Below are 60,948 nucleotides of genomic sequence, written 5' to 3'. Positions count from 1 at the left end.
TTTGGACTATGGAAACACACGTACTACCAAATGAAAGATTGGACTTTCATCTTTCATCAGAAAAAAAAAAAAAGTTTGTTTCTACCTTATTCCGTTCTTTAGTAATCAACAATAGAAAATGGTTAGTTTGACCCAATTTCGCCTGTTTTGGACCAAAATATGGAGAAATCAAGCTTTTAGTGAAACGATATTATTTCATGCATTCTAGTGAATTTGACACTTCTTTTTGTCCATGAATGATGCCACAAACACCTAAATAGTGCTTTACTTCTATAAAACACTACCACCAAGAATGAAAAAGTGTTTTTTGATAGCAAAATACGTTTATTTACATTCAACAGTGTAACAATTTGACAACAGTTTGGCAAACTATTTACAAATGTGTGCAACTGTGGTGCTATTTACAAATATGTGGATGTTTCAACGACAGTTTTTCTTTTTGTAACACTCTCCTGCGTGCAAAGAGACGCAACAGCATTTGCACAACAGATTGCCTCTTCGCGTGCGCCACTTTCTTGCAGGCCGTTTTTTTCCGGGGAATAGCAAGTATATACTGCAGTGTGTCATCAAGTCTAATATCAGGATCATGCTACGGTTACGTTACGGTGGTGTTACGTCTCGCTTCCTCGCGTCCTTCAGTTGCTATACCGGGTGGTAGGAGATGTTCTGATCCATTTTATCCACTCCATTCATGGTGGCATCGTAGTCCAGAAACAGTGTCTTCTCCGTGATCAGACTGTACCCGCTCCTCCGATGAATATGCATTGGACTCGGGGTACTCTTCATTGTCCGATCGAATGTCCGCTTGTGCAGCTCCGCGTTTTCCGGCGTTAGCAGCGCTAGCCGGTGAGGCTTTATGACGAGAGAATAACGGCCGCGTATAGCTTCCAACTCCGGCGTCAACCTCGGGAGTGACCATCATCATCATCATCAATGTGCATTGGTCGATGCTTTTCGACTACTCTCCATCGTCCGATCGAATGTCCGCTTGTGCAGAAGTACCCGGCCGGCTATTGTGCGCGTTTTCCGGCCTTAGCAGCGCTAGCCGCGCTAGCCGCGCTTAGCCGGTGAGGCTTACTACGTGTTCATAACAGTCACGCCAAAGCTTCCAACTTTGGCGTAGAGCTCGGAGTCATCATCGTCATCATCATCAATCTGCATTGGTCGATGCCAACTCTCCATCGCCCGATCGAATGTCCGATTGTGTAGAAGTACCCGGCCGGCTATTGTGCGCGTTTTCCGGCCTTAGCAGCGCTAGCCGCGCTTAGCCGGTGAGGCTTACTACGTGTTCATAACAGTCACGCCAAAGCTTCCAACTTTGGCGTAGAGCTCGGAGTCCTCATCATCGTTGACATCAATGCGCTTTTTAGTATTGATTGATGCTTTCCGTCTTTGAAAAAAATGCTCAAGCGTGAGCTGCTTGCAACCGGTTGCTTGGGCAGCCATTGTGGGCTTATTCAGCCATGTCTCCTCAACACTCTAGCTCCGCCTCACGTCTTCTACTGACGCCCACGGTGGGCGGCCCATCCAACCTTGTGCAAAGAGAGTCATCGCTGCCCTCTAGGGGCCAAAACGAGTCTTTGACTAATCAGATCTGCCTGATACTTTCAGCACAGCTGCCCAAGGCTTTCCTGCACCCGTTTTTGAAAAAAAAAAAAAAAAAACATAGGGGACGTCTTTTAACGTCCTCGGCGCCCTTCCCTAGGTTTATGCTAAACGTTTTATAACGTTTATGGCAGTCAAAGAGTTAAAGTGAGAATTCTAATGTTAATCTCAAAATTCTCACTTTATCACTTTAATTCTCACTTTAAAGCGAGAATTTTGACTGTGACGTAGAGCTATGAATTGTAGGGGGAAGTCAGAAGGCCAGAATTCTGACAATAAAGTCAGAATTCTCACTATAAAGTCAGAAGACTGCCAACTTTTTTTTTTCCACTTCACTGGCTCTAATTCTCTTCCATAATTTTCAGTTGGAATGACTCTACTGACTATTTTAACATACAGATTGGCACAAGGTTGTACAATTTCATGTAACTATCAATAACTTTTCATGGTCACAGATGCAGCCTTTGTTGAAAGACAACGCTTATATAACAGTGCTGACTTGTGATTGCACTCTTCCGACTTGATTTAAACATCCACACGTTTGCATCACCGGGAAATGACATTTGTTTTCTGAAAAACCTTAATTCTTCTCAATAGTTATCCATTGCTACACCGCTTATCCTCATCAGGTAGCGGGTGTTCTGGGCTCTCCCCGGGGGTTGTTTGTCTAAACTGTATGTGCTCTGCGAAAGACTTGCGACCAGTTCAAGGGTGCCTTGCCCAAAGACAGCTCAAATAGGCTCCAGCTCACCCGTGACACTAAGAAGGATAATCAGTATATAAAATGGATGGATAGTCTGACATGCCCGTGCTGTGTGCATATGGGTGATGGATTACGTCCTATGTCAGAAATTGGTCACCTGAAATCTCACGTCAGAGAAATTTACCTGAGTTGCCTTATTGGTTTCATATGAATTAAGCATTTGCATGTGGTCCTGAATGCAGCATAGCCAACCTTCTGAATCATAAAGGTCCGCCGTAGTTTTAGTCAAATGTTTTTTTTTCCTATTAACAATAGTGCCCCTACTGACAGTAATATGTAGGACATGTACGTTTCAGATAACTTGTCTTTGGCTTCCAAAAGGTACTATACAGAATGTGTAGTAGTCATAATTAATTATTCAGACAATACTTTACAGAAAAATTGGCCAATGAAATCACACAAAACAGCTTCATGTACATGATGTCAGGTCAAGCAAGCATTACAGCTTGTCTGATGGTGATTTGTCTTTCTTTGTTTATTTTATTTTATTTACGAGGCTTACGGAAGAATAATAAATGTACACAAAGTGGTCCTACTAGGTGGCACTACAAGGTGAATCTACAATGTCACGCTAAATAGTGGCATTATGGTGTAAATGAATGCATTATTTATTTTGAATATATATGAAAATGATACAAAATGTATATATAAAAAACATTGAATTACTGTTACCGCAACCGTTGTGAGGACAAGAGGTTAAGAAAATGGATGTATGGATATTTGCAAAGGAGTAGGAAAAAGTAAAACTTATATACTGCAACAACTTTCTTATAAACTTAAATAACTACTGTTCTTATTAAAGAAAGTACTATATAAACTCAGTCAAAACTAAACTAAACTATCGGGTGCCAAAGGAAAAAGTGGTGATCCAGGAGGGACCAAGAATACGCCATCAATTCTCAGAGTTGAGCTGGTTATCACCATTTATTAAGCACAGAGAAACACACAAATGTGTCATCTGGCATGGTAAGTGTTTTTTTTTTCTTCTTCCTTTTTTTTTTAAATCTAGTAGGCTGCATGCAAATGGCTGCCAACAAAAGCGTGGTTAACCCTGAGTGCCGAGTGTAAAGACTTTTAAATCCAGGTTAAAAATGTTGCTTTTGTTCCCCCTTCTTTGCACGTTTGATTAAGTTATTAAAAATGTTTTAAAATCAATTTCACTGTACAGTCTTTTAGTAATTTTAGAAACCTACTTATTTTTACTATTTTTATTTGTGTGGGACATTGATGTATGGACTGTGCTATATAAATAAAGCTGCCTTTCAGCCACTCTCACCAACCCCTTCACTGTCACCGTCGACATCCTCCAGCATTTCAGAATTCAGTACAGTCAAAAGGCCTACTGTCCTTTCTCCAGTCTGCAATTCCCCAGCATACAGCAGTGGTACGGGCATTTGTACTTTGCTATGGAGTAATTCAAAATATATTTTGAAATTATTAATAAAACAACAGTTTTTCAGGTGTTCCAGGCCCGAAACCAAAGAGCTGGAAGAGGGTGGAAGATGCCATATTTAGGAGACTTGAGAGGATTGATCGGGAGAAAGAATCCCACAAAGAAAATGAGGATGTGCGGTTTGGCCATGTTGTTGTTGACATGCTGACAGAACGAGCACCTCAGGGGGAAAAAAAGCAGTTCAATTTAAAATATATCAATTGCTGTATGGGGCTAGCAATAAGTCAAATGACTCTCAGTAGGGTTTTACGATACAGAAATAACTGTATATAGGAATATATATATATATAATACTTGTGTTTACAAAGTGTAAAACACAACAGAAAAAAATTATGGGCTACCTCATTTTTGCAAAAGAAACGTGAATTTTGTTGGTTTATTTTCTTCTTTTTTCTTTTTACTTGACTATGACTTCAAATAAAGAGTCGAAATTTAAAAACACTGTACACTGCTGGATGTCAAACTTTAATTCAAAATCCCTTTCCTTCGCACACACTCCTGCCAATTAAGGGACAAGACCTTGCGGTGACACAAAGAATGAACTTAAATCCTGTCTAGCTGAGATCGCAGCCCGAGTAGTTCTTCCTCTGCTGAGCCATCCAGTGTCCACGAAGTTGCTGGCCCCTGCAACTGCTCTTCTCCATTCACCATAAACCAGATCGCCTGCAGGTGTTAAGGAATCAGAGAACCTGGGTGGGATTTAGCGGTTGGCTGGGGTGTTGGCGGCACCTGTGCTACTGAGGTAATTGTGAAGTGCAACACGTGCCTTCACAACTTTAACAGTCTTCTCTGGGTGGAATTCTATTTGTCGCCTCAGGATTTACTATTGCGCTGCCAGGATGCCAAAGCACCAGAGTCCTTTACAAACCTTTGTGACAATGAGAGAAATTGTTGTAGCTATATGCGCTGTGCTGACTGTTTCCTAATGCGAGCAACCGAAGAGTGACTGCAAGCCTTTCATCCAATTTTACAGGGCAAACGTGAGTACCTGCGTGATTAATGTAAGGTCGAATACGACTCAAGTCATCAAATCTCTCGGCGGACATACGGAAATACTGAAAACGTACTTCTTCGTCAATTCCACGCATTGGTCTTAATTTAAAACATTGGAGTTAATTATATTCCCCTTTGTGTTGTCGATTCGCATTTAATGGTGGAACACCTCCTAGTTAGCAACATAAAAGTTCTAAAAAAGTGCTCGTTTTTTTCGCTGATTCTTCTTCTACGCTTTCCGTTAACTCCCTGTGGCTGCGCTACAGCGCCAGTCCAGACTTGGCATATACATTACAGCCATTAAACGTCCTCAGCGTCTTCTTTTGGACGCACGCAAGTCTTGTGATGCTTCTGTGTGTACGAGATTTGTTTGAGGAACGAAGCCGGCTTTGCTTCTATCTGGATGGGGCCTAAATACACCCACACTGATTGACTCAACAAGACACACCTGGACGAGACACAAGTGGGTGAGGGCACTGATTGGTTGACCACACGGGGAAGGGAAGACACACAGGTGGAAGGTGGTTACACATGACGAGACAAGGGGAGAGACAAGGAACACAAAACAAAACACTGATCACACAGACAAAAAACAAAAACACCCCAAATCAAACAAAAACCTAACCCTACAGAACCGAAACAACATAGCAACAAAAATTATTTTTGTCAGATGTTTAAATATACGTTTAAAAAGACTTTAAATATAAAATGTACACCTTAGCCTGACAATATTTGGAAATTGGTGCACTGTGTTCATTTCAGTTACACTACACAGCACACAGTCGTTGATTTTTTTCTCCCTAATCTTGCATAGGCGCTAACATTTTAACCGCAATTTAGTAAGCAAACTATTCATTCAAACGATCCATCTGACTGCCTTGCAGTCCAATCAAACATTTCAAAAATGATTCCTCTACATTCAAAAAAGTATTTGAATAAAGTATTTTTAAATGTGTGATAGTAGCGTGTGACTTCATTCACTTTGTGGAAATACATTGATCTTGGTTCTGTCTGAACAATCAATTTTCTCTTTTAGTCTTTTAGTTCCACTACAATCAAACACTCCTGTTATGTGTTGAGATTATCAGAACAGATCACAACATAATAGTTAGATAATCTTAATAGTTAATAATAATAATAATATTGTTTGGCATCTGTCACATATTACAAATCTTAAAATATGAAAAATCTTCACGTTCATCTTCTTCATGTTGCCTTTGAGTGACAGCAACGTGCGCGTCGCATCACTGCAGGAATAGACGAGGCGTGAAATGGAGTCAGTGGCACGACGCGCTGGTCTTGTGCTTTTGTCTTTACACAGCAAAAGCTCATGCTGTTTGGCCGTGTTTAATTTCAAGATGGTCGGTTGAGTTCAATAATTGGAATCCTCATCATCATCATGAGTCTGATGTTTGCATTAAAGAGAGACTCACAAATAATTTGGTGAGGGCAATCAGTGAAAGACTCCAAGTAATCTGGGTCAATAAAATAAACTTTTTTTTTTAACTACCAATTAGTGCTATCAAACGATTAAATATTTTAATTTAGGGCGGAGACTTTACCATGAGGTCACTGAGCTGGTGGATGTGTCCGCTAGCAGGCTAGCTTCTACTGCTCGTGGATGAACAGTGACACATTATGTTACCGGAGCTATTGTCTTTTTAAAATATTTGGAATATTCATGCTATGGCCAAAACGCGGCAGCGTTCAGTAATTTCCATAACAAAATACGGACAATCCGTAAGAGTTGGCACATCTGACTAAAGGATTTCTCTTAAACAGTGATAATATACAGAATGTGAAGTTTCATTTTGATCCACTGCGGAACAAAAATGCTTTTGTCGGAAGCAGGCAGAACTTCTGAAACAATTATGACAGAGAAATTGTCTAGTTTTTTCTTTTATTATCTCTTGCAGCAAAAAAATGAAAAACTGTGTATAAAATCAGTATGAAATAAGCATTAACCCTCAAATGAGCCCTCAATAATTCATGCTATAATCCGTGAATTTTCTGTTTCTGAATTTCCAATATTTTTACCAAGATATTGATCCATTAAAAAAATCATTACATTCTCATAATATTTGGTGCTATATAAGGTGGAGGAAATAACAGGAAAACAAAAATCTCACATCCAACGAGTCCACCACCCCAGAAAAAAGAAATGCTATATTAAATTATATGGCTAGTCAGTGGAATATTTTGGTGCTTAAATATGCACCAAAATTCTTTTAATTCTCTTTGATTCTATGTATCATTTTTTTTTTTTTGTAAACTTCAACCTGCAGTGACAACTTTAAGCAAGCACACTCAGCATCTTATTTGGAGAACAGCGTAGGTGAGATCATGACAACAGGTGCTAAATATTTTAAAAAGTGTCAAAGTAATAATCAGTGGACAACCACAGGGGCGAGGGTGGCGCACATGTTCCTCCTCAGCTCCAGGCCGGCGAGAGGCGAGAAGTCGGGGAGGCGGTCGTAGCCCAGCAGTTGGCGGGTGGCTGACTCCCACGTGAAACCGAACTCCAGGCGGCTGCAGACGCACGGGTACTGCCGGTCCGCCCGACGGACCCAATCAACCGCCTGCTTCACCTTCAGCCAGCGGGCCGGCCTGTTTTGCGCCAAACCACGACAAAAAAACACAATGGGTGTAAAAGACATAATCCATGTCGCACCGCTTTTAAATAACATTTCAAGGTGATGTTACAGAACTGGGCTCAGAGGTTCTAGCAAATGAACCGCTTATTGATTGAGCTGAGGGAAAGCTCCAATGGGACTAGCGAGCTGTATTGTACTGTATTTGCGATGATCACAGGGTGAGCTTCACCTGACGGGAGCATCCTCCAGACAGAAGAGCGTGCGCAGCAATGCGCCTTCTGGAAGCTTTTCCAACCGCATCAGCTGCAGGACCAAAAGAGTCGCCAGGAGCCTCAGAATGTCAGCACGGGCTTTTACGCCTATTTCACAACACAAGCAGAGAAAACAACAAAACATGAAGTCATACAAAGGATAAATTATTATTTTTGAAACAAATTCTCAAATTCTTCAAGAAATGCTGATTAACATTCAGAAATGGAAGGAAAAAATCCAGTAAAAAATAAATAAAATTAAGAAAAAAATAAAATTATATATATATATATATATAAAATAAACCACACGATTCTGCAAATCTGCGGGTGCCGAACTGCAAACATGCAGGGGTCGACTGTAGTTATACGTTGTAATATCACCTCTCACCAGTAGATGGCAGTCTTCGTTACGCTTACACCGGGTCTTATACTGCCCATACTACAAGGCGAGTAAGTCCAATAACGGAACACCGCTTGTTTCTGATCGACCTTCGATCAAGTAAAAATGATAAATTTTTAATTGTAGTTAAATGACAAATGGATAAAAAGAAAACTTGAACAGCAATCTGTCTAAAGTGGGATTTCATCATTTCAGAGAAATTATAATCCATTTCCTGATATGATAGTCAGTTGGTGTTGAACCATGGAATGTACTAAAATGTGGTGCAAGGACTCAAACCCGCGACCACCTGGTTACTGGACAATGCACTTTACCAACTGCGCCACTGAGCAGTATCAGACAGGTGCTTCCAGCATTCACACAAGTAAATCATATAACACTTTTACTAGAATTAATGAGAACGTTCATTACATTTAATATAGTTTACTACTTCAACTGTTTCTTCTCTGGGTGTCTTCAGTAGAGTTACTCTGAAGTTTGAACACTTCCAAATATCATACTAGTATAAAGAATCTTTGCCTTATTGCTCGTTAGCTTGTCTAAGCTAATAAAAGCACAGCCATGAATCTACTGTATTACTGTGTTGCATGCTAAGCTACTCGTTGTTAAAGCTTTTCTTTTTAGTCAAATGTTTTTAGCCTATACAAAAAAAGGAAACTAATTGGTTGTTCGTTAAGTGAAATGTATGAAGTAAAAATCTAGTTTAGTTCTGAATACACAGTTATTTAATATAATTTTCAGTAGGATACTTGAATACTGAAATGTTTGATAACGCCCTGTCATACTGTTGTATTTTTCATTCATTTCACTCATTGTCTAATTTGTTAATGATTTTAATTATTATTAAAAATGTATTAATCAGTTGATTTTGTTTCACTTTTAGTATTTGCCTCGTTTCAGATCCTGGGGATTTTTATTTTCATTTTTCCCTGTCTGTGCGGCCCAGTACGAAATGGACCGCAGACCGGTAGTTGGAGAGACAAAAATAAGATACAGGCACAGACTCCAGAGACTTACAAGTTCATAGGATGCAAGAATCATACAGGTGTTAAGGAGCTCTCACTTGATCAACATTTTTTGGTCAAAATAGCATTTATTTATTGAGAGTTTTTATTTATTTATACCCCCATCCCTTTACAATCTATTTTATTTTATGTTTACTGTTGTGTGGAGCCATTTGTAACACTGCTTTTGAGTAATTTAGCAAAACCCAAAAAATATTTAGTTGATCAATAAAATCCGAGGCAAATGAACAAAATCAGAATAATAGAACACGGTGTGCACTATTCATTTTGCAATATGTACACTATTGGTCAAATAAATAAATAATGTAAAGACAGTATTCTATCACGTTATTTTGAGTAAATCGTCGGGGAGGAAGTGGATCTCACCGAGGGAGCGGATGCCTTTACATTCGAGGAACACGGTGAAGACGTCAAGATCAATGTTGATGCACTTTCCCAGTTGTGCACTTAACTCCCAGGAGCCGTCCTGCAACACAAAATAAGCTAGTTCACGGGGGGCGTGGCTTAAAACGTTTTTGTGCTGAAAATGATCTCAAGCCATTGTGCGCTAATGAGATGACCAATAGGTGTGCAGCATCAGACATCGTTATTATTTTGACTTACCGAAGTTTGCATCTGGAAGATCAGTGGCCATTTCAAATTGTGGCCGGCAATGCTGTCCACGATCGTGCTTTCGTAAACCACTGCCTTGTAAGACCTGCAAGATGTAATTATTAAACTATGTAATTAACATACACACAATTTCAAGACAGATGTTTAACTAATGTGCTTACATTTTTAACATTTAAAATATGTGAAATGCATTGCAAAGTTGATGACTTCAATATTTGGTGAGATTAATGGCTGACAGAGACACATTTACAGATTTATGAGTCAGAGTTGCGAATTTGCCATTCGATTAGCAGCCTGACATTATAAAACACATCTTTAATCTTAGGCATCGATCTTCCTTTAACTAATTTGCTCCAAAAAAAACGTATAAATACGTTCTCTTTTAAATATGACCATGCTCCCCAAAATGTATTTATAGATTTAAAAAAAAATGTTTTTTAAGACTTTGATACAGCGTCTGGCCTGAAGAGGTCGCTTAAAGGAATGGTAGTTATTACATAAAACGGCCAGCAGAGTATGAGATCAACCAGGGCCATGTTGCAACAAGCTCTTTTTGCCAGGAATGTGAATAATGACAAATCTTAGCTATATTCTAATGCTAATTGCTGCAAAACAGAAACAGATATAAAAATACATTTTTTTCCTGATGAAAGAAGAGACTAATCCTTATTTTGGTAGGTTTCATGTTTTTATAGCAAAAGAAGACAATATTCTGTGGGCCTTGCAAAATCAGTCAAAATCCAGTAAAAAAGGGGGTTGCTTCAGTGAAAATGGCTGGGAGTGAATACGTTTATTAACAGTATAAAGTGGGAGGAAGCCTTTTCTTAACTTTCTGCATAAATTGTTATAAATAATAATATAAATTGTTGTAAAATGTTATTTTCCCTATTTTGTAGCACATAATGTTAACATTTACAGGATAGAGAGGAAAGAATAAGTGAATTCTTTCCATTAATAAATGTTTTTGCCTCTTAGCAGCAATAAACTCAACCAAAGGTTCCTAGTAGTTGCGGGCTGCCATGCTAATAAAGCGCTGGGGGAAACACTGAGGGCGGAGTTTTACTGCATTTAACAGACTGTCTGAGAACAATGAGAGGATAATGAGATGTGACAAACAATGCTAACATGCTAATGTTCCTTGTCATACAAACACCCTCATGAAGGTTTTTCATGAAACTTGAGAGGTCTGATTAAAACCATTCATCAATCATTCAAAAAATCTTCGTAATCACGAGCTGCCTTTTTTTTATTTTTATTTTTATATATATATACCTTTTTTGTCCCTCTCTTGTCTCTTCTTCCTTTTCTGCCAGACCGGGGCCCCCCCAAGCCTGTGTGTGTCTTGGACGTACATCTTGGAATCTGTATGTTTTCTTCTTCCTTTCTTTACCAGGTGCAAATTCCAGTACTCTCTCTGTGGGTAGCAGATCACAAGTACCTCCAATAGAGCCTATAGAAACAGGTGCCAGTTTTGCTGGGAGTTGCGGGCCACCATAAGTGTCGTCACTGGATGCAGCTCCACTCAGCGAACGTGTTGAACTTCCAAAAAGTGTGCCATGCATCTGGGCTGAGGCCGAGTTGGCCATACCGATCATAGGCGGCCAGGCTGGTCTGGCACGTTGTCTGGAAGATAGCTTTAAAGCGAACTCTTCGTCATTATCAACCAATTCCTCTGCCTCTTTGGGTTTAATGTGTAGACACATCTGTGGTTGGCTGAAGAGAACTGGAGGTTCGCTTGTATTCAGATCTTCAACAAGTGGAGCAGCATGAAAACGTGAGCTTGAAAACGCACCCACAACAGGAGAAGAAGGGGAAACTTTAACTGAATCAACCACTAGTTTGCACTTATAGCGTCGCTGACGGGGTGATGAGCCGAGAGCCAAGATGCTGTCTACATGTAATGGAGAAGGAGGAGCACCGAATGGTACGCTGCCAGGTGGTGGAAGAGGAAGAGATTGTCGACGGCCAACAGATGCAGGTGGAGGAGCAACAAATGATGGGCTACCAGGTGGAGGTGGTAGTGGAGGAGAAAAAAATCGAAGTGAATGGTTGTCAAATAAAAGATGACCATCAGGTGGAGGTGGAGGAGCATCAAGAAATTGAGGAAGTGAGGCTGAAAACCCACGGCCAACATCAAGAGAACAGAGAACTTTAATGTCCGTTTTTCCAAAAGTTTTTGCACCACGCTCCAGTAAGGGCTGTCTTGGGGACCACAACTCACTGGATGACCGTAGACTGGAACCCTATAAAAACAAAACAATCAAACTGTGAGGGCAGAGAGATGAGCCATGGGTGAATACTGGGACATTTCAGTGGAACCTAGTCCATAACTGAGAAACTGCACAAAACAACAGACACAAGGATCTTACAATATAATGATGACCGTACTGTAGAAAACAAGAGAGCTGGACGATTATGGGAAAAATAATAATCACAATTATTTTTGATTGAGATTTAAATCAAGATTATTTAAACGATTATTCATTAATTATTATTTTTTTTTCAACTACTAAAACTCAACTACTCAAAACTGATCATAGCCTTACGCTCATTCATCCCTTCACGCTGAACACTTTATTCTTAAACACTATTCTTTTTGTCAAGTATAACATAACCAAATATATCAAATTCAACCTCTTGCATTTTCATTCTTCATTTTCAAAATTAAGCATTACATTACACTCTAATCATATTTATTTTATCTTATGGTATTTATTTTCACATCTGGGGACTTAGTTGGTTAACCTGAGACCTCCTCAGGAATTGTATTTTGTGCTATGTCATGTGGAAATGTGTGTTGGTATGACCCCCCCCCCCCCCAAAAACAAAAACAAAAATAAAAAACAAGTCCTTAGATACATTTATATCCTTGAATTTTGAGGAAAATAAAATTCTGTGAATCCTTAAACTCAGCTTTAAATATTACTTAAAAGGACAGCGAGAAATAAAGTAACATTAAAATACTGTATACCAAAACAGTAATTGCAAAAGAAAACAAATACTGGTTAATCCTGCACATTTTGGCCTTAGGGGCAGTGTGGTACAGTGGGTCCATGGCGTACACTGTACACGCTTACTATGAGAACAGAAGTTGAGATTGAATTCTATTCAAATAACTCGTTTTTTACAAATTGGGGAGAATTTGTGCCTTTGAGCAGTGTTATCTCACCTGTGAGTCTGTTTTTCCACAGCATTTGTGTGTGAATATACATTATTTGATGGACTTTTACTCCCGAAGTTGATGCTAACTTCCCGTTAGCATTTGAATGGGATCCGCCGTGCTCTTTAGCATTAGCGCTAGGCTAGCGATGTTTTAAAAACGAAGCATGTTTTGTGTTTAAAAACACGCTGTTTGTAATTCTCCCTATAGTGTGTTTAATTTTACCGTTAAATCCAGCTGGGTGTCATTAAATAGCTTAAGGTACGTTTAGGGACACTAATTCTGATAGCTTGCTACAAGCTACATGGTGCATTCAGGGTCTTTTCACAACGTAGGGAACTTGTAAACGCACCGCGACGTTCTGCACATTAATCGTTTTTCTTCAAACAATAAGTTGTAATGATCGAGAGAAGTCAAAATACAAATCACAATAAAAGGGTCCCTATCCTGCTTCTCTTCTTCTGCGTCAGTCATCGGAGATGTCAAGTTGCTGTCGGAAGTGTCCACATCTTCTTCATTCGAGAAGCCATCCTCTGCTTCATTCAGCTCCTGAAAAGTCAAAAAGATTTTGTCCTGACATATTTGAGAAGTGCTAGATGGATGAATCGTCAGTGAAAAGAAAAACAAAACAAAGAAAAGGTATTTTTTTATTTGACTACACAGATGATAAACAAAGAAGAAAATGAGGGCAGAGAGACGAACCATGCCCCAATAATCGCCACTGCGAGAGAAGCTTCGTCCACGACATACCACATGATAACATACCCCAAGAAATTCAAACATTCCGTCTATATCCTCTTTTTCTACGTCGCTCTGAGAAGATGTCCAGTTGATGTAGGGGAGAATGTCCACATCTTCTACCGCCAACAACTTGGGGATGTCCGTGAAGCCGTCCTCTGCTTGACCCGGCTTCTGAAAGGTCAAAAATACTTTTGTCTTGACATATTGGAGAGGTGAAAGGTGAACTGGTCAAAGTGACAGGAAAAACAAAACAAACCCTTTCTTCAATGGCCACAAAGCTGGTGAACTGAGACAGGATAGAGAACTCTTTGCTTAAGTCAATGATGAAGGACTTCAACTGGCTTTTTTCCCCCTGAGGACACAGAGATACAATTTGTTTAAAAAAAAAAAAAAAATTGTAATCACTTTTTTTTTTTTTTTTACAGAAATGCAAAATATAGGGTGGAGCTGCGAGTGAACGAGTTAAAAAAACGAGAGGAAAAAACGGCATCACAGTCTAAACCATAGGTGTCAAACTCCAGTCCTCGAGGGCCCTAGTCCTGCAGGTTTTGGATGTTTCCGTTTTCCAACACAGCTGATATATGACCAGCTCATCAGCAAGCTCTGCATAAGCCTGATTGGAATCAGCTTGTGTTGGAAGAGGGAAACCTCCAAAACCTGCAGGACTGCGGCCCTCGAGGACCGGAGTTTGACACCTATGGTCTAAACGATACTCAACTCAACTTTATTTATAAAGCACTTTAAAACAACCATTGACACGAACGGGAAAGGTGTGACGCGGTCTGATGAGTCCACATTTCCAACTGTTTAGGAATAAGAATTTAAATTCTTAGCACAAAGTTCAAAAGCCAGCATCTGTGGGCCTCTATGGGGGTTTGCCACCATAAATATTGAAAGGTACGTACAGGTTTTAGAATCTTTATCAGGGATATCCCTGGTCATTTCAGAAAGATACAAGCCTCATTCTGCACGTGCTACAAGAGCGTGGCTTCGCAGTTAAAGAGCACTTAGACTGGCCTATTAGTTTGTAGATTTGTATGATACCTCATGCTCAGCTTCGTTGGAATCCAGACTTCCGTCTTCATAGTCTCTGATGAGCGCTCTCGCTGTCAGCTTGTGAAGAAACTGTGTAGCACATTTACCAACCACATCATCATCATCATCATGAAAATAGCAACCTATGTTACTTTACAGAGGGTCACATTCTCTTACCGTGCCCGTCGTCTTCTGCAGTTCACTGGTGGACACCATGGTTCTTAGCTCCTGGCCGCTCAGGTTTCCGAGCAGGGTGGCCTACAACAGGCAAACAAACTCAGATCAGTAATTAAACCAAATCGGCTTCTGAAAATACCGTACTACCTCAGCTACAGGAGCATCTAAACTTACTTTATGACTTTTTCTTTGAATGTGTGCTTTTTTTTGGTGATGCCACCCCAAAAGGGTACCAGTGATAGCAAAGAGCAAAACATGCCGGGTGAGTCTTGACTGGCAGAGACACATACAGCGCAGAGAGAAGCACACTGGCGTACTGGTCAAACCTGGCCAGCGATTATACCGAACACTGCTTCCATAGACTGACCTAGTATGCTCTGTGCCCAACAAAATGGACGAACTGGCTGACTTGGCTTAGTGAACGTATCCCCGAACAGATGCCGGAACTGCTCAGCTTCCAATTTCATCAAGGGGATCGAGCTTTCAGGGAAAACAAAAGGTGGTGGAATATGCTTCTACGTACAAACAAAGATTGGCATATGGATCGATGTCACAATAAACAATGCAGTCCAGTCCATATCCAGTGTCACTGACTATGAACTAAAAGCAATTCTACTCATCACATTCGTTTTTCTCCTTTATCCTTTCTGGTGTTTTTATTCCACCTCAGGCTAATATGGAAGGCTCACAAAACTTTGATCGAATTCGATTGAAACAAAATCATCCGTCTTTATTATTCTTGGCAACGTCAACAAACCTCAACCATAAATTTATGTCCACCAGAAAGACCACTGCTATAGCACACAAAAAAACTTTGGGCTCATCTGAGTCAGTTTAATCCACTTAATACAAACATACAGGCAACAACACAAATCTGGTCTGTAAAGCCATCATCAAATACAAGTGATTAAAGTGGAGTATGACAATGCCCTGGATGATAACCTAAATCTGTTCCACTAAGATTTCAAAAGGACCTTTTCACACACCACACACACCAATTCCCACCTCCAATGACCTTCATCACACTTCTGGCAGCCATCGTGACATCTCTGACTTCCTGCTGGCCTTCACCATTCATTAACAGAGTGTCAGGGTGAAATATGTAAATAAGACTCCTGGCCCTGATGGCGTCTCTCCCTCCTGCCTGAAAGTCTGCACTGATCAGCTGGCTGAAGTCTTCACTCAGCTCTTCTTCCTCTGTAACTGCTATTGTCAAAATCCACAAGAAACCTCCAATTTCTGAATTGAAAGACTCAAGGCCTGTCACTCTTACATCTGTAGTCCGAAAGTCCTTTGAATGCCTCATTTTGGGCCACCTGAAGAGTGTAACAGGACTCCTACTGGATCCCCTGCAGTTGGATGAACAATGATGCAGTAACACACATCTCCTCTGCGATGATGAACCTGTTTGTGGGTTTCAGCTCTACGTTCAACACCGTCATCCCTTAACTTCTCTCCTACAAGCTTCCCTAACTCAGCGTTACACCCGACATCTGCCATTGGAGCAGATAGCAGGTGAGGCTGGGGGAAACCACCTCATCTACACACCGCACCATCATGCACAAAAATGTCTCAGATGCTCTTCTCTAAGACAAACAACTGCACATCAACGCACGCAGCTGTCAAACTTCTGGTTGGGATAGATATCAAAGTCTGTACTTTTTTGGGAGCTGCGGGTGCAAGCCCGGCCACCAGGGGCGCTCCTCCAGACTTTGCTACAAAGAGGGGCCCTGGTGACCAGGGACCAGACGACGGAAAATGTAGTCCCAAGTTGTTGTTTCTCATAGGGGTTCAAATGTGATTTCCATTTTGGCATGCCAAACAAACTCCCTTTTTGACGCTGTCACAAGAATTATGCTAACAGCTTGATATGATGATTTGTGTGCATTTTTATTTCTTATATCAGGTTTGTTTAAAAATTTCTCTTCAAAGTCCTTATGCTTCTTTTCATAATGCTGTTTCAAAATTGGGAGGGAGAATGAAATGCAAAAATCTTTTAGTCTACTTTGAACTGGTGACTTTACCTGTACATTTTTCTTTTGGCAGCCAACACTCCATTTTCATATAAAATAGGCTTTTAACGCTGGCAAAGTGTCAGTGAAAGTGAAAAATTGTAGCAGTGAACTCAGTGACCCAGTAACATGCTTCTGTGTGTATCAGTGGCAAGGAGACGAGTCTCGGTAGACATGTGCTGACCAAACCAAAACACATTTTGTAATTCGGGCCAACCTCGTGTGCCACCAGCCTCACATGCACAATGCATGGGTTCGTCAATGGCGCACTGTGGCTTATGGCTATACTACTACTCTGAGAATGACCAATCTAGTCTGATCTCGGAAAGAGCCAGAATAGTGAGAGGGCCACAAATAGGCAGCCGGCGGGCTTGTATGAAGTGAAAGTATCTTGTCTGCTGTAGTACTAAAGTTTTGTCCGTTTTAAAAAGCTTTGCCAATAAAGTTGATTGTGATTTTGAACATGTTCAAATCACTGAACGACGTCATACCTGTGTGCAGTGTGGCACAAAGCCATAGACCAACGTGTGGCAGTCGTTGAACAGCGCATGGAGCTGCTTGGGGGCCTGCACGGGAGTGGGTGCCGACGGGTTGAACTGTTGCCATTTCACTGACACAGAACTGCAGCCGGGAGACGCCATGCGCCTCACCTGACATTCCGCCTGCGACCGAGACAGGACACGAGACATTCTAGGTTTGTTTCCATAGCAACTGCCAACAGTCCAACTGTTAAAAGCAAATCGGAAGACAAATATGTGTCACATTTATTTTCCTCACCTTCTCTGCCCACTTGTGTTTGTTTTTAACATCAAAAAATTCATAGGCTCCGCTCCCTGCCTCGGCAAGTGCTCTCAGCATGTGCCGATTGGCTGTAGAGCTGAAAAGAAAAATACAATAGATAACCCACTGGAAATAGACAACCCACAATTCTAATCTCTTTAGTCTTGATTCATATAAAAGGAGCCGTTTTAATGTTTTTCTTTCATGTTCAATTACGATTGGCCACCAGTACCCTGCCTTTTGTCTAGTCAACTGGGATATGGTCCAGCTTTGGCAATCTCATAATCACGTGATTTTGATCAAGAAGCAATATATGGTTCAGCCCTAATCCAAAGTGCACCTGTATTTTAGCCATAAACCAGTAGCAAACAAATCCTGTGATTTGAGTGTAATCTGCAACCCACTTGACACTTGTCTGACCTGATGCCACAGATGAAGAGGCGGCTGTGCTCAACATTATCCCTGAGCAGCTGCAAAGTGACATCGGCGTTCTGAAGGTGGCCATCGGACAGTAGGAAAAGATTGCGGATGCCTTTGGATGGAGGTAGCAGAGAGAGAGCCTGCAGGGGCCGCCAAAGCTCAGTGCTGCCCCCCACTGGTGAGATGGACTGATAGGAGAGATAGCAAGAGGGCATATTTTTCACATATTTAGGGCCGGAGCAGCAACTTAATGTTTTTGTAGGAATTCTTATTATTTAATATTCTTCTCTGCAAACAATCACATTTTTGAGGAACTAAACATGAATGAAAACTCACCAAACTGCACACTCATAGCGCCTGGCAAAAAAAATTATATTTGAAAGAAAAAAAAAGAAAAAAAAGAGACCTGTCATGAACATCAATATTTTATAGATTCCTGTGCAATGGCTTAATAGCGTCTACAATTTTTTAACAAAGCATTCCCAATTGTGTTTCACCTATATTTGTAAAAATTGGGAGGCATAGCTATCAACCTCTGCCGTTATGAATTTATTTTGGGAATGGTGCACCATTTTGGGCTTTTTACAGGTCACATTTTAATGAATACTAATGAAACTTTTCTTAAAACATTTCTATAAATAGTCAGGACCAGGAGGGTTATTATAGTTTTGGAATTTTTCAATTTAATTAGTTTTGATTAGTTTTCAAGGTGGTTAGTTAGTTAGTTTTTAATAGTTTTAGTTATTTCATAAATGCTTATTTTTAGGCTAGTTTTAGTATTAGTTTTAGTTTAAAAAAAAAGTGTATTACTTGTGCACAATATTTAAAAAACACCAAGGGAGCAACGTCATCTATTGGCTGCTGCTAGATGACGTCACCTTTGTATGGCACACTTTCAAACAAGACTAAAACAAAGGACATTTTTACTAAAATTTATTATAGTTAGTTTTAGTTAGTTTTGTAAACATAAAATGTAGTTTCAGTTAGTTTTCGTTGTTTAAAAACATTTTTTGTTTTTATTTTATTTCGTTACCGAAATAGTTTTTTGAATTTTTGTTTTTTCGTTAGTTTTAGTTAACTAAAATAACATTGGTCAGGACTGACCTGTTGCGACCCTTGTGAGGACAAGCGGTTCAGATAATGGCTGGCTGGATGGATGACTTGTATGAAGCTCTCAGCAGCTGGTCGAGCAGTGTCAAGTGGCTGCGCTGTCAGGAAAACTTGTGTGTAATCTGACAATACAACACAACAAAATCGAATGAAAAAACAAACAAACCATCATTTAAGGCTACTACAAGTCATTGCCATGCCATTACATCACTTGAGGATACATGGCTGAAAAATGCACACACAGTCTTAAAGCCCCCAATTATTTTATAATGTTATGATCATTCAGGTCAAATATTATTTCCATCTTATGATTATGGAAATCCGCATACCATATAAACAACAATATCCCTGTTCACAAGCACTTCACTTGCATTACTGTACCGCTAATACAAATATATACATACAACAATACAGATTTACTCTCCAACATCTAGGATTAGCCACTTAGAATACTGTAGCATTATCATGTATTAAAAAATACAGTTTTGAACACGTATCCACAGACATAAACGACACAGACTTGAAAGGTCAACTGTACTTGTGTAAATCATACTTTAAAAGGATGACAAAATCCCACAGTTGAAAAAGATAGACGACATCCACCGAAACTCTACTGAACATATGAAATGGTGAGGTTTATTAGATGACAGCAAGGAATGAAGATTCGTCAATACGTAGTTTAAAAATACCATGTGCGCAGGTTTGACCAGCAGATGGAGCATTATTGCAGTGTGGCTTTGATCTTTCGCAAACCACGCCCAAACGGCCAAGGTCTGTCAAACTCGTATCCGCTCCATTGAAATTCATTGAAAATTCCATTCACAAAATTTTTGTCAGCTTCGATAAAAACCAAACCAAACAAAGTTCCAACAAACAACAAGCAAAAATAGTGAAGCGGTGTACCTATAGATTGTGTAAATTGGACATGAGGAATCCACAAAGTGGAGCGACGTCTTCAATGGATTACACAGTATTGACGGCCTCACCCCAATTAGCTAAATGTCTCCAAGATAAACACGCATTCCTATGTTTGCTCCAAGGTAAGAAAGAGCCTGTAAAGTATTTATCTAAAAAATAAACAATAAAAATTGGACCGATTTTATGATGGCAATGATCTGACTAGTGTTAGGGATTCGATTGTGGTATATTCTTGTGGTTTTATCTTGCTTCCATGTAATCATATCCAACTGACTTTTAGTAATGGCTCCCGATTTAAGATGTGGCCTGCAGGGCAATGCTCCAGTAGCTAATGTGTGTCACTGTTTTACAACCACATATTTTAATTGGAACTTTTTTTTCTTGGCCATTGGATTATTTGTTTCATTTTATTTATCTATTTTATTTTATTCATTTTGTGTGCAAAATTACTTTTATGAGCAAATTGAAAGAATATAATTGCCATTAATTTCAAGCAATTTTAAGGAAATTTGCTATAATTGGGATACCATAGGTCTTTAAAAAAAATCTGTCATTGTTTTTTAATTTATTTTTTATTCTATGTATCCTAAGTACTAATGTATCGGCACTTGATATCGGTATCGGTGAGTACTGAAGATTTGAGTATCAGTATCGGTCTCAAAACAAGTGGTATCGAACATCCCTAATTCGTAAATACCATTGTCTATATCATACACCATGCTGTGGTTGATTTTTTGCTCCTCTATCTGCATGCTATGCTAGCTTTCATCTGAATTTTTATTATATTATTTGATGTGTTTTCAAAGTTAAATTGCTTTTGTGTTAAATTTACACTGTTGGATATGTTTTTCTCTCTAGAAAGCAGACTATGGAATTGTTTTGTTTTTTCAAAAGCTTGACAGACTGAGCAGCGCTAAGGGATCAGTCACAAAAAAATATTTAAAAAAATGCGGTACTGACCTGTGCTAAACAAGATGATGTTGATTTTAAGGTCACCCTTCAGTGTTCTGATGACATGCTGGGCAATCCTCTGGGCCGAGAGTAAAGGCTCTCCCCGCATGGACTCAGACGTGTCCAGCAAAATGACAACTTCATCGGATCCAGAAGTGGGCTTGATGTCAAAATTAGGGTAGAAAACTAACATGCAGGCCTGTGGGATCGACAATCAGGTCATAAAAAAAACAATTCTTGGAGTGAAGCTACAGATGAAGGCTGATAGACAGACACCAAACTGTCAGACCTGGCTGTCCTTGTCAGGGTGTTCCTCCACCCACATCCGAGGCAGATGTACCTCCAACAGAGTGATTGACAGCTGGAATCCTTCTGGAGCCATGCCCTGCCCTGGCAGCACACTCACTACTGCCTTGCAGTCGGTCCTCTGCGGGATAACACTCAAGGTATATTAAATGTATTAATATCGTGATCAGAGAGAGCAAAATTATCAGCACCGTCACGGCATCGTGATAATGTGTGATGTTGAAAGGCAGACTACTGATCACACATTTTTATGTGAACTAAAATATGAAAACTGTCCTGAAAAGTACAAAAACAAATACTGCACAAATTAAAAAAATAGTTTGTGACGATGCAATAATAATACATGAAAGTAATGTGACCAACCTTCATCTTGACTTTGTGCGTAATGCATTGCACGCTGCTGATCTCATACGGCATCTCAATGGACATGTCCAGGCTGAACTCTCTGAAGGGACCGATGACTTTATTAGCACACAAACTTAAAGATAAGTGCATATTGTATCAGCCAGATTTTTCTGATGCACCGTCACATGCCAAAACAGCTGCTATTTTATAGCTAATCAGACAGCGATTTCCTGATCACACAGCACAATGGTGAATCAAACAACATAGGAGCGAAGCAAGTTATCTGCATGTTTAAGATTTAAAAACGTCATTTTAATGCCACTTAAATCACTTACAGCATATATTATTCACAAAATATGACCACTAAAATAGGTCAATATGGCCTCTTACATTTTCTTAATTTTTCTCAGTTCTAAATTATGCACTTACATTTTTGCAATGTTTAAAAATAGGGATGTTCGTATTTGTCAGACAGATACCAGTATGAGTAGTCAACTCTTGAGTAATCACCGATACAAATAGAAAGTACTGATATCACTAGCACTTTTGACACATACAATTCCCACCCTCCCCCAAAAAATAATGACAGATAATTTTAAACTAAGACCTATACATCCCAATATAGCATTTTCCCTTAAAATTGCATGAAATTAATGGAATTTTTATATTTTTGCTCTTGAAATTAGGCTGGTTATCGGCCCAATACCGATACCTGGTATCAATACTTGCCCCATCACTATTTGAAAAGTTAGTGAGGGGTACCGTACATAATATCAGCACCTGTTTTTAGCCTATTATGAACCCTTCATTCATCAAATGCTAAGATGTAACGTAATCATTATGCAAATATGTAACTACAGCATTGTAGTTTGTTGTTTATCACTGGCCTATATATTTATATATAGTTTTTGTTTTATTATCTATGTATATTGTTGGTCAGTCTGCAAGTGTGTGTTATTTATTTAGTTATTTTATTTTAATTATTTTTTTTTACAAATTATTGACCATTTAAAGTGTTGATGGTGTAATGTTAATTGTTGAACGTTTTTAGGGTCTTCTGAAAAGTGAGTATTTTGGAGGTACAAAGTTTCAGTTTGACGCCAGAGATGTGTATTTTTTGTACTTATTCGTATTGGCTGCATTTATTGTGCTTTGTTATACTATGCTCACTGCAGCCTTAGTAGCATTTCAGAATCTGTTGTAAACTGCCTAACCTGGATAAATAAAGGTTAAATAAATAAATAAATAAAAATCACCATCACAACCGAATGAAAGCATACTTTTTTGTTTTTAAATGTTTGGTGTGGATGGATTGAGAAAAATTAAAAACAAAAAGTGATTTCCAGTTTTGTGATGACTTGTGGAACATTTACTTTCAAGCAAACCTTGTATTTGCTGCGTCATCCGTTACACACACTTTGTCCACGGTCACCTGTTGAAAGCACAAAAACATGAGCGTTTGCCTGAATGTGAATTTCTTTATATATTATTGTTCCTAAAATTATAATAAAAATGCCTTGTAGTTTCTCTTTGAATCCTAGCCAGGTCGGTCTCACCTGCGTAGTCTGGTTGAGCGCTGCCCTTTCCTGCCACGGTGCAACACTACCAGGCAGGGCAAAGAAAACACTCCCGTCCTTGACGATGAGCTCGGACACAAAGGTCACTTTAATGAGCACGCTGGCGCCTGCTGGCAGGTTGCCCACGCTGATGGTGAAAACGTCCTGCAAGCAAGGGTTAGAGGCAGCACTGCATGTGACATCAGCTCTATTGACGACTTGTGTGGCTTGCTTACTGGGGCGTCCTGGTCCATGAGGTAGGCTCCATGGCCCTTCTCTACAGCCTGCTTGTACTGCTTACGGGCCTCCTCTTTCTCCTTCACCTGACAGACAAAGACATGCATGGAAAAGATCAGACAAGCGACTGAATTCTGAATTACTGCCTATTGCTGACTGTTTTGACTATCGAAAAGCCTGAGCTGTTGTTGTGTTTTAATGCTCATCCATCAATCCATTATTTATCCATTATTTATGCTGCTTGTCCTCATTTGGGTGGCGGGGAAATGCAGTCTCAGCTGATTATATTTATAAAATAAACAACCATTCACACCTCTACTTAACATGCAAATTTTTGGAATATGGGAGAAACATCCAATATCAGCAGAAAACCAACTCTACATAGATATGGCCGATCTCCTGACTGTGTGACATGCTAACCACTACTCCCACGTACAGCCTTTTATTAAAATTGAAGCCATTACATTCACAAAATGTGACCAAATTTCATACTATTAGCCAAATGTATATTAACATCAATGAAATGTGGTCATCATTAGGTTTATAATAAACTAGATAAGTTCTTGTACTTCTTCCTACTCCCTTTGAACATGTACATTCTAACTTTACTAATAATTATTTTCCTTTTTAACTTTTCCTTTCTTTCTTTCACTTTTCTTGTTGCATTTATATGTTCAATAAACCAAACCAAACCAAACTTGAAAGCAATATTTGGTTTATTAAATTTTCATTATTTTTCTTTTTGCCTATTTTCATTTTGTATTACTTTTTGGCTATTGCAACTTTTGGGCTATTGCTTTTGCTATTAAATCTTCTGTCTTAAATTTAAAGCTATTTTTGTCATTCTTATTAAGTTTTCCACTTAGACTATTTAGTGAATGAATATTAATATAAATGATCACTGTCATAAAAACGACCCCATAGTGTATTTAAGTTCACATAGAGTCCGAACCATCTTTATAAAGATAGCTAAACTTATCTAGGTCAATTAAAAAAGCCCAAGTCCATTAGAGAAAGAGCTGCTGTAAAAATATCATGTTCAGTTTAGTGCTTTTTTTTTTTGGGTGCAATTTGGTTACTCAAATAAGGTATTTGTTCGTAGCGCTGAACTGAATTAAGACTGGACTGTTGGTATAAAATTAAGGCAGTTAGAAACCTAGATGAGTCTTTCTCGACGTCGACTTATAAAGAGGCTCCTGTCCCCCTTTAACACTGCGTTACTGCGGAAGAGGGCAATGAGGAGTTTTAACCCTTTAAACAGAGAGACGGCTCAAGTAAGCGGATTTGACAAGATACTGTACCTGTCCGACCACATGTTTTCCATTAATGAAGGCTTCAAAGCCACACACGGCTGCATATTCGTCCAAAGGGAAGACATACTTGGCTTCAATGGGCACGTTGCTCTGATTGGTGTACTTTTGGAATATGATGACCTACAAAAAGATAACATGATCAAATAAATGGCTGTCTTCCAATGATGGTGCAATGTGAAGACATATAACCAAAGTCCCTTAATGTGAAAAATGCTCCTACATGAGAGAGCAAATCCATCAACTTGCACTTCACGTGTACAGCCTGCAGGGGGAGCTGTTGCCCCGAGTTGTCCAGCAGTCCTGCAGTTACGTTGTCCAATGGGTTCTTTATGCTTCCAAGGTCATCATCATCATCAGGAAGGACCGCTTAGAAGAAGATACACACACGCACACACATTATCATGATGTCATTATCTCCCGACCTGAGTGTTATAGGCATTGCCATCATATTTAAATAATACTGTACATCTATTTTTCTCCACAAAGATCAAATTGTTTTACAAAAAGAGTGGTTCTAATCCATTGCACTCATTTGTAATGATAAATACTTTCCATGCAGCTAGCTGACATGCATACGCACCGTGGGAATGGCAGGATGGTCCATTAAGTCTTATATCAGTTTGGGAGTTGTTACTGTACTAAAAACTTAGCTCAGCTATTTTGCCAACTGATCCTGAGAGAAAACTCTTGGTCAAGGAACTTTTAGTGCCAATTAGGAGCGATGCTACAATAGGAAGCTTTGTGAACACGACCCCTGAGGTTCAGCTACGAATGGCATCTTGTGGAGATGAGACCTTATGATACACGTTTTTAAAGAGAAGAAAAATAAAATATCAACGTGACTTCTTTGTTCAGCATAACCAAGCATGCGAGTGCTGTGCAGTGCTCACATATGTCAGCAGGGGGCAGACACGACTCAGCCGAGGTATCTACAGGTGGGCTGAACGCCTTCACTTGGTCTCCATCCATGCTGAACCGGACAACATATTTCAGTTTGACCTGGTCCGGACTGTACACCACGTACTCATCACCCTGGAGCATGGAGTGGAACAGAATTAGCTACAGCCATATTTGAACCGTAACCTTTCTTTCTAAGTGAAATTAGATCAAGGTGTCTTTGTAAAAACACAGGAAGGTGCAACCAGATCAGTTAAGCTACATTAATTATTGAGGAAACTAATATTTATCCATCCATTTTCTGGGCGAGAGGCGGGGTTCAGCCTAAGCTGATTGCCAAACAATCACGGGGCATATAGAGAAACAACCATTCACAAACACATTCACACTTACGGACAATTTTGAGTAACCTAAGCCTAAACCTCTTAAGTCAAACCCCACCTTCATAGTGTGGCATTTTATGTAAACATTTGCTTTAAAAGCCAAACTAAATTTAAACCATTTGAATCATTGCAGCAATAACTTTATTGAACACATGAATATTATTATCATATCGAATGCTGTAATTGGGCATTTGCGCTGTTCTGGGAGTGAACAAAGTAGACATGCTTGCCAGCAAATGGAGCGGCTCCTCCATTTACAGGAGAGGCACACTGTCTACATGGATGAAGCATAAACTGACTTGCTAGAATCCATGCAGGTGTTCGACATGTGCAAAATGTTTCATAAGGAACTGCAAGAAGATTTCTACTTGATGATGTAAAGCTGGCCGCTGTTAAGTGTCCCGAGAGTGTCCATGTGTGAGAACATCGTCCCCCACACCTATAGCTGTGCCGCAGGAGTGGTTTTAAAAATACAGTGGAACGTCAAGTTCCAAAAGTAATTGGTTCCATGGACACGTTTATAACCTGAAATGTTCATAAAGCAAGGTAATTTTTTTCCATTGAAATGAATAGACAAAATGGAATCAATATAAATAAAATGCAATATCGAAATAAGTGCAAACACACTATTAAAAAGAAATAAAACATTTCTAAAAAATTACTCATTTATTGCTCGTTAAATTTAAAAGGAACCTCGACTGTAATGACAAGTTTGCTCCATATGATTTATTTGGTTACCAACATAACTATGAAATTCATTCTTCAAAAATAATTTCCGGTTTAATACATTTTGTACATACGCCGCTATTGTTGTTTACGAGTATAAAGAAAGCGAGGTAAGCCTTCCTCGCGTTCCTAAAGAAACAAAATGCGATTGGGAGAGTCACCCTCCCCCATGCCGCGCTCTCGTCACTGACTACACACATTCAAGAGACGTCCATTTGGGAGCGCAACAGAGTAGTCACAATAGTCAGTGCCACAAAAATAGTAAGTGAATAGAGGTAATTTTTCGAAGAAAATTTTGTGCATAACTGGAATTGTTCGTTAAACTAATATTTAAAATTATGATATTAAATGTTGATTTGATATAGATATTGATATTAAATATGATAATAAAAATACTAATGTGTTAAATGAATTGATTACTACAATAATTCAAAAGGTTTTATGCAACCTTAGTTATCCAATGCTACTGGACCAAAACTGATCAACAAGAGAACAAATCAACGTTTTGATCAACAAAGACTATTGGGAAGACAAACTTTTGCATCAATCAAAAACTTGATAATCCACACAACTAGATATGTGACGAATTACCAGCTTGATTATCTGCATCCTATTGTATTCTGGGAACGGGAATTAATAAGCTTCGGCTTTATTACGTCAGCAGTTTCCTGTTTGGGTATAATTGTATGTGAAAAGTGAATGTTGTAAATTGAACTTCACCAAGCAGATGCTAATGTAAATGCAATTAAAATACAAGAGCTTGAACACACAAATCTGCTAGTACAATAATAATATTGTATCAATACCATTAAATAACACCCTGAACTTAACTATTTAGTCACACGGACAAAATTGAGAGCCCTACCTCAAACTCTGAGTGAGCGGTGGCTGTGCGACGGACAGCATGCACGCTGTTGTGCCCCTTAGGGGCCCGAGTCAGAGTGGGGTCTCTCTGGTGAAGCTCCAGGCAACGCCCCAGAGCTACGTCACAAACCAGCAGCAGCCGAGAGCCGTCCGTGACACTGGGTTTAGAGTATTTTTGGCAGATGCTGTATGGAAGGTAGAGGAGGATATGCGGAGTGAAGATGGTTTGTGTGGGTGAAAAGGTAAAACAGTGCACAGCGATCGAGTGCAGAAAAATAAGTGTGCGAGGATATTCAATGTTTAAAAGCATGTTCTTAATGCTTACTAACCTCATGCTATCGCTGAAGTATATGCCCTTTCCAAGACTGCCAGCATCTGTACGTTCAATCCCATGATGTTCCACTCCAACACAAGGTAGCAGTAAACCACTAAGAAGAGAGTCAAACGCATCGATTGTTGGGTTGAAGAATGGACGTTCCCACCACAAATTTGTTCCCTACATTTTAAGTCCAAAATGCAATTATACAATAAGTAAACGGTAGAACTTTAAACTCACAGAAATATTAAAGCCTAATTTAAGATTTATGTTATTTGTTTTACATGACAAGTTCCCATTTACATTTCTTTTTTAGATAAATTTAACATAAATCTACCAAATAAATAATCTTAAAAGTTAGGCTTAAATATTTCTGGGAGTGTTTATAGAGAGACAGTTTGTAACATTGTTTCTTTTTAGTAGTATAATTAACTTTGTTCGCTGTCACCAGGCTTTGCATGTTAAAGATCCAGAGAATAAATTGCATTTGTAATGGATTTTAAAGTTGGATTAAGGAACTCAGCATATAGTGGATCATCTAGGAATCACAATTTGTGATTGTAGGCATTCCATCAATATTGACGGGAGGTCAGTCAATCCGTCAATGATGGGCACCTGTTTTGTTGACTAATAGCGAATGACAGGAGACTTTGAAAAATTGACAAACTAAGCAATGACGGAAATTTTTTGTTTTTTGTCCCTGAACGTAATTATCAAAAACTGGATCATTACAGACTGCCGGACTCCTGTTTCCCTGACAGTGAAGCTTGATTTATTCTTGTCGCAGCCAGGTGTGTCTGCATTGACTACATTTTCCGCACCAACCTACATGGACCGCAGATTTATATAGTGCAGAAACCTTGCATATAGTTCATAGGTTCTATAGTGTTCTATGGACTAAAAAGCAATGTCCGGTGAAATTTATTGATGGTCCTAAAATAGTGGCTTTAATTTAACGATGATGGAAGCGTGGTTAAAATAATGATGACAGATTGATTGATTAACGATTACAGTTTGGGTTGCCTTGAAATAATGACCTAGCCGTTGACGAATGACGGACCGTCAAAAATATGTGTTTGTCACACTTAAACTCACCGTGACAGAATTCCAACAAAGTTGCTGGTGCTTGAGGAGTGAAGGAGTGATTTGATGTAGCCGAGCTTGCCCTTAAAGGTCTGAAGCTCTACGGCTCTGCTGACACGTAACACCTGATGTATCTGCACAGCTCTGAAAAAGGCAAATAAGGTAGGCATTTACTTCACAAGAAGCTCTTATGAATGAAAAGTACGCTTTAACCCCCTTTGGGATCAATCAACCCTGAAGCAGACCCACAGGAGCTGTGGCTGTAAAGGCCCCAGTGGGGATGAAACTGCAGAGCGTGTCTCCAAATCAGTGTGCTAGTCATCTATTGAGTTTTTAAGAAAAGCTTAAAGTGTCATGTGTGAAAGAAACTTTCTACCTTAAATGGCTACGCACAATAAGGTGGCACGGACAACTGCATGCGCTTCAGACAACTGACCTTTTGTTAAGCTACACCAACAGACAGACTGGAAAATCACAGCACAGCACAGCACAGAACAGAACAGAACAGAGATGCGACACTTTCCTGGTGGAGCTCTATTCATTCAGTAATACTTTATTTTAATTTTATAATTTCTCAATTTTAAATATATTTTGGATTTTTTAATAGTAATTACGGTTTTGAGCGTTTCTACACTCACTGAGTGCCCCAGAAAGACCATGTAGGGTTCTCCACAAAAATAAAAACAGAACAATGAATAAGCAAAGACATCTTTGATTAAATAATTTGATGAATAGAAAATTAATAAGGAATAACTTAACAATGAAAGCAAACTTCAAATGTACTGCAAATAGCTTGAAAGAACCTCCAAAAGGTGCATCATGGGCAGCATGGTGGCTGACTACTGTAAAACCCAGCGTGTAACATGCACCCGTGCTAATTAGCCCCCCACCCCAAATCATCCTTAAAATGCCGTTTTTCACTTTGTACTTGTGTATAATACGGACCTCTGATTTGCAGAAGTGCAAAAGATGCTTTAACGATTTCTGAGCAATTCTGGGCTGCTGAGCTCCAAAATGACATCCGTTTTTTTGAATTGGCTCTCGTTATATATTATAATATAAAATATTGATATTTTCACCATTTAGTTGATTGATAATTCATTTGGGGATATCAAAGATGCTTGTCGTTTATTCTCTAATAGAAGTGAAACTGTCAAAAACTGTGAAAACTGACAAAACCAAATATAAACGAATCCTGAGTTGTCATTTTAGTGTCTTCGGTGGTTTCCAGTTGTATCATTGAGATGGTCAAAAATCTGCCGTCTCTTGGGGCCCCCTCCTGGCTATCAGCCATCAACAACTACAAAAGGGCCCCTTTGTGGGGGATTCATTACACGTTGTCACAGTATCTAAAGCGGTGCCATTGTTTTGTAATTGTATGGGTCGATGTTAGCTGTTTCCAGAGGTGGCAAATCCAGGTCCAGAAAAGTAAAAACCCTACCATAGTTTAGCTTTAGCCCCCTAGTGCTAGCTAGCTAGCTCCCTAGCAGGTAAACGAGCACCATGGGTGCTAGCTAGCTAGCTAGCTCCCTAGCAGGTAAACGCAAGTAGCACCTGAGGCTAAAGCCAAACTGTGGCAGGATTTTTACTTTCTGGACCTGTGTCTGTCTCGCAAGGTCCTCTTCAGCTCAGAATTATAGTGAATCAACGTAACATGCATGACCCAAAGAGTTTGTTCCGTTTTTCAAAACTCAAAACAGATAAATGTAGGCTCTGGATCAAGTTCTGTGTTTTATTTTATTGAGCACTCACGCAGATAGGTAATATACCGTGGTTCTTCGTTTTACGGCACAAGTTGAAATGGCGGTAAATAAAATTACATTCTTGTGCCGCATCATGACGTAATTTTATGCAGCTGTGCAAACAATTTCTTTGAATGTCGTACGTAATTTCTAAACGTCATACAGTCAATACCATTATCTGTTGATCCTGTTGTATGTTGGTACCATGGTAAACGGAAACTCCCTGTTCTTGTACTTTTCTCTGGATTACGCTATGCGGGACTAAATTACTTTCGGTGGCAACAGCAAGCTTTGAATTTGTATAATAATGGAAGAACACAATAACAGTGGCAGTCCCTTATATCCTCCTCCTTCAACATCAGGTAATTGACTTTTGCTGTGCCATCTGTATGCGACTTCTGCTTCTACCTTGATTTGCTTTGCATGATTTCCTTATGATACTGTGGATGTAACTCTCTTACCTGTCGTCGAGCAAAGATGACACAGTGCGGTATTCGGGGAAGCCGGGCTCAACAGTTTCAATGCTGCATCTCAGGGCGCGAAACTTGCCAATGCAGGAAGGGGCGGGGCTTCTCAGAGTCATCTCACTCACGTTCAGGATGTCTCGAATAAGCTAGACAAGGAGAAACAATAAATCTCTTGTCAGTCTTGATGACAGCTGCAGTGCATTTTTTTGTTTCCTTAGGGGCAGGCATATGCGGTAGATAATTTTCGGAGTCATTTGACACAAAGAAAGAGCTTCAGTCCTGCAGCAAATGTTTGTGGCGAATGTGTACATGACTTAACTGCCAATCATATTCCAATTTGATCTAAATAACACCACATCAGTCATTTTAGTTGTAGTTAGAACAACAGTAGGCCTACATAGTAACTGGATCTCCACGTATGTTTTTGACGCTATACCAGCATGTAATTAAGAGAGTAGCTTCTTTCTCATTCATGCAGGATAGTTCCAAGTGTTCGCTCCAAATGTGGTCACATTCTGAAATGCTCCGCCCACTCGGAACTTGACTACAGGGACCCCGTGCTCCTCTGCGATAATCTTTTCACATCTAATAAAACTGCAGAATTTATACCCTAGCTACTATTAACCAAATTCGGCAAAAACAAACATGACTTGACACCGGGTGTAAAAAGCGTACATTCATTCATTAATTTTCCGAACTGCTTATCTTCACAAAGGTTGTGGGCGTGCTGGAGGTTATCCCAGTTGTCTTTGGGCCTGAAATTGGTCGACAGCTAATCGCGTACAGTGCCTTGAATAATTAGTCATACCCCTTGAACCTTTTTTATATTTTGTCCTTACAATGATACACTTGAATGTAGTGTGTTGAGATTATATGTTTGACCAGGACAAATTAGCACATAACATTTTTGTATTCACTCACTGACTATACAGTGATATACCTTAAAACATAATTAGTAAATAAAAGTCCTCCTACGTGGATTGTGTAATTAACTCTCAGTAAAAATACACCAACTAAATATACAGTACACAGTGGTTCTTAAGGGGTTCGATCGAACCCAGGTTTAGGGTTCGGTGAGTCAGTCTCAGAGATTCGGCAGAGGTCATGACAAACACCCGACTCAAATGTTGCGTTATGATATGCTCAGCTTGGCCATCATTGGCTGCTGGTGATTATGCTACATTGCTTGGCCTGTTGCGCTGTAGGGAATTTGGTGCGCTCAGTAGTCAACTTTTGACTGTTTTGTGATGGTACATTGTGTGATTTCATTATCATTGTAATCTCTTCTTAACTATGTCGAGCAAAAAAAAAAAAGTGGTTGGACGAATATGTGCAGTATGAATTCACATGCATGATGGAATGTTTGGAAGTTCACAAGTTCAATTTGTAAGCCTCTGCTGTTTTCATTGTATCTGCTGCCCCTGGGTTCCATCTTAAAGGTCCTCTAGTATGCAAATTCACTTTAGTGGGGTTTTCTAGCAATAATATGCATCCCCGGCCTGTCTACAATCCAACCAGGTATGAAAAAAAGTCAGTCTGCGACTTCTTAACTTTCTCCTCCATTTTAAAATGCGTGCTTCAAACGGGCAGATTAAACTTCCGTGACTTAGTGACCTCAAAAAGACACGGAAGTGCACTCGACCCAGCCCCCTCTGGTTAGTGGCACCGCCTCCGGTAAAGGTTTGTCACGCCCACTGAAATTTGAGAAGCTGGCTGCTCCTTTATTTTTCTCCCACTGCACACAAATGCTCCGTGGAGAGAACAATGATCAAGGAAAAAGTGGTTGCTTCCTTCGTCCCAAGTCTTTGAGAAGAAGTGTATTAATTTTATTTTTGAAGGATGTGTACCGAGATCATTTCTCAAAGGACTGTTTTGTTAGTGAAAGCCTGTTCAGAGCTGCATTTGCAACATCGTCTCTGTAGTAACGTTATGCTACTTTTTCTTATGGTAAAACGTTATGCCACTTTTCCACTTATTAAAATAGTTCTCAAATGTGTAAAAGACATGTCTGTATTTTTCTTTTCTTTTGCTCCCATGGTCAGTTGTTTCCATTCACAACATTAGCACATGGCTACCATAACCGAAATCACTGCCCCTTCGAGAGAGAAGGGTATGGCCCAGGGGTGGCCTGATGCAGCTATTTACATAAAAGTGACACACCCCTAAAACAGACTGTTGAACAGAGCATTTTTTGGCTGATTTAGAGACAGCAAAAATATTAGATCCAAAGTAAATTTTGACAAATACACATCACAGACATGTCTTTTACACATTTGAGAACCATTTTAGTATGTTGAAAAGTTGAATAACATGAAACCTTTAAGAAAATAGCGGGGGTGGTTTTAAAGTGCTTAAAGTGCTTCCATTTTCAAAGAAGAACAGCGAGAAGTGCTTCGAGCATTTTTAGCTGGTAAAAGCTTTTTTTGTTTTTTTGCTTTTTTTGTTTTAAACCTGCGACGACGATGACAACATTTTCATCCGTTGCCGTGATTGGTCAAAACAAAAGTTTGATAGGCGTGCACAAATGGCCACATTGGCCTATCACCTAAAAGTATTTTAATGAATGTCCCGCCTTTCCTAAACAGATCCAGATTAAGCAGTCCAAGATTGATAATGTGGAGAAATCCCTTGAGTGATTCAAATGATCAGTCTGGCTACTGCCAATTTATTCATTTGACGTATCTTAGCCAATTTCCGAAGGTTTGAAGATGCTGGAGATGGCCCCAAAACCTTCATAACTTTATATTTTCAAAAGGTTGGCATCTTAGAAAAGCTTGCTTAACACAGTAAGTGACAAGAAATAATGATGCCAATCATTTTTAACAAATTCCAATGTTATATTAGAGAATTCTGCACACAACATGCATAGAAAAAATATTTAATTAATTGCTGAGAAGGAACAAACACTGCACAATAATAATAATAATAAGGAATAAATATAGCACAGCAAAGAGGCATTTCTAAGTTGATCAAATTCATGACATCAGCGCTGAAATCAACAGAAAATGTTTAAGCCATGCCAATCGGAGTTGCGTCACAAGTAACCCCAGCAAATACGTGTGTGCCTTTGATCTTTTTGACAGTAGTTTTTCAATTATACATTTCTGGGAATGATATTTTATATTTGTAGTGTGCATGTGTACTTGATTAATATGAAAACTTTGAAGCCTTGGATTAAGCAGAAAATGTAAGCGGGTCGATAGCTTTACACACACTTGAACAGAATGAAGATATAAATGATGAGAAGTGTCCTTTACGGTAATTTAGGACATTGGTCAACTCATTTGCAAATAATTTTTTTTTGTTATTATCGTTTAAAGTGTTTTTATTGACTTTATAAATAACTGCAGTTTCAGTACATTGCACTTCTTAGGTAAAATATGTATGTTTGATGGGTTTTTTCCCCCTCCAAAATATGATTCATCATCATTTCTGCGTGTGAAAGATCTGAGGAGGAGGTTATAATTTTTTTCCTAATACGCACCATAATACGCACACTTTCAAGTTAAAAGTTATTGATGAATCACAGATTTAAGCATAGGCACTGGTCCAATTACCATACACATAAATCCAGAACTACAATAGAATGGTTTATATCATGGAATATTAATGTGTTAGAATGGCCTAGTCAAAGTCTACACCAAAATCCCAAGACTTGAAAATTGTTGTTCACACGTTCTCCATCCAATCTAGTCTTAATTTGAGCTTTTTGCAAAGAAAAATGGGTAAAAATGTCAGTGTCTAGATGTGCAAAGCCAGTAGAGACTTACCCTCAAAGATTTGAGCTGCTGCAGCAAAAGGTCGCTGTGCAAAGTATTGGTGCAGGGGGCTGAATACAAATGCAGGTTTTTAATTGCTTAACATTTTGAAAACCTTGTATCTTCCACTCCACTTTACAACAGTGTGCTACTTTGTGTTGGTCATACACACGTCAAATCTCCATAAAAACATTTACATTTGTGGTTGTAAGGCGGCAAAATGCGAGAAAAAAAATTCAAGGGGTATGAACAGTTTCTCAAGGCACTGTACCCTCTGGATCTCCATCTCCAGCATAGCAGACAAACAAATACAGTCCTGATCATGTGATTGAAAACTATCTTTTACTTGTACAAATATACAAATATACTGTATATACAAGCAGTTAATTTCAACAGGTTATGTTTAATGTTTTTTCTCTAATCATATCTTTATCACTTTACAAATGTGCTTCTAGGACTACTCCTTTGTGTTTAAAATACATTACATTTACCAGTTAGGGGAAAAGTGAAACAATATTTAAGGTTATTTTAAACCTATTTTAAGGGAAGCTTACATGTTGTATCAACTTGACCTATAAGGATCTAATTTGTGACAATTAGGGGGGAAAAAGTAACAATTATACATGATTTGAGATGAAGGCAGCTAAATCAAAAAATATATAAGTGAGTATATTCTTTGCCATTGAAGGCTGTCAGCGTTTCAAATGTTCAAAAGCGGAAGAAGAAAAACAACAAGCTTGAGGGTATTTTTGTGAGTTCATCAAAGTGGTTTCGACAGGCTTCAGAAGCAGAAGAAAGCACAACCAAATTGAGGAGGCAAAACAAAACCTTCTTTGGGCTGTGGTTTGTTACAAGCCAGCAATATTAATTACAATGGACAGTTATCTGTTGCAGCAGTGTGTATTGTGGACTGGTAAACACTTACCCCTTCCTAGTCATTATTACATTATTATTGTGCACCTTTTTGTGCATATGGCATAAACTAAACGTGTGTGTTGCCATACCTGACAGAGGTCCAATTTTTGTGAGATAATCTTGGCATCGCAATCTTCACTGGGCCTTATGTGTGGCAGCAGGGTGTAAACCTCAAGCAGCAGAGCGAGCGCTGCGGCATGCTCGCCCTCCTTCAGTTTTCTCTGCGCTTGAATCAACAAGCCCTCAGCTCTGCTCACCTAATAACACACACACAGGATGGAGCACAAGAACACTGAATGTAGAGTCCCATTCCATTTGAATCAAGGTGGGTTTAGGCCTATTTGTGTAAAGTTTGCATTTTGTGGCTTCTCCCCGGGTAGTTGAATTCATTAATGACTGAATTGTCTTCAATGTTGGTTAAAAAAAAAGTATGTTGCTAGGTTACCTGAAGTCTCTATTACAAAACCTTGGGGATGTTCGATACCTCTTTTTTTCAGATACCTGTATGATTACTCACTGATACTACTAGTGATTTTGATACATAATATTTCCCCCCAAAAACAATGACAAATATACATTTCTTAAAAAGACCTGTAAATCCCAATATAGCATTTTTTTTCAGAAAATTGCATGACTAAAGGTATACTTAACTAATTAAGCCATCTTCAGCAGTAAAAAGTTAATATTTTGTCCAGAATTAATTTGATACCTTCATTGTTTTTCATGTACAATTAATATTAGGCCTGTCAACAATGACGCATTAACGACCGTGATTAATCAGGAAACATTAACGCATTAAAAACAACAACACAATTTACCACTCACACTAAGTTTGGCCACTGCCTCCCGTAGTCCCCATACGCGTATGTTTATATTCTCCGCAGGGCAATGCAGGACATAATGCAGCCAGCCACGATGAGTGAGGCTAATAACCCAGGACTGTTTCATGGAAAATTCCGTTTTTAAAAGTTGTGTGCACATACTGCTGTGATGAACTGTCGTTCCATCGAAGCACAACCAGCCTAAAGTACCACCTTCGGGCAAAGCATATATTCGCAAGTGTTAGCAAAGACGCTAACAACACCGCGGGAACAAGCCGCAGTCATCAAGCTACACTGGCAGAGTGCAGACTCTGACTTGTTAACAAAAAGGGACACGGTCAAATGCCTCCAAGTCCACTCCACTAAGCACATGTGGACTGGTTGGGCGAACTCCCATGCACCCTCGAGGACCCTGCTGAGGGTGTAAAGCTGGTCCACTGTTCCAAGGCCGGAACAAAAACCACACTGCTCCCCCTGAATCCGAGATTCGACTTCCTTCCGGACCCTCCTCTCCAGCACTCCTGAATAGACCTTACCAGGGAAGCTGAGGAGTGTGATCCCTCTGTAGTTGTAACACACCCTCCGGTCCCCATTCCTAAAAAGGGGGACCATCACACCGGTCTGCCAATCCAGAGACACTGTCCCCTATGTCCACGCGATGTTGTAGAGGCGTGTCAACCACGAAAGCCCCACAACATCCAGAGCCCTTAGGATACGGGCGGATCTCATCCACCCCCGGGGACCTGCCACCGAGGAGCTTTCCAACCACCTCAGTGACTTCGACCCCAGAGATAGGGGAGCCCACCTCAGAGTCCCCAGACCCTGCTTCCTCAAAGGAAGACGTGTCGGTGGAATTGAGGAGGTCTTTGAAGTATTCTCCCCACCGATTCACGACGTCCCGAGTTGAGGTCAGCAGCACCCCATCTCCACTATACACAGTGTTAATGGCGCACTGCTTTCCTCTTCTGAAACGCCGGATAGTGGACCAGAATTTCTTCGAAGCCGTCCGGAAGTCATTTTCCATGGCCTCACCAAACTCCTCCCATGTCCGAGTTTTTGCCTCAGCGACCGCCGAAGCTGCATTCCGCTTGGCCAGCCGGTACCTGTCAGCAGCCTCCGGAGTCCCACAGGCCAAAAAGGCAAAGTGGAACAATTTGTTTTTAAAGGTATTAACTGTACATGAAAAAAAAGTCAGCAAATTAATTCTGGACAAAATATTACCTTTTTGCTGCTGAAAATGACTCAATGAGTCAAGAATCTCCTCTAATTTCTAAAGTCTAGTTCCTGATTTTAAAACGGCCACAAGAGGTCTCGAGGTCGTCGCAAGTACCGATAACAAGGTATTGGTACTCGCCCATCCCTACACAATACATAGCTTTGTTGCAGACAAAAGTGTCTTCAGTTTACAAAAACTTGCACATAAGGTTCATTGAAGTAAAAAAATCTTTAACATTTGTGAAAACGTATGTTAGGTTCAGTGACAAATACATCGTCAACCATGTTTAAAACGGGACTAGATTAATGTCAATAATAGAAAATTAAAAAAAAGTATGTGCGGTGTGTCAGAAAAGCTCCAGGACTAGTGTCACAAAATATTTTTTGCAATCCCCCAAAAATTCTCATTGGCAAATGTCAATTTTTCCTCTTTCCCAAACTCAAAGAGGGTCATCAAATGAACCCATTTTGAAGATGTTGATGACATCAAAATGACCGTGACAACGGAGCTGTGGACCATCTCGGAAGAATCCTTCCAGGAGTGCTTGAAGGTGGGACAGAGAAGGTTGCAAAAGTGCATTCAATTCCAGGAGGATAACTTCAAAGGGAGAAACTTGTACTTTGTAGTTTTTATTTTAAACATATCTTTTGTGAACTCACTGCTGGAACCTTTCTGACACAGACTTCTTCTAACAGTAGTCAACATTCAACATCTTTTGTTGCGACAAACAGCATGCTGGACATGCTATAAACAGGAAAGCCTTACATCATTGAGGCTGAGTTTGTTAACAGGCACTCTGAGGATGTTGCCAAGGCAACCCAGGGCCTCAGTCCACAGCATCTCCACAAAGACGGCCACGTCTTGTGACAAAACTCCGGCGTTCAGCTTTTCTTCCAGCAGCAGCTGCCAGTTGAACAAAGTACGTATCAATCAGTGGCATAATAGTGACAGAGACGATTTGCCAGGCGGTTGAGTAACCCTGTGACATTTGCAAGATTCTTTCAGACTGTGTCGGCACATCCGCAGCACCGTGCGTGGCATCAGCCTATTGATGTGTGAATGCTACTCAAGTGTGCTATGACCATTTATTCCTGTGAAGCCTAGTCATACTTCCTAGGAAGGCACTTTTAGCACGAGTCCTCAGTTAAAAATGTGCATGTGAAGCACGGTTCTACTTTACAATAAGGTTACCATAATGAAGGGTGACAGAGTTCGTTTTTCCTAAATTGCTATGATGCATATTGATTAAAGTGTATTATATTTAAATATACCTTAAAAATACCTAACACTAAGACAACCAATATCAAACTTGTATTAAGTCACTTATAACTGTTATAGCCAATTAAATAAAAGCTTAATAATTATATTTGGTTCAATGGTTCTGTGTTGATTTGTCATTTAATAAGCAGTGGACCTTTCCAACTATAAAAGGGTATGTTATTGGGAAATTACATCATCATTTGAGGGAAAAATAACCAAATACAGGAAGACTAAAACAAGACCTGTAATTTGAGGTGTGAATGGATGTGGTTTGTTGTAAATGGATATTTGACCATATTACAAGTGAACTTTGCCCTGAAGTGAATTCCTTAACTCATTCACTCCCAGCCATTGTCACTGAAGCAACCCCCATCGCTCCCAGTTGGTTTACTGAATTTTGACTGATTTTGCAAGGCCCACAGAATATTGTGTTCCATTGCTATAAAAACATGGACCCATCTACCAAAAGAAAGATTAGAGTATATTTCTATCTGTTTCCGTTTTGCAGCAATTAGCATTAGAATATAGCTAAGTTTCATCATTATTCACAAATCTGTTTTAAACTGTGGGTAAATGAGCTTTTTGCAACATGGCCCTGGTTGATTTCTTATACTCTACTGCCACCTGATGGCCGTTTTTGTAATAACTACCATTGCTTCATGCATTCGTTTCAGTTCAGAGGCCTTCTGTATGCTATAGCATAAAAAACATTAAAATGTATAAATACGTTTTTGGGAGCATGGTAATATTTAAAATATGTTAATGTCAATCACCACCAAAAGTAATTCAGTTGAGCAGCTGTCAATCTATTACTTGTCTTTTTGTTAGTTAGGAATTTTGGAGGGGGGATGTATAAAATAAAACATTTGGGGGTGACATTTTTTACATTGCCGTTACCTTAACATTTGAACAAGACCTGCTTTGCCAGGTCAACAGACATGAAACTAAATATTATGTTGCAGCATATATTGCCATCAACTGCATTTAAGCTATTAATTATTAATTTACTGCCATAAACTGATCTTTCGCTGCAAAATTCAAAACAAAAATGGTCATTGCAGACAAAATTGTTTCTCACATGTCACAATTGATTAAACTTGTAAACTTGATGTGGGTTGTATCACAAAACAGGAGTGACAAATTGCATCATTAGGACAACTAGGAACCCAACTAAGTAACGGACACAGTTTTGTTTGGGGCAGTGTTTGTGTCCCCTCACAATAAATTTTATGTTGCCTCATAATGTTGCCAGTATTACCTGTGATCCACAGAGGAAGCTTGAACTGTTTTATGGTATGATAATCTTTTATGTCTCAGTTGCGCCCTCTCGAGACTAATTGACTGCTACTGCTTTCATTATGACTTGAATAATCGTGTTTTAAGTTGTGAGGTGGGGTGGAGAACCTGCTGCAGGGGGTGCGAGCCAAAGATCTGCTTCTGCGATGGAAGGTTGGGACTTTGGCTCAGACCTGAAGCCAGCAGGCGATCAGTCAGTCTCTGGAAGACCTCCACAGCCTCCTCTGAGGTCGAGGGGAATGCCATCATATCACTTGGTAGCAACTGCTGTTAGCATAATAACAAGTATATGTGACCAATATTTCAATAACATTTTAGAAGACTACTGTAATTTGACTTACAGGCTGCCAGTTGCGAATCACGCGATACTGCTGCCTCTTCTTTCCTTTGGCACTCTGCAACTCCAACACACACCAATCTCTGTCACCCTACACAGACGAGTGAATAATAGCACATTATTACCTCTGACAAGTAAGGCACAAAGATATGGTGCCTCGGAGTCACCTTATGAAAGAAGGAATACTTGGCCACATTGAAGTCATCCGGATATGCTGGAAGATCTTCATCCCGTTCAATCCTGGGAAAATCCACAGCAGAAGTGCAGAGATAAGTATTTTCATTGAAGTCATTCAGGAGTCCATTCTGAGGGAGCTTTAGTGTGATAAGGCTGGTTGTCTATAGCAGATGGCAGTAATGTGCATGCAAGCTGAGAGAAGAGAACAGTCCTCATATATAGAGGCTTTATGTAACCCAACAACCATGACATTTAAATTAATTTTGCAAAAGCATATTGTTCAGAGTACCATACATTAAGTTAAATGCTTTCCTTTGTGGAGTTTGTACATACATTCTTCCATTGTTTGTAGGGGTGTGAATTGCCTAGTACCTGGTGATTCGATTTGTATCACGATTCATAGGTCACGATTCGATTCAATACCGATTCATGCTGATACAAATCTATAAATTGATTATTGCGATATTTTTTTTTTCGTTTTTACATTTAGAAAATACTAATCAGTAAACTTGTACATGTACACTGTAAGATTTGTATGAAAATGTATTTATCAGAAAATTCAGTTTGCAGTCTATTTCATGTTTGAACAGCACTGAAATAAAATATTAAGGCTTAATGTTCCATTAATATAACATTCTTCCATGCTTAATGTGTAAATCCTAACCCTAAGTAAGATGTTTTGTTTAATATTCCCATAAAAAATTGATTCGGCCGCATATTGAATTGATTCGAGAATTGCGCGCTGTAATATAGCGATATACTGCTGAATAAAAATTTTCTAATACCCCTAATTGTTTGCATGGTATTTCTCCTGTGTTCCAAAAATAGCCATTTTAGGTTCACTGAAGGTTGGATCTAATTTCTCTAATTGCAAAGTACTGAGCTGCCCAATGCTTCGACCGGGACTTGCAAGTCGTTCTCATGTCAACATATTGTGGAGCAATTCTATTGTCTTAATCGAGGCACCAACATCTATGACGTTATATGGACTTGCTAAAATTGAGGAACCAATGACATATCCTTTGTGGATAAGTCTTTTCGCTCCTTGACAGTGACATATAATCAGGGCATTTATCAGCTGGTGCAGGAGCAGGACTTTAGGGTCAAGGGTGTGCTGGAGCCCAGCTGACAAAGCAAGAGGCAGGTTACACCCTGGACTGGTTGCCAGTCATTCTCAGCATTCCTTGATTATGATTTTGAACTTATATATACATATTTCCCAGAGTCTCTGTTTTATTTTGGACAGTATTTATGACTGAAATATAGACCAGCAATTACTATGTAATGAAAGTCTGTAAAAGTCAGGACGTAATTTTGTCAACTGCATTTGGCCTCATCAAGAGAACAAAAACCTTTTGATAATAATAACACATAATGCATTAGCAACATAACACCACTGTATAAATATTTAGTCACGACAAAACACTGGGCGAGTGAGAGGTGTGGAGAAGCCAACTCACTATTGGAGTTGTGAAGGATCATATTTGCTATTAATTCAGCTTCAAGCACAAAGCATATATTGGACAAATGTGGTGACAGTAACTTTAGACAAAGAAGCAATTACAGTTTCCAAGAAATTATTTCATCATGGAACAATCCACTTAATTCCCCAAACATTTGTCCTTCCTCCATCATTTATTCTCCTCGATGGGATCTCTGGTAGAAGGTGCTAACGTGAATAAGGGATGGGCATCTGGCGGCCCATGGGCCAAACGTGACCCCCAACCATACTCTGAGTGGCCCCTTGATTGATTAAAAATACATTTATATATGAACAATGGGATAAAATGGGGACAAATTCCTGGAAAAAAACACACATTAAAAAAATAAAAGAAATGGAGAAAACAAAAAAATCTGCGGGTGGCAAACCGCGAGTATGACTATAGTTTTATAATATCACTATTCACCATTAGATGACAGATATGGCTTAGTTTTGCCAGAGCCGTAGATAGAGTTTGGCCAACTCTTCAGAGCTACTACGCTGTGATTGGTCAACTACTGGTCACATGACATATGACAGCACCCTGCTGTTAGGTTTTCGTAGTGTTTTGTAATGGGTGTTTCCACTTTCATGTTCCAATCATGCCTTGTTGCTCATAATGGCGTTGCTCCCAACGACCAAGCAGCGGTATTATGATGCATCGGTTCACTAGAGACCCACAGAGGAAATTATAGGAAGTCAAATGAGAAGACTGGAAAGCAAATAACACTTCATTGTTGTGCAAAGTAAAGTAAAATAACCCAATTTGAAGTAGGTGGGACTGCACAATGCAGCCTTTGACCTTTTGTCAAGAATCATAATTGAAAATAAAAATATAATTGTTTTTAATTACAAGCCTGTACAAAGTGAACTTAAAATAAACTTATCGATTTTTACTCTTGATAAAACAGGGCCCATAATATGGAAACGAGTTCTTGTGGATTTTGTGTTGTAAAGTTCTAAATATTATACATGCAGAATTAAAAGCCAATAATAAAAAAATAAAAATAAAATATGACATTTGGTTGTCAGTTACACTGAAATCGGGTTTAAATTTAAATTTAGGACCATATATTCATTATGACAAACAAATTACATAGCAACCTGTTATAATACATTCATTGGTACCTTGAAAATTTGGCTTTATTATCAAGTATCTTGCTTGTTATATGAGAAGCCACAGAGAGGAGATAAAACAAATACATGTAATTAGATCTCTTATTGAACATGTGTTATGTATGAACACAGTGATACATTTCCAGCATTCACAATGTTGAAAATCAAAATCCATGTACAGTAAAAATATACCATAAACTAGTAATAGCCTATATCATACATGCAGTGTATTTGTTGTATTATCAGCTTGTTTAATATATCAAAGGTTAAAAAATAAACAAGGGTAAAATATAAAATAAACTGTACACCTAGACGCCAGACTCTCTCTAAATACGGCTCTGAGTTCCGATTTGCGATTTGAAATGATATGCCGCGCAAACATACCTCAGTCCTCAAGGATAATACAATTTTAAGTAGATTTTTGTAAAAAATTTTTTTTAAAAAGATGCACAAAATGAACTCATTTTGTGCGCTTTTTTGGTTCGCTGTTCAGCAGTTTTGCACTGCTGTTTCATGGTAACTTTATTGGAAGAGTTCCCTTTGCACTGGTAAAAAAATGATAGAATGTGGGTATTTTTTGTTTGTTTTTAATAGTGGTTCTTATATACATGCAATGAGAAATGTATTATAAAAAATACAATAGGACCCTAAACCTAACCCTAACCCTGGGTGGTATTGTGACCCGTTTTGGGCTTTTGGATGGTTCTGACCAGGCTATTTCACAGTTTAGAGTACATATATTGCACATATTTTGTCCATATTTAAAATGGCATTGTTGTCATGCATCTGCTTTAGAAAGTGCATGTTTCAATGTGGCCCCCCAGTAGCACTGAGCTATACATTCATTGTGGACCCCGCCAGCTTTTAAGATGCCCATTCCTGGTCTAAATGTAGGAGTCAGGTAGGTTCCAGGACTGAGGAGGTTGCAATTAAACAAAAGAGATTTGGCCACAATTGTGAATTGGTGAGAATGGTTGTCCATATGGGCCCTGTGATTGGTTAGCTTGGGTGTAAAAAGCTGAGATAGACTCCAGCTTACCCGCGACCTAAGCAACGACAAGCGGTTCTGAAAATGCATAGATTCCTATCAAATAGTGGCGTTTTGGTGTTAAAACAAGCACATTTTCTTCATCACCGTGTAATATTTGAAACAAAAGAACATTTCATGATACACACCTGCACAGTGTCTTTTCAATCTTATGTGGAGGGGAGGCTTCATCCTTGCAAGGCTTGATAACTGCTTCGCTCACTGCAAATAGAAAAGCAGTCAGACACACACCCACATGTAGTCATATGACACAACAATGTCATCTGCTCTGTAGCAGCCTGGACACTGTGGGAATCCCCACCCACGACAATGTACTTACAAAGAAAAGTGGCAGAATGCACAGACACACGCATCTGATGTGCAAACTCACATTCTTTTTGCGGCTCGAGTTTGCTGCTAGAAACCTTTGCATGACTTCGAGCCGTCTGTGTCGAGCTGAGTGAGCCTGATGCAGACGCTTTATCAACAGGCCCAAACATTAGCCAAGAGAGAGCACAACTCTTTGATTCGTGTCGGCGCCACGAGCATTTGAAGGCCGTGATCGACAAGAGCCAAGAGTCGCTTGGCTGGAACTAGGTAGGTGTTGGATCTGATTCAATCTGTCTGCACTGTGTAAACAGAGGAGAGTGCACATGCTGCATTGGCTGTTTTTCCATTAGTCCTCATGTCTGCACCTCATATTTATGGCACTCTATCTGCACCGTTCGTGGACATATATCAAGGTGGGATTTGTGCAAGCAAAACCTAAATCTTTTACAGTTTCCCCCCCCATCCTACACGCACATACCATATATTCAATCCTGCAGCTGCCTTTCTCCTGTTGATTCCAAACTAGGGCTGGAAGATATTTGTCTCAAAAGGAAAACCCAATTATTATTTTTTATCCTGATTCCCAAATTTAATAGATTTTCTCTCCTTATTCATTACGTAGATTAAATCAAAGACATTATTCAAACTTGAAGAAAGTGGCCCTTTGAACACAACCCTTACTACATTTTCATAAAACATTTTACATGTTCAAAATAAATATTCCTTCTGGTATTAATATGCAACAACAAAACAGTCACTATACATAATATGAAAAGGACCTGCTTCTAACCAAAATTCCCAGAACCTTTGATCCTGAAAATTTAATCAATACAATGCATACAATATACAGCACTAGGTAAAGGTTGCCTTGTTTTAATAAACAAGGAAAGCCTGTGTACAACATGAAGCTTTAGGCATGCTCAGCTACATATTGCAAACGCTGGGGAAAAAAACCCCATCTCTGATGGGGCACATAGAAATATAGCGGTAATTTTAGTCTATATGATTTAGCCCTGTGACCCTCGTAAGGATAATTGGTTCAGATAATGGATGGATGGATGTTTATTTCATGCTGCTGTAACATTTGTTGAACTTCAGACCCTCTTATTGTAAAGTTACACCACCGGAAGCAGTCGTGTAAAAAGTAAGATACTGGGACTTAACTAATAAAATATACATCAGGTTATACTAAAGAGAACACCAATGAATGTATAGCTCATGGATAAGGCATTGGACAGAATGTAGGAAAACAAAAAACCTATATAACCTCCCAGAAATGTACTGTATATACAGTGTGTCCCAAAAAAATGTATACACACACTCTAAATAATTGTCAATAAAGTGTTTATTATAATTAGTTTCATTTTTAACATATAAAATCATTTACAAACATCCTTCTATTGTTTTGCCACCACGTGTTCTCAAACTGATGTCCGTTCTGGTCCAGACACTGCCGATAACACGAAGCGATGGAATAGCAGACATCATGAAACAACCCTCCATGTTGACCAGACCTCACACCAATAGAGGAGGATAGCTAAAAGGCAAAGGGTCTATTTGACAAAGCAGGTTTAGTGAGAACTCTGGGTCAAGAAACCCTGAAATGTGGGAAATTCTGCGTTTTCCGTTTCAGAAGGGGATGTCATTGAAACCAGAGAAAAAGAGGTAACTCTAGCCTGTTTCATAAAAAGCTCTTGTTCAGATACCGTAGTAATATGTTCCATGAAACAAACCTGGTCGGTTGCAGATTTTTCACAATGAACCTTGAGGTTTTCTCTGTCCCCGCCTCCTTTCAGCCACATTTCCTCATTCATAAAGTCCGCTGCGGCGAGTTTGTGTGTAAATACGCCTATACTGTAATCTATAGCGTAAAGTCCACTTTTGTCACAAACATGGCATGTCCTTTTGACAATGACCCTGTTGATGAAGATGCCACATTATTGCGCAGGGAATTAAATATTCGTCGTGATATTGTTATCAGGCCGCGCATAGATATGCTGGCATTTTCGGACAATTATCTTTTTGAGCATCACAGTCCATCACCTACATACACAACTTAATCCGTTCTTACATTTGCAACATTACCGGCGCCGTAGGCATGCGCTCACATCACAGCATATATTGTGTGTTGCGCTCAATTGCGCTTTCAATTTTTATGACACCATTGTAGTAGGGCATATTGACAAAATAATTGTAGATTTGGAACGCCCTCGTCTACAAGTTTGATTTGAGGTACGACTCAGTTGTGTTGCAACATTTACCACATCTTTTACCTTGTTATTTGGCTTCACAATAAATGTTACCTTCATCATTGAATGGACTTTGTTTAGTTGAGCAGTGAGGAGGAATGTGAGAGGACACTCCAAGGGAGGACGTGTCCATCTTGTAGTCCTCCACAGGCAGGAGGATGCCTCTCTGCAGACAACTGTGCACATAATCCAGTCCCACCACCGGCGTTTGGAACTTGCAGATGCTGCGCAGCCTGTTCGAGCTAAGGTGTGACACGTTGCTGACCACAACAAAGGAGCACTGCAAATGAGGCAAATAGCTGACGTTAGGAATGGTGCTTTTGCTTTATATATGGAAAATAATGTGTTACTCTGGATTAGCTGTGTGAAGCCAGACATTTTTCAGAATGATTGCCCTAGTTTTCTATGAATTCCTGTTTGCAGTAATCACCACCTACAGTTGTGCTTGAAAGTTTACATACCCTCGGAGTAAGCAAACATTCAAGCACAACTGTAAATGTACAAAAGCTATAATGTTGCTGAATGACATAAAAATGCTATGAATTGTCACCAAAATTCACATGCACATTTCCACTCATACCAACTTCAACCTCTGAAAATTGTATGGGCATAAGCCTTTTTCTCACTATACTGTGTAAAGTTTACATACAGCCCAGGGTATGTAAACTCAAGCACAACTGTATTTGTATGAAGATAAGAAACTATTTTTAAATTAATGTGAACAGTATCAAGAAAACAGTTAAGATAGTGATACAAAAAAATACCTTTAACATTCCATTTTCTTGTGAATTTATGTGAAAAAGAGATATTAAAATAATCAATTCATGGTTTTATAAATCGATATCAGGCTAAATCTTTTTAAACCCAATATGTGTCATACAATAAGTTGGGCAATAAAGAGCACAATAAAACACAGCCCATCAAAATTGTCATGACAGGCTACACAGGATCTCTGCTGTTGGGTATACCTGGCTGCTGCTGTCACAGTTGTCACCCCCCCTTTTTTTTTAAATGTCCAGAGCACCCAATATTCCAACACATCCGCAAAAGAGGAAACATTTACAGAAATACAGACGTGATCGAGAAGAGGCTCATCCGTGGTTTCGGCAGCGTGAATGGAGAGGACTATAAAATTAATTGAAGTGTGTCTGCGAGTGTTTTCAATCGCTCATGTTTGACATCAGTCAGCATGCAACCAGAGAACAACACTATAGACGCTCACATAAAAAAATAACACAGAAGAACCAAGCCTCAGCGTCACAGTGTTTGTTGACTCAATCGCCTGCTGAGGCCAGTACGATTGATTCAATTTCCTTTTTGATCGTGCTTTATCTCAATAAAATGTCAATGTGTGGACAGTGGACACAGTTTATTTTAGCAGAGTATTGTCTTGATTGTTTAGAATGAGGTTTTAAAATGGAATGAATGATCATCTACTTATTAGCAAATAATGTTTTTTATGTATTACCATTTAAAAATACATTACACAAACAGATTAACAGTTAATGAATATAGAAGAGAGAAGAGAAACAATATATATATTTTTTTAAATATACAGCCTACAGTAGCCTATATACAGGTCCATTCCCTAGATTAAAAATGTCCAATTATATATTAAATACCAAAAGGTTTCTAGTCTGGATGAACACAGTAGTTTCAGTGATCATTATATAAATTCTTGACTTTCATATCATAAGAGAGGCAGGTGGGATCATCTTCTCCCTCGTAGGTTTCGACAGCTGACTTGTAGCACACATTCAAACACAACCTCAGCTACAATAGTGCTGACTGTGCAGATAAATTTAATCAAAAGATTCTACCAGATACAAAAATTCTTCCCCCCCCCAAAAAAAGTCTATATGCAGAATAAAGGCAGAAGCAGCAGTTACAGATGTCCCAGCTCAAAAGCAGTGGGTGACGTTCTCAAGACCTTGAAATGAGATAAAACCACTCCCATCTTCCATACAGACTGATGCATCAAATAAAGGTAACAGGAATGTTTCTCCTTTCAGTTCAAAACTCCAGCCCAAAATGTGGGGTCACAAACAAGTGTTTGATTTCACTGAGAACGCAGATCAGTCTGCTGCTTTATTATTTGATCAAATCACAGTGTTTAGTGTTGACAAATGTGAATTATGGAATTCACAGCGCTGTCTTCACCTGTCTAGAAGAAGAAACAGAACAAATTGCACATGCACAGTGCACAACAGTGAGAGAGAGGCTCTTCCATCTCACTGTACATGTGGAAAATATCGTGCTGAACTGAAGTTCTACTATGCCTTCTTTTCCACATATGTAAGGAGAGAGAGTTTTGTAGGTAACTTGTGATGATGATAAAACATTGAAAACAATGACAAATAAAAATGTAAGACTGCTTACGAATGCTCCATCCTAAGGGGATATATCCTCGAGATACCGTGGTGGGCATCCCTTATTGTCATTTATGAAAAGTGGCAACCTTAGCGTCAACCTACGGAAAGCTTTTGCTTACAAACTAGCTTTCTAAAAATAAAAAATAAAGAGTTTTCTATTCAAGTCTAAAGTTTGGAATTATAATTCCAAAATAAAGCTGTGGGTGGTTTGTGATGGGACACTTGGCTTACATTAGCCGGGAAGGTAGCTTGAATTTTATGAAATTTCAATTCTACTTCTTGACAGCGGCTAATGCTAATCCCAATATTCTTATGGACAGTTGCCACGATTATGCAGTGAAAGAAGATTTGTCTCTCAAGGTGATGGATGAAAACAAATTTAATGAGAATCCAATTACCCCAAGTAAGTCACCTCCTGTTAAAAGAGGCAAATGTAACGACATCAGCAGTGAATCCGGTGACTCCAATGATGTTCCGAGTATCATTGCCTCACTTGTACAGCTGATTAACACGAGGTCCGATAAGCTTGAGTCACTAATTCAAGAAAACAAAGCTGTAATTATGGAGTTGAAGGAGAAGGTCCACTCCATCGGAGAGGAAGTTAACTCAATGAAAGGTAAAGTTGCTCAGGTTGAGCAGCTCTACCAAGAAAAGAAGAAGCATGCTGACAGTTTGGAAAGGAGAGTTGCTGACATGGAAAGATATTCTCGGCGCTGGAATCTGCGAATCAACGGCATACCGGAATCCATCGAGAACCTGCAGGTCCGAATGGAAGTGATCAAAATCTGCCAGGCTGTCTTGACCGAGGATAAAATGCGTCTGCCAGAAGTGATTGACACAGTCCATCGCCTTGGCTGCAAGAATTCATCGAGGCCCAGAAGCGTGATAATCCAGTTTTCAACTCGGGTTCATAGGGCGGCGGTGTGGAAGGCTGCTAAGAACTCACGATACCTGCGTGACAACGGCCTGCGTTTCACTGAGGACCTTTGCAAGATCGACAGAGAAAACCGGAAGAAATTCTGGCCAATGATTGAAGTGGCTCACAAGGAAGGAAAAGCAGCTTACTTTATTGGTGGTCATGGTTGGTGGCCACCTTGACAATCTTTGGACATTGGGATTTTGTTTTTGATTCTATAAAACCTAATGGGGGCATGTTCATTCTATGAATAATAGATTAATAATGAATAATTTTGAAGTTGTCTTCATACATTTGATAGTAGATGGGGATGAAAATATTGCATTTTTTTCAAAGACGAAACGCATCGACCAATGCTAAAGAGCACATTGATGATGATGATGGCGACTCCGAGGTTGACGCCGAAGTTGGAAGCGTTGACGCCGAAGTTGGAAGCGTTGACGCGACGGCTTCGATCGCGTCGTAAAGCCTCACCGGCTAGCGATGCTAACGCCGGAAAACGAGCACTTCTGCACAGGCGGTCGTTCAATTGGACGATGAAGAGTACCCCGAGTCCAATGCATATTCATCGGAGGAGTGGGTACAGTCTGATCACAGAGAAGACACTGGTTCTGGACTACGATGCCACCATGAATGGAGTGGATAAGATGGATCAGAACATCTCTTACCACCCGGTATAGGAACTGAAGGACATAAGGAAGCCAGACGTAACACTAGGTCACCGTATCATGATCCTGAGAGTAGACTTGATGACAACATGGCCAAACACACACTGCAGTTAACCTGCTACTCCCCGGAAAAAAAGGCCGGCAAGAAAGTGCACGCGAAGGGGCAATCGCAGTGAAACTAATCTGTGGTGCAAATCCTGCTGCGTCCCCTTGCACGCAGGGGAGTTTTACACAATATACCTAATTTTCTGTGGACCTTGAAAGATCAGTCAAAATGCTTAAATCGCCAGCTGACACATATCCTCTTTTCTGAAAATGCTTGGCAGTCAAAGAGTTAAGAGCTCAGTATTGTTCATTCGGTAATGTTATCATCATTGCTCTCTCTCTTTTTTTTCTTATTTTGTATGTGCGTGAGTATGTGTATGTGCGTGTGTGCGTGCGTGTATTCGTTAGTTCACCAAAAACCTATTTTAAAAATCCCATACCGTTCACCTAAACCGAACACCGCCGTCAGGAGACCCGAGGAAAGACCAAAGAAAAGAAAGGAAAGTGAAATCTAGCACCGACCAGACACCACCCACCGGGCCACCAACCAGAGTTCTTCACCAACCCCAGAAACATCTAAATTCCAACAAATCAGGGAGACCTCAAGAGACCAAAGGAGAGACTGAGGAAAGGAAGGAAGGACAGACGAAGCAGAGTGAGATCCACAGACACCAGCCTCCACTGATTCAATGACCTGAGGAAGAAGCAGATTGTGTCTGAGTTTCGATAGATGCTGGTGTGGTGGATCTGGCATGGATGAAAATGTCCACCAAAGAGGGGAGCCGTCGACCCCTGCCAGGACAGAGCAAGCGCAACACCTCAGGGCCCCCCAGGCCGCGGCAGCGCCAAAGGACCACCGGCCGGAGAGCAAACCCAGGAGCAGGAGCGCCCCCCACCCCAACACGGCCCGCACCCCCAACCCAACGCAGCAGGACGGGTGGCAAAACAAAAATTCTGACTGTTATTTGAAGCTTTTTATGCAAAGATTTGACTTAATTGATATTTGGAGAGAGAAATTCCCAACTGAGAGAGTATTTACATGGTCTAACAAATCAGGCACTTTACAGTCCAGGATTGACTACTTACTGGTTGATGTCCAGTAGTCTTAGAGAGAACACTACGACACAAATTCTGGCCACTCCTTTAACTGATCACAAAGCTGTACATGTCTGCATATCCTTATTTCCTTCTCCTCGCCATATTCCCTCATATTGGAAGATGAATAGTGCTATTTTGAATTATGATGAGGTGAGAGTCTAAATTAAAAGACTTATTCAGAAATATTGGAATGAGGCCCAAACTGATAAAAAATATAGTGTTAGTGGGAACTTTTGAAATTTTAAGTTGCTAAATTTGTAACAAAATACAGCTCTGATTTAGTTAAATGGAGAAGATTAGAGGAAGAGGAGATTATTTATATCGTAACATCGCTTTCTCAGAAATCACCTGATTGTCTATCTATTATTGAAAAAGAAACACTTACAGAAAACCAAAGTAAGCTTGACAACTTATATATTCTTAGAGCAAAAGGTGCCTTTATAAGATCGAGGCAAAAATGGAAGGAAGAGGGGGAGAGAAATTCGGTATACTTTTTTAGATTAGAAAAGTTACAGTCTCAAAATAACACTATCCGACAACTTAAAATTGACAATGTTCTTTGTGATGATCCTAGACGAATTGCTACATACTGTTCTAATTTTTATAGTAAGTTGTATACCTCTCAGTATTGTAATAGGAGTGCATGACTTTTTAGATTCGATTGAGGTGAATAGAATTTATATCGCAGATAGAAGTGTGATGCTCCTTTGACTCTTTTAGAAATTACGGATTCCATCAAAAGTCTTAAACTAAATAAATCTCCTGGGGTCGATGGAATAGTGTCAGAATTCTATAAGATATTTGCAGAGCAGTTGACCCCCTTTTTGTTAAAAGTGTTCACAGAAAATATTAATAATGGATCGCTCCCTCCTACTTTAACCCAAGGTCTAATTACACTTATTCCTAAACCAAAAAAAGATGTGCTTTTTCTTGATAATTGGCGTCCGATTTGTCTTTTGAATAATGATTATAAGATATTAGCAATCGCTCTTGCCAAACAACTTAAATTAGTTTTGAATGCTTTCATAGATGAATCTCAGTCCGGGTTTATAATTAATAGGCATATAGCTAATAACATTAGGCTGGTATTAGACATTTTAGATTATTCTGAATTGATTAATGACAATAGTTATATTCTATTTTTGGATTTTTATAAAGCGTTTGATTCAGTGGAACACGAGTTTAATTTTAAATCCTTAAATAAATTTGGTTTTGGTATTTTTTTTCTTAAAGCTATTCGCACACTATATGCTAATAATAACAGTTCTATTAAATTGAGTACTGGTACCACTCCTCGTTTTGACATTAAACGGGGAATCCGACAAGGATGTCCGATTTCTCCTTACCTCTTCCTCATCGTTACGCAACTTCTAGCTAACCATATTAAGTCAAGCACTTTAAAAGGAATTAAAGTTGCAGAGCGAGAAATATTTATTAGTCAATTAGCCGATGATACCACTCTTTTTCTCAGAAACTCTGACCAGATAGGATCTGCTCTGGATATCATAAATGTGTTCTCTAGGGCTTCTGGACTATACCTGAATGTAAATAAATGTGAGCTTATGGCAGTGAAAGACTCTGCTGTTGGCTCGATTTTGAACATTCCTGTCAAAGACATGGTTACATATTTAGGAATAGCTATCATTAAAGATGAAAAAAACAGAAGTCCCCTGAATGTTGCTCCGATTATTGAAAAAAACAAAAAAAAAGATTTAATATATGGCTTCTTAGAGATTTGTCTTTAAGAGGTAGAACCTTGATAAGTAAAGCAGAAGGTATTTCCAGATTTACTTATGCTGCCCTTTCATTGTATGTAGATAATGAGACCATTAAAGACATAGACCAGATACTTTTCATTTTTTTATGGAAGAATAAAACACATTGCATAAAAAAATCTGTGGTTATGAATACGTATGAGAAAGGGGGACTTAACTTCTTAAATTTTGCCTCCTTAAATAATACATTTAAAATTAACTGGATTAGGTATTTTCTGAATAATCCTGACTCAATTTGGAACTGTATTTCGAACTATGTTTTTTCCAAAATTGGTGGATTAAGATTTCTGTTGTCATGTAATTATAAAATTGAAAGAATCCCCATTCGCTTATCTAACTTCCATAAGAAGGCATTGCTTGCTTGGTCACTCATCTACAAGCATAACTTTTCACCACACCGCTACTCTATTTGGAATAACCAAGACATTTGTTACAAGAACAAATAATTTTTTTTAAAGACTTGGTTCGATCATATCATCTGGGTAAATCAATTGTTTAACAGCAGGGAAGTGTTATTTACTTATGAGGAATTTCTTCTACACTTTCTGATGCCTGTGACGCCTAAACAATTTGCTGTAATTTTTTATGCTATTCCTTCAGGTGTATTAATGCTGTATAGGGGTCACAATGGTGTTGTAGCTGACACCACTGAATAACCAATTGGTAGATTATGTTTCAACCCTTCCTGTCATAAAAACAATCGCAAAATCCGTGCTCTTTTCCAATCTGATATTGTGTCTGTGTCACCTGCAATATCATACTGGAACTGTCGTGTAAAGAATTTATGTTGGAAAAAAATTTGGACCCTGCCTCAGAAATTATTTTTAGTGAACAAGGTAAAGAAAGTGTCTTTCAAAATTATTCATTGTTGTTTTCCTGTGAAATCATTTTTTGTTAAATTTGGTTATGATATGGATCTGAACTGCTCTCTCGCGCATCTGTTTTGGAAATGTTCTTATGCTCGCAAGCTATGGCAAGACATTTGCAAATTTTATTTTTTATTTTATTATTTTTGGACAATATCTTTTGTAATTTTGAGCTTTCCTTACCGAATGTTTTGTTTGGATTTTTTAACTATGACAATTCATTTGAAAAATAATATTATTTGATTAATTTTTTAATTTATCTAGCTAACTTTTATATTCATAAATGTAAATGTGTAAAGTATTTTTTTTTTCTGTTTTTGAAAGAGATAGATGTACAGTCCATCTCTACTTCCAAAAATAAGAAGGCTATCAAGACCTTAAATTTGTGTTTTCATTTTGGTGTTTTTAATATTTCTTAGTTTAAGACCCCTGGCATATTTTTTAAATTATTTTATTCTACTTTTTTTTTTCCTTTATTGTTATTGTGTTATTGTTGTGTACTGTGATGATGTTTGTTTGCTTAATGTTTGCCATGTTTGGCTTCTGATTTCAATTTGTTATATAAAGCAATCCCCCCCAAAAAAGGTCTTACTTGTTTGGTGACCACGAAACAAAGACTTCCTCCATTTTCAGTCACGGACAACTTCAGACTCCTCCTCTCCTTAAACGGCAAGGTTTTCAGGTCCACAAGCACAGAGCACTGGTCAAATACAGCCATGCTTGCACAAAGAAGACACACAAAAGTCAGTATAACCGCTTGGATTTCGCCATTGAAATAATACAAGGTCACACGAGGTCACAGCTCATTCAGTGACAAAAAAATAAATAATTTATCCACTTTTTTTCTTTTCTTTTATTTCAATTTACAATAATAATTTAAACAAAAACAGGCAGCATGCCAGGCTGGTATGAATATTGTTTCCGCATATTTGTTAAGACCACTCCTAGCAAGCACTCAGCACACCCATCGAAGCATAATAGAGTAACTCTGCACTTGAATAAACAAGAAAAGTCCGGTTGCCTTGAATCAACCCTTGCTGATTGCCCTGACCAGGATGAGTATGTAATGTAAACATAGTTCGACCAGTCTTAACATATAACACGGACATGCATTTCTTCTCAGAGTAAAACACTAGCTCGAGCAAAAAGAAAATTAACCATATTTACCAGACATTTGCCCAAACAGTATGACTTTAACATCAATTTGTTTGTAAACAAGTGACATGAGTAGTACGTAGTTTGAGTCGTGACACAGTACGAACAACACTGCCTTCCATGTCAGCAATTTAATGTAATATAATGTAACTTATAGATGACAAACATGGAATAAAATTACAATGTTAAACCGAATAAAAATAATAGGGCTTCCGCAATAACAGATATACCGGAAGAGAGTATAATGCAGGCCTACTATGAATAGGACAATGACACTGAATTTAGTTCAAATATACAAAATGCCCGTGGTTCTAAAACGACAATTAGTCAATTAGTTATTTAAAAAAAAAACTTTGGAAGTTTACAGTATACTGACCTTACCTGTTTTTGTCAGGCTGACATAGACTGAAAACAAAACGTAGCTAAAACGATTATAACTTCCGGTGTGATTTCAAAACAAAAGCTTTGGTTTCAAATTAAAACGAATCATCGCGACTATGAAGTGGATTTTGAGGTCATCATTTTCTGTAATCTCTTCATTTATACCATAATTATCTAATACACGTAGCAGGACTCACTCTTTTGCCAAAACAAAGATGCGGATCAGACATATGAATTTACGACCCCCAATTCCAATAAAATTGGGACAGTTGTGTAAAAGGTAAATATAAATATAATACATTAATATGCAAATCCTTTTCAACCTATATTCATTTGAATAGACTAAAAAGACAAGATATTTAATGCTCAAACTGATGATGATGATGATGATGATTTCTGCAACTATTATGCCTGCAACACATTCCCAAAAAATCTGAGACAGGGGCAAAAACAAAAATTGTTTTTTTTGTTGAGGAATGCACAAAAACACCTGGCTTAGGCTGTTTAGTGAAGTCAGCACCACTCTGATGTCTCTTAGAATAAAAAAATAATAATTAAAAAGGAAAAATATATATAAATATGGTCCCATGAATAGGAGGCTGCTTTAAACATATGAAATTAATACTCACCAAGGAGCCTGTGCTGAGAAGAGTTGTAGAATATCAGTGGACATTAAGGGTGTTTTAGTGTTACAGTTGCATGAGATGGAAACCTGCTGTCCATGCATCCAGAGGGTAAGCATCAGATGAGACAAGATATGTTCAAATTGCTCTACTAGCCAGCATCTACGAATTTGAAGGATTTAATCAGTATGTACCGCTATATGGTGTTAAGATGGAAACAGATCATAAGCCTCTTGTGTCAATAATGTCTAAGACACTCAAATGGGGATACAATGGATAACGTTATGTCTGTAAAAATTATGTAAATATGATACACACCAGGAAAATACATTATATTTGATGTAGACACTTTCTCATGCAGTTGATAAAAGTGAAAGAGAAGACTAAACAAAAAATGCTGAAATAGGCTCATGTGGACATCATAGTGTCATCCCTTTCTGTCTCTGAAGAGAGAACAGACACCATTGGAAAATAGATCAGTAAAAGAGAGAACAGTGAAAGAGACAATACCTAGAGGATGGCATGAAAAAAGACAAACATGTCTGGCTGCAATACAGGAATATTGAATGTGTACTGCTGTGGATGGCATCATATTCAGAGTGAACAAGTCTGTCATCATACCCCCTGCAACGAGCAAGGAAATGTCACAAAACATACACAAACAACAATTAGGAGAAGAAAAATACAACCTACAAGAATGTCAATCAATCATCTTTATGGCGGTAAACTGACGCCAGCTAAGAACCATTAAGAGCAGCTGCTAGTTTTCACAATGTAGCTCCATTTAAATCTATTTTTGAACAAAGTGACATGCACTGCTAGCATTTCTGTTTTGTAACTTAGCACTATTAGTTTTGCAAAAGCTGATTTTTGAAACTTTTTGTCAGATCTCATCAGATTGTCTACCTAATCATGTGTTGGGAGCGCCAAACATGTTATTTAGAACAGGGATTCTGTATTCTCCGGGTGGTGCGAGACATTGAGTGTAATGGCGGTTGAACTTCATAATTATTCAAATGGTGGAAGCAGTGTGTGGCTTCAAAAGTTTGTAAAAGCAGTATCGTATCGTATTGTATTATAATGTCAGTGGATTGTAATGCATCTTAATTGGAGTGAATCCCATCATGTTACATAATGAGGAGAATCATTTTGTTCTCCACTGGATATTTTGAGGCCACAAAAATAGTACAAAAGAATCACTTTTTCCTGTATTGGGTGTTTTCAGACCACAAAAAAAGTACTTTAAAAGAACACGCCACTCATTTTACACTATTCAATTAGGCATTGTGTATAAAGAATAAAAGTGCAAATATTTCTGGCATTTTATTCCCCCTTTTTTTTTTTAACAGATTATTGCTGCATTCGAGGATGGTCGGAAGTCGGATATATCTGAGTTGTTTTTTCCCAGGTGTTCCCAGGCCAGCCGAGAGAGATACTCTCTCCAGTGTGTCCTGGGTCGTCGCCGAGGTCTCCCGCCAGTTGGACATGCCTGGAACACCTCTCCAGGGAGGCGTCCAGGAGACATCCGAACCAGATGCCCGAGCCACCTCAACTGGCTTCTCTCAACGTGGAGGAGCAGCCGCTCTACTCCGAGTCCCGGGGTTTCCCGCCAGTGGGACATACCCAGAGCACCTCTCCAGGGAGGCGTCCAGGAGGCATCTGAACCAGATGCCCGAGCCACCTCAACTGGCTTCTCTCAACGTGGAGGAGCAGCCGCTCCACTCCGATTCCCTCCCTGATGGCCGAGCTTCTCACCCTATCTCTAAGGGAGAGCCCGGACACCCTGCGGAGAAAACTAATTTCGGCCGCTTGTATCCGGGTTCTTGTTCTTTTGGTCATGACCCACAGCTCGTGACCATAGGTGAGGGTAGGAACGTAGATTGACCGGTAAATCTAAAGCTTTGCCTTTCGACTCAGCTCCTTCTTCACCACAACGGACCGATACAAAGTCCGCATCACTGCAGACGCTGCACCGATCCGCCAGTTCATTTATTGTTTTTATCTTATTTCATAAGCATTCCATACAGTTCAGTAGTTCACTGTATAATTTCATGTAAGGAGATAGCGGCATACTGTCACGTATACGTTGTGTTACGTGAAGTTATGTCGAATATTTTTGAATAAAGAAAGCTATCTAGTTTTACACTCGAGTAAATCGTGTTTTACCATTCACGTTTGTGTTTCCAAAGGGGTCGCCATTGTAGAGTGACGTCACATTTTAATCCGTTGGTGAAGTCGGGGTCCTTTTCGCAAGTAGAATTTCCGAGTTTCTTTTCCCGCGTATTTCTCTCCCCCTGGCTGTTGTACTGTATTATTTTGTATTATTGTTTGTTCAAAGAAACATAAAAATACATTTGGCGAGTCCCCCGTGGCTGTACTGCTTTTGAAAAAATGGCTCTTTGCTATAGGGCGTAATTCCTTGTGAGTCTCTTTGTAGTCAATGGCAGCCATGTTATTCTATGCATGTTTACGATATGTCATGATAATCACTTGATTTTCCAAAAATGGCTGATACTGTACATAATGGAAAAATATTCAAAAAAGTACCATAAAATCCTAATCGCTCAACATAAATTGACAATTGTCATGATGGAAAGTGAGTGGATGAGGGATGGTGGACCCAAATGCAGGGAAAGAGTAATCAAGTGCAATGCGTGGTAGAAAGGTGAGCAGACAACCGTGACTTGATGGGATGTGACTGGACTGGTCGCCATGACTGGACGGGATGTGACTGGACTGGTCGCCATGACTGGACGGGACGTGAGTAGACTGGTCGTCATGACTGGACAGGACGTGAGTAGACTTAAGTAGACTGGTTACTTTGACTGAAACGACGTGACAGGATCTGGTTTGCCTTGACTTGACTTGCTGTGGAGTGGCTGTGACTTGGTTGGGACTATGGCTTCTTGGCTGTGGCGATTATTTGGCTGTGGCGATGGCTTGGCTGTGGCGATGACTTAGCTGCTACGATGGCTTGACAATTTTTTCAGGGAAGAGTTGAATTAACCATTTCACATAATATCTGGTTAGTTTTTAATAAATCTTGTGTTCCTTTAATCTAACGGGAAATCGTCTCTAATGGATGACTCTACCCCCAATTAGTCTGTTAAATCCAGATTATTATAATGTATCTCATCGCACATTGCATGGATTTTCTGGTGTTTTATCGCAGATTCAACTGTATTGTTGCATTGTAACTATAGAGTGAATTGTATTGTATCATATCTGTTGTATGGTAATTAAAGAGAATGGTGCTCTAATATTAGTGAATTGTACATAATTGGAATTGATTGTGATTGGAGTGAACCATGTCATATTGCATCATTACTGGAGTAATTTATCTTGTACTCCATTGAAAGTAGTTTTATACATCTTGAATGTATAAGGGGCTCACCATCTTACACAAATTTTGAAGGTGGTGCATGGAAAGCCTGCTTTAGGAGATTTTATGTTAATTTGTGTCCTATAACTGGCTCTGACATCATCTATTGTATAGTAGATAGTACTGGACTGCACAGTATTTTACTGGCTTCTGTGTAAAAAACAAAGCCTCTGATGTGGCTATTTAGTGGGATCTCTGTTTCTTTCACATATAATGAGAGCTCCTTCTTATATTCTGGTGACCTTATCTAGCTCCATGAGAGGGTTGATGCATTAGAATGAGTTCTCAGATTGATTTAAATTCATTCCCAGCGCCTCCGACTTTGAACAGCCGTCAGAAATGTTGAAAGGTTTGTCAGGCATTTTGAATATTTGGTATATAAACGAGAAGGTCACCCTGCACAATGCATCTTATACTTCAATTGAGGCCAATGCGGGTTTTGTATACTGT

General features: G+C 39.2%; 1 protein-coding gene across 3 annotated transcripts; it reads right to left on the bottom strand.

Moving 5' to 3' along the window:
* Window positions 1–6,697: 6,697 nt before the first annotated feature.
* On the bottom strand, window positions 6,698–56,545 carry LOC147164283 (protein mono-ADP-ribosyltransferase PARP4-like). 3 transcript variants are annotated; one of them, XM_086091525.1, is made up of 36 exons: window positions 56,494–56,545; window positions 55,550–55,676; window positions 47,272–47,497; window positions 44,788–44,860; window positions 41,006–41,078; window positions 40,843–40,929; window positions 40,610–40,768; window positions 38,711–38,848; window positions 35,998–36,165; window positions 31,230–31,381; window positions 29,039–29,170; window positions 27,957–28,055; window positions 27,629–27,812; window positions 25,648–25,789; window positions 24,978–25,123; window positions 24,746–24,877; window positions 23,444–23,530; window positions 23,208–23,372; window positions 23,037–23,083; window positions 21,670–21,751; window positions 21,290–21,427; window positions 21,010–21,199; window positions 19,126–19,253; window positions 18,022–18,209; window positions 17,599–17,698; window positions 17,313–17,483; window positions 14,810–14,890; window positions 14,642–14,722; window positions 13,854–13,949; window positions 13,622–13,768; window positions 13,286–13,405; window positions 10,969–11,939; window positions 9,688–9,781; window positions 9,451–9,550; window positions 7,638–7,767; window positions 6,698–7,421 (listed from the first exon to the last, which is right to left on the bottom strand). In XM_086091525.1, exons 2-36 carry the CDS (start codon window positions 55,673–55,675, stop codon window positions 7,202–7,204), a joined length of 5,373 nt encoding a protein of 1,790 aa, XP_085947651.1. In that variant the 5' UTR covers window position 55,676; window positions 56,494–56,545; the 3' UTR covers window positions 6,698–7,201. The 3 variants fall into 3 exon arrangements, with proteins under 3 accessions (XP_085947651.1, XP_085947653.1, XP_085947652.1); XM_086091527.1 differs by having other exon boundaries at window positions 40,610–40,765; XM_086091526.1 differs by lacking the exon at window positions 56,494–56,545 and adding an exon at window positions 56,125–56,145.
* Window positions 56,546–60,948: the final 4,403 nt, after the last annotated feature.

Source organism: Leptonotus elevatus, chromosome 12, assembly GCF_054856555.1.
Source record: "Leptonotus elevatus isolate MCC_2025b chromosome 12, RoL_Lele_1.0, whole genome shotgun sequence".
In the NCBI taxonomy this organism is placed as follows: Eukaryota; Metazoa; Chordata; class Actinopteri; order Syngnathiformes; family Syngnathidae; genus Leptonotus; species Leptonotus elevatus.
This window is presented reverse-complemented; position numbering and strand designations above follow the sequence as displayed.

Excerpts from the sequence above, each read along its gene's own strand:
- LOC147164283 (XM_086091525.1), bottom strand. The coding sequence starts at position 55,675 with ATGGCTGTATTTGACCAGTGCTCTGTGCTTGTGGACCTGAAAACCTTG. Across the intron at positions 24,878-24,977 it reads TGATGGATTTGCTCTCTCAT|GTCATCATATTCCAAAAGTA; the intron begins GTAGGAGCATTT and ends ATCTTTTTGTAG. Across the intron at positions 21,752-23,036 it reads GATGACGCAGCAAATACAAG|AGAGTTCAGCCTGGACATGT; the intron begins GTTTGCTTGAAA and ends CGGTCCCTTCAG.